Source organism: Bidens hawaiensis, unplaced genomic scaffold (genome assembly GCF_021521415.1).
Source record: "Bidens hawaiensis isolate Kalapana, Puna unplaced genomic scaffold, B.hawaiensis_p1.1 tig00032467_1, whole genome shotgun sequence".
Taxonomy (NCBI): domain Eukaryota; kingdom Viridiplantae; phylum Streptophyta; class Magnoliopsida; order Asterales; family Asteraceae; genus Bidens; species Bidens hawaiensis.
Genome location: NW_027505253.1, coordinates 75,037 through 135,984, shown reverse-complemented (window position 1 = coordinate 135,984; position 60,948 = coordinate 75,037). Strand labels below are relative to the sequence as shown.

The window sequence follows — 60,948 nt, the reverse complement described above, 5'->3', positions numbered from 1 at the left end:
TAATAACTAAAAGTTTTCCCTAAACACATGTTATTTTCTTATGTATTCTTAGTTTTTTTTCTCTCTCTACTATTAGTTATACATTAATTATACATACTTTTTAAAGTTCTTTTTATATATTTTTAATGATTTCTCATTTTCTTTAATTGCTTTTACATAACATATTTTATTTAAAAAAAACGTTAGGTTTGTTTAAAAAAACATTTAATTTATAAACTGAACATTTTCAGAAACATACACTCGGGTATTTAAGGTAGTTCCAAACCTTGTTATAAATTCGTCGGTCGGGTGGTTAACATGTTGTTTGTTCCATGTTTACTTGAACCTACACCTAACAGATTGTAATTAAGCTCACTTATATTATTTTTATATTTATAATTGGTGAACTACAAATGTAACACTCTTAATCTACTTTATACCAATAATACATCCTCATTTCTTGATATTTTGAACTGAGTTGATTATGGGAGCGATAAGATTCTTCACAACGTTTGTAAAATGCTCACCTTCGAAACTTTCTTTCAAGTTTGCCAAAATGCACAACCACAGTTCATATATCCAATCCTTGATGTGACTCAACAAAACGAAAAAGAAATATCTGCAACGGAGGTTTAAAACTAAAGCACCACAAATTCCCAAAAATCCAACCGCAAATCCAACACCCATACCCGTGTAATACGATTTCCAAAAGCCGTCTTCATCTTCTTCAACATCTTTCTTTTCAACAACAGGTGAAACCCTACAGCTTGGTGTAAGCGGAGGTCCACAAAGCCGAGGATTACCACTATAGGAGGTATAATTGAAGCGTTGAAGTTGAGACCCAACCGGTATTTGTCCTGACAGATTATTATTTGAGAGGTCAAGATAACTTAGAAAATTCAGTTGTGACAAACTCCACGGAATACGTCCTGAAAAATTATTACTTGACAAGTCAAGAGATTCAAGAGAATTCAGTCGACCCATATCTTGTGGGACATCCCCATTCAGTTTGTTGACAGAAAGATTTAATGAAACCAATTCAAAAAGACTAGTGATTTCATGTGGTAGTGTTCCAGACAAGTTGTTTCTTGAAGGTCAATGCTCTTGAGTAGACGCAGTCCACTTCTTCCAAAAGAACGTCTGGTTCCTTTCCATGTAACCCATGCATTGTCTAAAAATTGTGCCTCTTCATTAGGAAGAGTACACGAGACTCCAATAACCGTTCTGCATGGAGCTGATATAGTTGATACATAAGTATGGCTAGTGATCATATAATCTCCAATACTTTTTCTAGCCATTGCTGTGAAGGTATCAAAGCACCTAGGAACACTGTCTGACAACCCATTATTAGACAGGTCAAGGACATGAAGATTACGCAGCCAGCATAACCGAGAAGGTAACCTCCCATAGAATCTATTGGATCCTAAAACAAGAACGTATAACTCTGAAAGTTCTTCCCCTATCCATTCTGGTATAACACCGGATAACTTATTTTCCCCTAGATCTACGAACCTAAGTCTTGTGCAGTTTTTCAAGGTCATTGGCAATTCACCCACAAATGCATTTCTTCGTAAATACAATGCCTCAAGGTTAGACAAGATTCCCAACGAAGAAGGAATTTCGCTGGACAGATTGTTATTTGAAAAACTTAGAACGATTAGCTCTTCTTGAAATTTCATCCAACAATCAGGTAGGCGCCCTGAAAATTTGTTGTTGGAGAGGTCAATAAAAGTTAAACCCGTATCAAAGTTACACAAGAATGAAAGTGTTCCTGAGAACTTATTTCCCGAGAGATTTAATGCAGCCAGTTTAGAAGGCAATATCGGTACCCTTCCTTCGAAATGGTTGTTACTCAAATCTATTCCAGGAGAGCCATCAAATAACACCTCCATGTTTGGAAGCATACCTTTCATTTGATTTGAAGAGAGTCTCAGAAACTTCAATTGACTTGGTAGGTCCCAAAACCAATCGGGGACGCTATCTGATATTCCAGCATTTGAAATATCAATATGCACAAAAAAATGTTGAGTTTTGATCCACGATGGGAATCCAGGTCCCAACCTTCAGGATTGCAATTTTATTGTTGATAATTGGAAAGGGACTTTGTCGTGTAAGCGTAAGTCGACTGCTAAAGAATTGAAAGACAAGTCCAAATAATCTAGTTGTGTGAGATTGAGAAAATGAATATCCGAGATAACACCTTCAAGGGAGTTGGACGAAAAATCAAGAAGTGAAAGCTTTGAAACCTGACCCAAACTGTTTGGCACATTACCGGAAAACTGATTACTAGACAAGTCTAAATGTGAGAGGGAAGGATACCCTTTGAAGTCAGGAATTCTTCCATTCAAAGAATTATGACTAACATCAAGTTTTTCCAGATTTAAAAGTTGACCGACACTATCAGGCATTGACCCATTAAGGAGGTTTTGTGACAAATCTAGGTAAACTAAAGATGAAAAATTCCCAAAATATTTTGGAATGACACCTCCTAATTGATTTTGTGACAAATCCAGATAAGCTAAAGATGAACAGTTGCCAAAGGATTTTGGGATGACACCTCCTAATTGATTTCGTGAGAGGTCTAAGTCGGTAAGAGAAGTCAGATCTACAAAGGAAAAGGGAATAGACCCGTTCAAAGAATTATCGCTAAGATCAAGTTCATGCAAGTTGTAGAGATTGCCAAGTTGTTGAGGAATAGGTCCACTCAAATTAGCACCAGAAATATCCAAATGTTGTAAGTTGGACAAGGAACCCAAAAAGGAGGGTAAAGGACTGGATTGAAAATCATTGTAACTTAGATAAAGATCTTGTAGCTGACTTAACACTTGCAATGAGGGACTAATATTACCTGAACCTAGCGAAGAAAGCAAAAGGCTGATTACATGACCAGTGTGGTCGTCACACGTGACCAACCACCATTCGCAACAATCCGTTATTTCTCCTTTGCTCCCCCAACCGTCTAGATTTCCATTCGGGTCAGTTAGGTTGGCTTTAACATCGAGTAGAGCTTGCCTCTCCACCTCAATGCACGAGCTCACACCACCACTCATGAATATTAATATGCATACCAGCAAAGACACAAGAATAGACATTGCTAGCTGATCATATAGTGTGTGTTTATTAAATGAGAATCTGAGGATATATCTGTCGGAGAATTATTAATAACTATTTATAGAAAAAAGTGGCAGAAAATTTTTTTCTTCTATTGCAAAGTGGAATTCACTACCAGAACGTAACAGGAAGTTGCTGGTAAAAAAATAATAATAATGCTTTTCATATTAATTCTTTTCCGGTATTTCAGTGGTCATTGCCGTGTCAATCCGATGGCGTAACGAACTATAACTGATACCAATCAAATTCGCGTTGTGAATGTCACCGCAAATCGGCCGCGGGTGTGCTACCTCGTTATTTATTAAAATTGTAGAAAAGTGTCAGTTTTATTAATAATAATTAACAAAATAATGATAATGATACTTTCATTTTTTTGCGAAATATACTAATATAATACCGTATACAAAAACTATAAGTGAATACAAAGATAAACTGATTCAAACAAGCTTTAACAAGAACTTCAGCCGTGCCGTGCCTTCTTGTAATATTGCTATAAAAACAAGCAAATAAAACTTTGACGTTTGTGGATGAGAATTCATGTTTAACTCGGGTCATTTAAAACAAATTTAGTGTCTCCCCTAAGAGGCCTCGTCTGTATCCCAGGTACGATATATGATCTTATATGTTTGTGTAAAAAGAAAAGTAATTAGTAAATCAATTTTAGCGTGGGAATCGTATGAAGCAAAGAAAGAAAAAGGCAGCAGCATTTTGATAAGTTTAATGGTTTTTTATACATATAGCCTACACATTTATATAATTATATGTAAATAGTATTTATTTATATGTAAATGTAAGAAGTACAAAACTTATTTAATGAAAAAACGCATTAAAGGATTTCGCTTTGTTAATTTTGTTCTAGTATAATAAAATAATTTAGTGTATTGAAATAATAATGTTAGCTCCATATACATAAAACAGTTGCCGACACTTTTGCCCTTCTTTCACAACTTTTTATCTCAAGACCAAAACTTCCTAGTCCTAGTGCCACAAAAAGCTAGTCACAGATGAAAAAATTTCCACATACGCTACTTTCACATAAATATTTAAAACCCACTACCAGAAAGATAATATATGATCTATTAGCAAAGTATGTGTGGGGTTATATTATAATGTACTAGCTTTTGAACCCGTACATTATACGGGATTTATCAAATGATAAAAATAAATAAGTTATGTTATTTAAAAAAAATAAACAAAATGAAAGGTAAAAATAAATTAAAAGATCATGTATGATATTTTAATTGTGATTCTTAAAATATTTTTCATAATTGAAATTGCGTGTAGCTTAGCATCCTATATAATAAATCTAAAAGATTCAGTGATAATGATAAACCGAGTTGCTATAAATGCAAGTGCCTACACAGGCCTTTAAGGCTATATTAGTTTTTATTAAAATTGTTTTGAAATGAACTAAAGTCATCATTTTTTAAAAATGATCCATACGTATTTGATGATTGTCTTATGTCAGATCAGAACGAAACATGTGATACAATTGTAGTCCGAAATGCGACAAACTCAATTGGGTAATAGGATTGCATGTCCAAAAGGTGTCTTCACATTAAGCACAACATGTGATACAAATTTTGTATACAAAGAAGTATTTTTCAAATTTGTAAACATCATTTTAAGGTCTCATTTACCATGTAAATTAATGTATTAGACAAAGCAAACAATTTATGAATTATAATTTTTTCACGTTTCACGACTTATAAAATGTATCTTCTTCATGTTTCATTATATGTACTACACATGGTGGATAACATGAACTTAATGTAATTTTTCGTGTAACAATGTTTAAAAGATGATGATCAATGTGCATATAGACAATAATCTATAGTATAATGTCATCAGATTACATATATGCACATCTAAATATATATTTTATGCAATGTTGAAAAACCACAGCCAACCTAATAAATTGATTATATTTAGCATCAATTCTTCTTGAATCGTGATTATAAACGTGACATTTATACACCTTTAAATAGTTAATAAAATCCATCTAATGATTCTATAACCCAATTGATAAAATGGTTTAGACTAATGGATAGTTAGGATGAATGAGATGAGATATTATGAATTATGATGAAAAATTAGGCTATGAGTGAATGTAGGCTTGACATCTAAGCATCAACACTTTGTTTTATTAGTAGAGTAAAATAAGATTTGTTTTGTTGAAATTGATTATGTAATAAATGTTTATGAAATAAAAAAAAAACAAAATTTTACAGTTTCCAAAAAACAAAGAATTCGGTTTTATAACTTTTTAGAAAAAATCTAAATTACAGGACTTCAAATTTCTTTAGGTATAACTGGTAATTATTTCAATGCTTAAAAGTTTTTTTTCAGAATGACTACGTTTATAATTTTAAATTAAATATACAAAATTAATAATCGCATTAATTGGAAATATAAATTAAATCGCATAATTAAAAATTTATATATATGAAGTGAGAAGTCTCGTATAATTCAAACTGAATTCATGAGTCCTTATTGTTAAAACATGTTTTGACATCTTTAATAAAAAGTAATGTATACATTGAGCAAAATTATGTTTTAAGTTTTATATTGTTGTAAATAGTCATTAATGTATGCATTATATCTTGAGATGTAACTCATGGGTCAAACCATTTTCACCAATGACCCATGGATAGCATGGATTAAGAAGAAGAGGGATTAGAAGATTAGTATGGAATATTAATCTAGGAATGAATGTGATTAGGACACCTAGGCATCATTATTTTTGTTTATTAGTATTGTAAGATATAACATTTAATTTTCTTGTAGCATGATACTTTAAACACGTTACTTTTGCATAAAATATTTAGATGAGGAGATTCTGAAAGAACACGGTACACGGTTGGAAATAAGAAATAAATCATTATCTTTATATTAGATTTCATCATTATCAACAACCATTTACAAGTGTAGCTTAGTCTAGTAACAAATGTGTATTGTATTCAATCAAAGGTTGTGAGTTCTGATCTCACTTGAGACATTGAGTATAATATGAGTAAATAAAGATATTAGCCGTTAAAAATAAACAAATAAATAAAAGCGTACAAATAACATAAATGTAACAACTAAACATAAAATTGTTAGTCAACCAACTAACTGATCTGACCAAGTTTTGTATTTGACATCCTCTCTTAAGCTAAACAATCACAGCAACAAAAGACTTCAAATGAAGTGTAACAAATTAAATAAAAGATAAATAATTTGATCAGAGGAACAACAATTTTAACAAGTGTACGTATTGGTTGGTATGGGTCAGTTTTTGGTCCTAACTTATAACCAAGATCGTAAATTTTGGTTATAGGATTTTGTAAACAGTTTGGTTTTGGTATTTTTAACCAGTTTGTCATTTGTTCTGTTCGGTTAACTATATATTGGGGCAACTTTTTGGGTTTCGGCCTAATCGGGTTTCTTCACATGTGAAGAAGTAAAACGAGCTGGTGTAAAAGAAACTTGGACAATTACACACCAATGAATATGATAATCGCTTCAACTTGATGATGTTTGAGTTAAAACCCAATCGCTTCAACTTATTAAAGTTTGATCTCGATGATTTCAAAAACAAGTCACTCTTTTTAAACCCATTATTAATTTTTGGGTAGGATATGTTTTGATCGACATTATTACTGTTAAAAAAGATTATCTTAACCTTGAATACAACACAGAATGCATAATGTACAACCATATTATGGATATTAGCTTTTGAGAAAAAAAAACGGGTTTTGATTATATGGCTTTTTTTCATACTGGCTTCAGTTTAGGTGTCATTTTGAGATGTTGTAAATGAGCCAATAAGTCAAGCCCAAGCTTGACTAGACTCGACGTCTTCTCGTTTTGACTTACATGAGCTCGAGCTCGGCTTGAGTCTTTTCACAAGTTCAAGCTCAAGCTCATCGCTTTTTTGTTAATTAATTTGTATACATTTCTAAATTAATTTAAATAGTTTAAGCAAAACCTTAAACGTGCCTAAGCATGTTTATAACTTGTTTCGGTTAAGAGTTTAACATTTCGGTTCAGTGCTATTTTAAACTTGGAACCAGTCGTAACCTTATTTTATTTTATTTTTGATTTATTGAATATACACTTAAGAGTATATATTAATTTATGAAAAAGTTTTATTAGTTTTACTTTTGAAAATGGTTCAAACCGTAAAAACCGAACTGTCTTGCCCCTCCTAATACATATTTATATATTTACAATTTTGAAGGTCGGTAGACATAACCAGTTGCACTCCCTGCAGTTTGGTTTGTACTTCAAATGAGCTGGTTTGTTTTTTTTACACGTCATTGCAACAAACACGTGTTGTTCTCCTCTTCCATTCTCGCACTCTTCTCTATAATTCTTACATGTGCTTTTCTTATATGTCTTTTCTTACTTCTAATCTGCAGCTTCTTCACTAACGGTGGGGGAGACAGAATGGAGACGGTTTCATTTTGTCAGACGACGGCGGTCGTAGAAAGTGTGTATCGGCGACGGCGACACCTGTGCCGGCACGGTTACAATGTTCTTGAGTGTTATGGACTAAGCAAGGCGTTCGGAGATCTAAGGTTCCGGCGTAGCCACCCACGACAGCTTTCATGTCTCAGATCTATGCAGATCGGTGATTCTCAAGCCACACGTTGGGTCGGTTTTTCGTCAACTATTGATTGGTTTAAATCAGATTATAAGACGACGGTCGGAAACCGAACGGACGTTGGCTCATTAATAGATCTACCAACAATGGTTCAACTACGTCTCGATTCAGATTCTATTTTCATACAAATACTCTCAATCTCATCATTTTACACTCACGTACTCAGGTGAATGTATAAATTTGGTAAAGATTTTATCGAATTATCATTATTTGGTATAACCACTTACTTACTGATCCTAAGCATACGCTATTTTGGTGTAGATGGTGATGGCAGGATAACAGCGTGCAATGCAAAGATCTTCTTTGCTAAATCGAATATAGGAAAACCTCAAATTAAGCAGGTAGATAACATTTGCTCAGCTTTATTTTTTCATTGGCTTTTGTATGTTGTTTACTGTGTACAAGCAGGCCGTCTCCGAGAAGAAAAGAAAAAAGAAGGGCCGGGACATAAAAAACAAAAGGCCTTAAAATATAAATTCAAAAATTATAATATGATATGAAAATATATAACATATTAAAAACGAAGTGTATTCGGTCGGTAAAATATAAGTTTATTAGTATTATAGTATCAAAACTAAATGCAAAAACTAATTTCGTCAACATAACATATTTATAAATAAAAAAACACATATGTTGCGGCGCTGAGTTGATGTGAATTCGATTGGTGTTAGACATGTCGTTAAGTTATCATAAAAAAAAAAGGAAAAGATACTAAAAAACGCAGGAATAACTAATAAAAGAACAAACAACATACATAAAGATAAGATGAGCTAATATAAAAAATAAAAGGAAAACAAAAAAAAAAACACAGAACGTTGCGGTGATGAGTTGACTTGAATTCGATTGGTATTAGATATGTTCATTATTAGTATCGGAAGTAAACATAAAAAGTAACTTTGTTAAGTTATCAAATTTAAAATAAAAAAGGAAAACATACTTTAGAAAAATGCAGGGGTAACTAATCAAAGAACAAACAAGATGAGCTAATAAAAAATATTACACGTTCTTCCAATGGGTTTAGAACTCAGCAACAAGCGTTCCATTCCAAGACTTAAAATCTCACATTAAACCACCAAACCAAACCTATAATTTAGTTAATTGCTGAAAAGAATTATATAAATAGGCGAAAATAAACATACAAAATTTTTAAAATTCAATGGGCCTCATAGAGGAGTGGGCCTGGGTCTTGATGTAACATCCCGAAATTTCTAAAGTAATATTTAATATATTATTTTGTCGGGTGAAATAAACGAGTTAGTGGAACGATAATAATAATAGCAAAATATGAAGACTTAGTAGGATAATTAGATGGGATTAGATATGGACCAAAAGGAAATATGGGCCTTCGGTCCATGGGCTTAAGGGAGTATAAATACCCCCTTAAACCCCAATCATTTCCATTCCATCCATTTATCCATCCTAATCTCTACACACTCCAAAACACACAACCCGAACCAAGATCCAAAGGCCAGGACCCGAGCTCGTTGGTGCTAGGTCGTCGTGACGAACCAAAGCAACAAGACCAGCTCGTGTTCGTAGTTCGACTCATTTACGGTACGTTTATATCGAGAACATGTTCGTTTAGGTTTGGATTAGTATAGAAATGATAGATCGGTGTTTGTATGGTAAAAACGAATCCTACAAAGCTAAACTTACTGAAAATGGTTAAGATTTGATGGGTTAATCGATTGATAAAAGAACCCATAACCTATATGCCTAAATCGCACCCCTTAAACATCGATGTTAGGCCGATTTGATGGTTGGGGTTTGTAGGCGCTGGTCAGACGATTCCGTGGATACCTAAATCGAGTTATTTGGTTAAGAAACGAAGACGATTAAGGACGAACAGTAGCTGCAGCCGACAACTTCGCCTGCAAGCTAAGTTCGCCCGATGAACTTCGCCTGCAAGCTAAGTTCGCCTGATGACAAATTCGCCTAAAAGCTAAGTTCGCCTGATGACAACTTCGCCTAAAGCTAAGTTCGCCTAAGGTTTAACTTCGCCTAGAGTCAAGTTCGATTAGAAAATAAATTAAAACGATAAGTAAAAGTAATCTAATACTAGGCCACCAGATTAAATCAGGCGAGTATTGATACGTGTAACTTATACAGTCAGCCGAGCTCAGTTAAAGAAGGGATTTACAACTATCGGAGGAAGAAGCAGAGTTCAGGTGAGTTTCTAGCCCCATTCCTTGTTATGTTTTCGGGGCTGTGTGCATACTCGATGTGTTGTTAATACATTTATTCTAAGTGGTAAGTGTATGCCATATGTGATATATGTGATGGATATGAATGATTGCTTGTCGGTACGCGAACGATCTTCGGATATTGTGCGTACTGTCAGGTTAAAAATAAAGATACGAATATTATATGTCGAAGATGTATGAACATTACAAATGAATACTTGTCGGGGCGTGAACGATCTTCGGATATTGCACGTATCGACAAGAGGTATGGTTGTTAAATGAATGATGTAAAGAACGCCTAGAGTGTTCTTATGCTATAATGTAATTATTGTATATGTGAAGTATGTGTATACAGGTACACGAATGGTATGTGAGTTCTACGTTCGACATAGTAAGTTAGGATGGCAAATCCCTCTAGCTTCTGTCGGACATAGACTCGGCTGGTGATGGCGTAGTTAAGGACTGCGGGCCTTATACGTAAGGTAGATGATAGATGTAAACGTAGATAGGGACGGTGGACCTTATACGTATTATAGATAGGCATCAGCATAGGGGAGGACTGCGGACCTCGTACGTGTCATGTATTTGTATTGTGGTAGCATAGGGGAGGACTGCGGACCTCGTACGTGCTATGTATTTGTATTGTGGTAGCATAGGGGAGGACTGCGGACCTCGTACGTGCTATGTATTTGTATTGGGGTAGCATAGGGGAGGACTGCGGACCTCGTACGTGCTATGTATTTGTATTGTGGTAGCATAGGGGAGGACTGCGGACCTCGTACGTGCTATGTATTTGTATTGTGGTAGCATAGGGGAGGACTGTGGACCTCGTACGTGCTATGAATTATGTTGCAACATAGGGAAGGACTGCGGACCTTGTACGTGTTGTGGATGTAGGATGGTATAGGGAAGGACTGCGGACCTTGCACGTACCATGAATGGTGAACATAGGTAAGGACTGCGGACCTTTTACGTGTTCACGACCTTGAGTACAGGTATAGACGGCGGACTATGAACGTACTCTCGGTAGACTGAGGTTAGTGATTGTAGATATGAATGTATGTATGGTAGTAAGTATGTATGTAGAACAGAAGGGTAACTAGTTAAGTATGGATACATATATTCGGATATGTATGTATGTATATGTATTGTATGGCGTCCGATTAACTAGAACTCACTCAGCGTAGCTGACTTTTAGTATGCACGCAGGTGAGTAGAATGAGACAGCTAGCTTGAGCGGGCACATGGTGGGCGATTAGGAGACTGGCATTTGAAGACTTAAGATGTTTTAATGTAATTGACGTTTATTTTGAAAGACAAGAATGTTTAAATAAGGCAAGTTTTGGATTGTTGTAACGTTTCATGAAAGTTTTTATATTCCGCGAAAGTTTTAATGAACTCTGATTTGTAAGAACTGTGTTTATGAGTAAATCCGACGTTAAAGTAGGACTACCGGGTTCGGGGCCTTACTCTTGAGCCCTCCCTGCCCTCCCCATGGGCCGGGCCTGCGTACAAGTATGATTTGAGGCTAAACTGGAACAATATATGACTAATGAACTGTTGTGTTACATAACAATAAAATCCAGAAAGAGTTGTTGAGTATCTTTGTACGGTAAACCTTTAATCTTTATCATCTTTTTAGTTTTTTGAATCTGAATATGAAATATAACATGTGACCATATTATATGCAACGTTAGGGCATACTAGAATCAGCTGATCTTCTTCCAACAGCGAGTGCTCTGTCTGTGCTTCAGTTCAACCCACACGAACAGTAGCAGAAGCTCCGCCAGCCGGACGAAATGGGAGTCAACTGTTCGTTAATCATGTTTTCATGTTCTTTAATAAATTTGAATTCCTTAAATGATATAATTGTTTATTTAGGGGCACGGCCTCCTGGCATAGGTGGGAATGCACATGCGGTGCTGCTGACAACTTGGATTTCCTGCGCAACAACCAACGGTTTCAAGATTTTTGTGCAATGGTGTGACCTAATCCATAGTTCTTGCAGGTATTGAACAACCTTTCATGTGTATATATGTGTATGTGCGTGTACACTCTTCCTTCACTTAATTTGTACCCGTTGAAGGAGGAGAGTATGCTTTTATGTAACACTGCATTAATGCCTATTCATTACTTATTAATGGGTCAGTTTGAATTTTTTTTGTGTCCAGTGGCTCGAATATAACAAGAAGTGTGTTATTATTGAAATAACATAATTTTAGTAATCATTTTTGACAATAGATGCTCATAAAAATGACCACTTCATGAAGGACAAGTGATAACCTGACATAACTCAGTTTGACCTGTACGTAAACCAAGTATTTTTACACAACTGATCGTGACTTTTCTTGTTAAACTTGACAAGTGGGTAACAAAAGAAATCAAACACCAAAGATGCAGAACTGCCTGCGACTCTTTCTTCTTATTAATTGAGAAAACAAAAACGTACAGAGAATAACCAATACTAATGGGCTTTTATAACCCTTACAAATAGTTTCCTACTCCAACTTAAAACACTTTATTTGACTACAATACGAATTCTAAAACTGATTATATAGTAAAAGATAAATCAAACTTTTAAATAAAAGGATAATGATAATAATCAATTTATTATTATCTTGATCTCCACCAAGCCACCCCATGAGATCGTAACCGAACCGCCCTATATTATCGAGTGTTGTTTACGTTTCATATTCTCCACCTCTTTATATACACCTGTCTTTAAATATTTGGAATCCATTCAAAAAGTTGGCAGCATGGATCCCATAGACGGCAACAATCACACCGGAGGAGTGTGAAACTATTGAACGAGTAAGGTTTATGTTTGCACCTACACAGCTTTGATGGATGAGTGAACTGATCACATTTCCATTAATATCTTCCCATTGACGCAATGGGATGTCATATGCAAACATTATTGCTACAAAAGGAACCTTCATCATGAAGAATATGGTGGCACCTTGATTTGTACATTGCGTATTTTTGTTGGTACCATGTTTTGACCTTTCTACCCAAGTGCTTTTTTGACAATTGTATATCCAATTTTAATAACTTTCTAAACCCAGCTTGGCAACAAATTTGATGATCAGTTAGTCTCCATAGTCATCTTAAGGCAACCTAAGCATGTCCATCGAAACATCTGCTAACAAACTCGAAACGGTTTACTCCCCCACAACGCGGGGGTAAAAGTACTGGTTAGTAAAATTATTGAAATTAATAATATTAAAATTAAAACATTACACATTTTGTCATTCTACAATTATTATATTCAAAATAATTTAAAATTAGAAAGAAAGATAACGTACAAGTCCGTATAATCTATCTATATTGTGAATATGTGAATATATTGTGAATACTAATTTTTAACTACTAGTTTTTAGTTGCATAGGTCTTTTTATATATTTCGTTACTAATATTGTAAATATATATTTTTCTGGATTTATATTTAATTTATTATAAGAAAGTTTATAATATATTTTGATCTATTTTGATTCATTTATGTTTGGTTATGTTTGTTTTATGTTCATTTTGGATGAAATATTGAATAAATCTTCTACTTAATGTTTTATATTTGTCCGTTTGTGTTCATCTAAGTGTGTTTATTTATATTCGTTTACGTTTGTTTGTGTTCATTCACGTTTGTTCATTTATGTTTGTTTACCTTTGTTCAGTAATATTTGTTTATGTTCATGAAATGTTCATTTAAATTTTAAATGAACAATTAACCCAAGTTTCTATCATAGAGCATTAAGATAAAAAAAAAAACTAAATCAGACATGTCTTTCTAAATTAAAGATAGCATAGTATGTTAGTAATTTGCCACCAGTAAAACCGTTAGGCATGGAATTAATGCGAAGCATAGGATCTTTTGATAGGTAACTATAGAGTATAGATAAATAAAAAAGTATTTAAAAAATTCAATTTGTTCCTTTTGTTTCAAAATGAAAGCTGTCGTCCTGTCGAACGCAGTTTGTAGCCCCAATATGCAAATATGATTTTTCTTTTTCATCACTCTCGTTCCTTCTGTTTCTAGTAATTAACACATCAAGCTTACACATAGCACAGGGCCGGCGAGGAAAATAAAGCAAATTATTGGTTGCCTTCAAATCATTTGACTTTTGGAAATAAACTTAATGCAATTCTTGTTAGGCAATTAAATGAACTATAATGGACGAGTTAGGTTTGTTTACGTTTTCATATGAATTAACGAGTAACTTAGACCATCACCTAACCTTCTTTAATACATTTGGCTAAGTCAAAGCCAAGTCGTTTTCAAATAATCAACTAGTAGTTTAACCCCCGCGTTGCGGGGGTGATGGCAGTCGATTAGTGTGAAACAAAAGAAAAAAAGTTGACCCTAAGTGACGCTTCAAAGTTTCTATGTGTTCTGACATCAATATAAGTAAGCTACATAAAATACACCTGTAAAGGTCTCAAAACATGAAAGCATATGAACCAGCTGTTATTATTAATCGACCCGTTAGTGGGCCCATTTCAGGCACGTCTTGATCTAGGACGCCAGTTAGACCGCGTTCTACGAAAGGTAAATGCCAATGAAGACATTAGCAGTGATCTCTAAGCAAAGTTTAGCATAAATGCCAATAAAACTTATAGTCCTTCCCATAAAACCACCAGTTGCTGTCAATATGAGCCTTTGAACCTGATGAACATAATATGGTGGTTATATCAACTAATTCCTTACATAATCAGATTTGATAAACAATATAACAAATATTAAACAACTACTACATAACAAAATGCAAATAATATACTTTATGTGAAACAGTTTAGTAGTTTACCTTTATTTATCTATATGAACACCAAATACTTTCTGTAGACTGCAAATAACACGGACACATGAATGATTTCTTTGAAAATGATTAGGACAGTCGACATAAAACAATAGCAATGTTTTACGGTCTGCTCCAAGTGATGACCTGCAACCAAATTATTTACCAAATCACAATCTTGTTAATAAAAATAAACAAACTCAAAACTAAAATTTTATTGAAGTTCGTCTTTCAGATTCACATGGCTGCATACGTACAAAAAAAACATCAACCGACAACACACAAAGTAGAGACAAACCAAATCATATATCACTAAATCAACCAACAAGACACAAAGAAGAGTCAAAACCAAATCAAATGTACACTAAACCTTGTGAAATCTTGACTCTAAAACGAACATCCAACACAAACTTAAAAACTTGACGCGGGGTATTAAGCGAGGCTCAGATCCACTACACAGCTGCAACATAGGTTTCCGCACCAGAAACCAGAACATCATCACAACCATAAACCATAGAGAGCAATGCAACGAACATCGCAATCGGGCACCCATCATAGACCCTGCCACCTCCACCAAAAGTCAATTGGGAAATCAAGTGTCGCCTAGTGTTCCTCCACCAAGAGTCATTGGGAAATCGAGTTTCGCCTAGTGTTCCTGGATTCAAATAGCAGGAAAAGTCTACAATCAGACCACTTCCATCAAGAGACAACCATCACATCCCCCATAGTCTTATAGACAATTTGGAGTCTTTATCAAAAACACTTACCACATCATGGAGATTTATATAATTACATTTTCGTCAGGGCTCAAATTAATCATATTAAGATTTCATAATTGAGAACCTTCTTGTAAAAGAATCATACCTGCAAGTGATGATAGAAGAGAACATGCAGAAAAAAAAATTACTACCGACCCCAACCAAAATCAACGAAACAGGGACCATCATAGCCATCTCCGACCACCATCAAACACTGGCGACGTAACCATCGCCACCGTCCGCCAACACCACCACCACCACCAGAAGTTCGGAAATCGAACCCGGCAATAGTGATGATGAGTGAAGACGTGAGGTGGTTAGTGAAAGGCGATGGAAAAATATGAAGATGAGAGTGGGAAGTAAAAGGTGAATCCAACAATCTAACAACACCTAGGGTTTCAGCCAACGCTAAAGACACAGAGACAGTCGGAAAGCCGCTCAACAACAAAGCGACAGCAGAGGCCGAAGGTGGAGACTGGTGTTGTTTGTAACCGGTGGTAGAGAGAGACCATGGCGGTGGTGGAGGATGGTGTTAGTGTTGTGTTGATGGCGGTGGATTCAAAAGAGATGATGACTTACAACAATTGAAGCAAAGTGTACAACTATAATGCACAAAAAGAGCACCACCCACCCTTGAAATTGTAATCTATATAATCTAAGACTAATGGTAAAGTCACACCTATGGGCGTTATGCGACACGTGACGTACGTCATAAAAGGGTTTATGCGAAGAATGGTGTAGTGGTATAAAGTCGAAAATTTTTCACAAATGGTGTTTATGAAAAAGTTAGCTAAATAAATGGTATAGTTTTAAGTATGGGTGAGCAATAACCGAATCGGTAACCGAAACCGAACCGAAAACCGACGAAACCGAACCGATATGACCGAAAACCGAATTAACCGAAATTAACCGAAATCTTCATTTTTTAATATTTTCAAGCATTTTTTCCTCTGTTTCATGTATTATATATATATATTAATAGTTTAACGCTATTATTTTCATCTATTTATATCTCCATTTCATGTTCTAATATCTCAATTTTATATATTTATACATTCATTTCATGTAGTTATGCATTCATTTCATGTATTTAAACATTCATTTCATGTAGTTTTAAGCAAAATTTTAGCCCAAATTTAATACCGGTTATTAACCGAAATTAACCGAACTGAACCGATAACCGATCGGTTAGGTTGGGTTAATGCTAATAACCGAACCGAACCGAACCGTGCACACCCCTAGTTTTAAGGGGGTTTACAAAAATAGTGTAACCATGGTTTGAAACCACAGTTTGGCTATTTTCTTTATATACGTGTCAAATGTGTTTCAAAAAAAAAGTACTTTTGATTAAAATAGGGCAAGCCGTGGTTTGAAACCACGGATTGCATCAAAAAGTAAAACCTAATACCACTTCCAAGTGTGTGGTGGTTATGCTAGTTAAGCCGTAGTTTGAAACCACGGTTTGACCATTTACTTTTATTAATTAAATGCCGATAAGTATATATGTTCACTTTTTTTAATCAACCCTTGAATTCGAACTAAAGTTTGGTTTTTTTCTTCATTCTCCACTTAAATTTAGCATGTTCACATGTGATCCTTTATGAACAATCGAACCTTGGTTCGAAACCACGGGTTGATTTATGCTTATCAGCATTTAAAAAATAAAAGAAAAAGGTTAAACCGTGATTTCAAACCACGGTTTGACACGAAAAACCACCACACAATTGAAAGTGGTATTAGGTTTCACTTTTTGATGCAATCCATGGTTTCAAACCACGGCTTGCTTTATTTTAATCAAAAGTATTATTTTCTAAAATACCTATCTGACATGTTCATAAAGAAAAAAGTCAAACTGTGGTTTCAAACCCCGGTTACACCATTTTTGTAACAAGCCACAAAACCATACCATTTTTTAATCAAATTTTACATAAACACCAGTTGTGAAAATTCTTCTTATAAAGTCTCATAATCATTACACAAATATTACCTTTTTTATTTTTTTCTAACTTTTTAATATAAATATGAAGGAAAAATCATGATTGGGTAAGCTCTCCCCTCACCCGGCGCCTTCACCAAAACGCCCAAAGCCCAAAAAGCCCTCATAGCTTCCCGGGGTCGGTGTTATGTGCGCTATGGGCTTTTTCTCCCCTCCCAAAGCGCCTATTACACATAGTCTAAAGTCAATATTAGAGTATCTCAATCGCCCTTTATCGTTTTCTAACACTCATTTTTACACAGTTTAAGCAAATAAGAGACATGGTTTTAAGCCGGTTGTCACACAAAAGAACAAAGCTCTCAGTACTTACGAACTAGAAATCATTAAACTATTTGAGTCTCTTCTCATGACTATAACATGAAGTCAAACTAACATAAATAAGACTAGTTGTATATTGCCATTTATACTCAAATAAAAGGAAGTAAAAATAAGGCACCTCAAGCGTTTCAAAGTGTATCCAAAGTACTCTGCAACTCGTAGACAACATTTTTTATATTCATCCGTTGTGCGGGGGAATCCAGTGAGCATAATACTCCAATCTTCAAAAGTGAAGTCACACAATGCTCTATTTTCGTTGTGTTTGGGGTCTTACTATTCATATCAATTTCATCTTCTTGATCACAATTTAGAACGCCACAATCACTTTCATCATCTTGATGATAATTTAAAAGGTCACCATCAATAACATCAGTTACATGGTCATCTTGCAAGGCCATGGTCGCAAATTTATGGAGGTTGAGACCATCGTTGAAGATGTCGTCTATCGGCCTTTTCCCTGTCATCCCCTCCAACAATAATATTCCAAAACTGTAGACATCCCCGCTACTTGTCATCCCACTCCCGAGACCATACTCTACAAAGTGTATGCATTTATTAGAAAAAAAAGGTGTAAGAAAAAAACGAGCATTTGTGTATGCATGAATATTTACCTGGAGCTGCATACCCAATGGTTCCTTTAATAGCTACAGAGTTGTTTTTGTTTGAATCATGATTTCCAAGAAATCGTGCCAAACCAAAGTCTCCAACATGAGCCGCCATATCACTATCAAGTAAAATGTTGCTAGGCTTTAAGTCACCGTGAACAATGGTAGTTACACAATGATTATGAAGATAATCAAGTGCACACGCGACATCTATGAGAATATGTATTCTTGCAATAATGTCAAGTATAGATTATCTTGCACTTGAGTGTAGACGTGCACAAAAAAACCGGTTCCGGAACCTAACTGGCTGCTTCATCTGGGAGAAAATAATCATAGATATGCCGGTCATTAGAAGGAAGAACCACCATAAAAAGATTCCTCGTGTATCATCTGTTCCAGTTCCAACCCGATTGGTACAATACCCGGTTTGGGTATTTTTGTACCCGAAAATCGTACCCGGTTCTATTTGTATGTCAGTATCAGTTCCAACCCGGTTCCTACCCGGTTCTTAATTGGAACCGGTTCGGTTCGTACCTGGAAAAACCGGTTCCGACGGGTTTTTTTTGAAGGGTCAAACTAGCCGTTGGAACCGGTTCCAACGGTAATATAGCCGTTGGAACCGGTTTTTTAGACACCAATTAGCCGTTGGAACCGGTTCCAACGGTAATATAGCCGTTGGAACCGGTTTTTGAGACAATAGATCCGTTGGAACCGGTTCTAACGGTAATATTCATGATGAGGAGGCGGAGGACGGGGTTTCTTCCGATAACGAAGACGAGGGTGAAGACGAGAATGAAGACGAAGAAGAGTTGTAATTATTTGTTTTGGTAAAATTATTTGTAACTTGTTCAACTAATATTTAGTTTTGATTTGTTTTATTATAATTACTTTTGTTACTCATGATTAATTTTTGTTACTTTTTTAATGACGAACATTTTATTTATTTAAAAAATAACTGTTACAAACATTATTAAAACCTAAACGATACTAAACATAACAACTAAAACATAAAAAACAAAGTCCGTCGTTTTAATCCGGGAATACTTATTTTTGGGTTGTTGAGCCGGACGACTCTCCCACTTCCGTTTTTTTAGCTTCCAAACTTCTTTTCTCTCGACAATACTTATTCGTATGTTTTCGTAATGTCGAGTTGGACTCTGCTTTAAGAAACTTCGAGCAATATTTGCAACGTGCCAACTCATGTGAGTCGGTCATGAGACACAAATCGTAATGAACCCAAACATCGGGGCATCTTGTTGTTTCGATCACCATAACAACGTCATCATTAGTTGCTATTTGTTGTCGGTTTAAGGTTAATTGTGGTTTGGAGTGTGTTTTATAGTTTTGAAAGTGGTTTAACAAGTACACAAACAAACCTTGCTATTTATAGTAAGAAAATAACCTATTTGTAGTTAAAAAACCGGTTCCAACGGTCAAAAACGGCTATATAGCCGTTGGAACCGGTTCCTAACGGCTATAATATTTAAATTTCAAAAAAAACCGGTGGAACCGGTTTTTACGTAAAAACCGGTTCCGGTTCCAACCCTACCCGGTTCCTAAAAGTTTGCATTTCTGGGCATCGGTTCGGGTCGAGAACCGAACCGGTTCCTGACTGGAACCGGTGTCATTTTCTACCCGGTTTGAAAAAAACCGGTTCGGGTTTTCAAGGTGAACCCGATTTGTGCACGTCTACTTGAGTGCAACCAGTCATGTAAACTCCCATTAGGCATGAACTCGTAAACCAAAGCTTTGAAATCATTGCCTTTGAAGTCAATACTTGAACATGAAGTTATTATCTTCAATAAATTTCGGTGTCGGATACTCCGCCATACTTTACACTCTGCAAGAAAGCTTCTATCAGCTCCTCGAATTTGGAGATGTACAACTTTGACAGCAGCATATCCACCATGAAGGATTCCTTTATAGACAGAGCTGAATCCCCCTTCTCCAATCAAATTTTCTTCAGAGAACCCATTGGTAGCCTCAAGAAGTTGACTATATGTTATGTTCGAGAGTGGTTCGCTCGTCGATGATTGAGACTGTCGGACCTTGGGTTTCTTCTTGGACCAAACGTATACAAATAATAATACAGAGAAAAGTATGAATCCAATTAAAACAGCTAGCACGATTAATAAAGGAAACCTTTTTTTGCGTTTCTTCATCACCTTGCATTTTGGTAACCCGAGTTCAGCTAAGCCACCACAAAGCCTACTATTACCTGAAACCGAGAAGGCGTTTGCTTTGGAAAACACTCCTGCAACTGGTACTTCACCCTCAAAATCATTAAAAGATAAGTCCAGATATTGTAAAGAAAAATGTTCCAAGAATCGAGGAATTTGGCCGGATAAATTATTATAAGAAAGATCTAGTCTTTCCATTCCTCTCATGGAACTTAATGATGGTGGTATGATTCCTTGAAATAAGTTTCCTTTGAGTGATAAAAATAAAAGGCTAGTGCAACCATCAAGGCTACCAGGAATGTTACCTGATAAATTATTATGCGATAAATCTAGATAAGTTAACATCTTAAGGTCTCCAACCTCTATTGGAAGTGAACCAAACAGGTTGTTGTGAGAAAGATTTAGTATGATGGATAGAGATGAAAGTTGAAGAATCTCTTTAGGTATTCTATCACTGAGTTTATTGTCACTGAGGAACAACCCTAGTAGTTTTTGACAACTTCCTAGGCTTAATGGAACACGCCCTTCCAATCTATTAGAGTTTAAAGCAAGTTTATTCAAGGATGATAAGTTTCCTATTGCATCTGGAATCAAACCTTCAAATTGGTTTCCATACATAGTAACAACTCCTAGATTTTGAAGCTTACCAATAGCAGAGGGGATTTTTCCGGTGAATCGATTACCACCTAAATGCAAATTGGTCAAGCCAACTAGATTACCTATACTTGAGGGGAGGTTTCCATATAACTGATTTTCACCAAAAGATAGATAATATAGTTGATAGGAAAGATTACCGACTGATCCGGGGAGCACCGCTCGAAAATTGTTGTAAGGAATATCCAATATTTGTAACTTGCTACAGTTTTTCAAAGAATCGAGAAACTTCATTTCATCAGCTTCACCGCTTCCCAAAAAATTTCCACCTAAGGTTATTTGATATAAATTTGTAAGTTTTGCAAAGTCGACTGCCAACTCCCCATTAAATTTATTGTCAGCCATTTCAAGGAGTCCTAATTTTGAACAATTAGATATGGAGAGTGGTAGAAGTCCAGTGAGTTTGTTACCACTTAACTGAAGGCTAACGAGATTTGGAAGCGTTGTAACTATGGTTGAGGGAAGGCCACCGGCAAGTTGATTTTCAGGCAATGAGAGATCCGTTAAGAGCGAAAGGTTATAAATGGAATCAGGTATGGTTCCATTTAAGTTGCATACACCCAAGTAAAGTACTTTTAAACGTTTCCAATTGCCTAAGTTGTCTGGAATGTTCCCACCCCATGGGATTCTCGAGGCTGAGAACGATTCGACTAATGTAAGATTGCCCAAGAAAGACGGGATTCCACCAGTTAAGTTATTTCGATGAATAACGATTAAAACAAGTTTTGAGAGGAAACCAATCTCCTTGGGTATGCTTCCAACTAACCTGTTTTCAGAAATGACAAGCGTGTCAAGGTTATAACAACCAGACAAGTTAGTTGGAATAACTCCCTCAAATTTGTTACGGTCAAGGTTGAGCAAGCTCATCCTAGATAAACGACCGAGTTCCTGAGGGATGGTTCCTTGAAAGCTGTTGTTGAATATTACAAGTGCACGAAGGAAGCTAAGATTCCCCACATGTGGAGACAAATAGCCTGCTAGACCTTGGGAATACAGTCTCAAACGAGTCACTCGCTTGTGCTTCTTCCCACATAAAACACCATTCCACTCACAGAAATGAAAAGAAGTGTTCCATGAGTCTAGAGCTCCGTACGGATCATGGGTGATCATTGACTTGAATGACAACAACGCCAAATGATCAGTCTCATTTCCTCCATAGGAAGCAGAGGTGGGAGTTGTAATTAGAAATATAACAAGGCTAAAAAGACGAAAAGCGAGATGAGAGGAAGATGGAAAGAAATTTGGCTTGTGTCGTTTCATTTTTGGAACTACATGAAAATAATAGGACAGACAGTGGTTTTATATATTCATAATTGTAAGGTAAATGAAAGTAATGGAACGAATGCCATCCACAAATTGAGTTGAGGACATATGCGTGCCAGGTCTATATAGCAATAAATGTCTATAAAGGTTAGAGATGGTCTAAATATTATCTATATACCGAACGAGTATATATATATATATAATAGAGTCATAAATTATTGAATCCATTAAAGCTTTTGGAAGATCTTAAATACAAAGACATTGCCTTGCAAGGATCTTAACCTAGTTACTTTGCTGATTAAATATGTACTAAAAAAAGTTTAAAATGCAAGTAAAAATATATAGTATACTGATTTAATCAGCCATTAATTAAAATAAAACTTACGTGAACACAAAATAAACACATCATTTCTGTAGACACCCAAATGGCCAAATCATATTATATAAAACATCAAGATCATAAAACTAAGAATTATAAACTAGTAAGAACATTGAACACGTATAAGACAAGTTTCTTTAAAAATGAAAGGAAATTTGACGCCTGAACATGATAGAGAAGTGTTTTCGACCAAAAAAATATATTTAAAAAAAATACATATAAATTACTTACATTAAGATTGACGTTGACGTTTAATATAATTGTGTCGTAATCATGAAAGACTTCATGATCTTGAAAGAATTTGATCTCAAATATAACCCGAGCAATAAGAGAGAATGGAGAAAATGCTAGATTTTTAAAATATGGATGCAATTCTAATGATCCCAAACATATTATGAAATTACGGGAAAAAAATATATATAATTTTCATGAATGTGATGCAACAATAAATATAACGATATAATGGATTGAAAAAAGAAATCAATGATTTTCAAATATATTAAAAGCTTGATGTGGAAATATTAAATGATATGATATAATTAGTTGGTTGATGGTTTTATTCGTGCGTGGACCAACAATGGACGGCAGGTGGGGTTGTGGTGTTGGTGATGTGACGAAGGGGATTATATTAAACTTTTTAACAAATGTTAGGCCAAGTGCAGTTCTCTGTTAAAACTTACTAACGCCGGTTAAAACAACACTAGAGTAACCTACTTTCATGAATAAAGTTTACGAATCTTGGCTAACATTCTGGCATGTGTCGCGGCGTTAGACGCTTCTGTAAATGGCATTTACGGAAAAACCATAAACAAAAAAAATCTAACCTTTTACCCACAAACCGAAACCATCATCAAATGCAAAAAGTCCCCATTTACAAAATATTGCAAAAAGTCTCTATTTAAAAAATATTCCAAATTTCAATCGATTCGTATTCTCATTCCAATCAAAAGCCCTAAAACATCAATTTGAAATTTGGAAAAATTCTTAACGTCGTTAAATTGTTATTGACGGAGGTCCAACAAAAACAGATAGTGTGAAAGTTGGGATCACTGACAGCTATTTTCAAAATTGGGATTATTATCGGGCAAATGCATTAAGTTGGAATTATTAAAATCCAATTTTCCTATAAAAATTAATTCGTATTCAATTTTGGTTTCTGGTTATTGATTGAAAGTTACAACTGAAATTTGATATTATTTTTTGTAAATTTTGATTTTGTGTCTCGTTTCTTTGTTTTTCATGGTGTGAGGATATTGCCGAATGGACGCGTAATTGGTTTTGGAATGTGCGTAAGCGGCAATAAACACGCATAGCAATTGTCACGCGAAACCAACGCCTGAATACTTGTAACCAGCATCAATATGTGCATAACCAAAATTAAACACGTGTAGCGACATCGCGTGTCATCCGCGCTGGTTACTAGCACAGAGCTTGTCACATGCCAGGTGCTAAGTTAAGCGCGTACCAGGGCCGGTTACGTGCATTGCGTGGCGCCGCATGCGCGTTTCCCAGTCTGATACACATGATGCTCTGCCCGTGTCACCGGCATTTTAACACGAGTGACCAACGCCGCACGCATACCTGGCGTCTTAATGTGCAACCAATATTAAACAATGGTAACCAACTTCGTGCACCTAACCAACATGGATTATTCGTGGCGCTGGACGCACATTTGTTAGCCTTCGTACGCGTAACCAACTCTGCACGCATGGGCGGCACTAGAATGCACGTAACAAGCACTTAAGCACATGTAGCCTACGCTGCACGCGTAGCTAGCTTGTGCCGAAAACTATGAAACTATAGGCAACGGTGAAATGTATAATAATTTCAAACAAACAATTTTTTAAACCCATTTGTTTTGACCATAAACCCATTCCAACCCAACCCTATTTTAACCCGAAACCCGTTTTAACTCGATCCTCTTTGACCCAAACCAAATTAACCTTTTTTTTTAATCGGTCCATTTCAACCCTAACTCGTTCTGACCCGTGACTCGAACCTGCCTAGCCTGACATGTTTGTCAGTCCTGCCTTTCGACTAGATATAAGTGGAGCCAGTTTTGTATTGGTTACTTGAATGAGCCTAGGCGTGCAAACGAACCGAAGAATTTTATGTGTCTTTGTAATTTTTGTTTTAAATTTATAGTTTTAAAGTATTAATATGTTAAAAAAAATACAGAATTTCATGTTAAACTAGTTGTGTTCATGTCAACTAGCGAAAACTTGTGTCGTGTTCGGTTTACTGTGTCTTACATTATTTTTGAAATCATTTTGTGTTCGAGTTCTTGGTAAATTTGTTGGTTCGGGGCAGTTCAACCTTTGAACACGTCACATTTTTCACCTAACTGTGATAATATACAAATCGACTGAAGCGCAAATGTTGGAACTTAGTAAGGAGTTGACTTTGGGTGATGATTCAACTGGAAAATGAGTGTCATAAATACTACTCACAACTCACAAGAATAATGAGTATTGATATCGATTAACAATATGCATTTTATGCATGAAATTTTACTTGTATATGTTAATCCAAACTAAAGCACATTCTAATTAACCAAATGAAAACGTACTCTAAAATCAAAACAATACATTCAATTTAATTAAAACAGTGTTTCGTCTTAACAATGGTGAACAAGAGGTAGATGGCTTTGATAGGGTTGCAGGAGGTCTATATATGCAATAACTAACCAAGGAAACCACGGTTTTTATCAATTCATACTTGTTCCACATAACAAATAGAAAGTAGTTGCACAGGCCTCACCTTCTAAACTTTCTTTCAAGTTTGCCAAAATGCACAACCACAATTACATATATCCAATCCTTCATTCGACTCAACGAAGCAAAAAAGAAATATCTGCATCGAAGGCTTAAAACTAAAGCACCACAAATTCCCAAAAATCCAACCGCAAACCCTGCACCCATACCTATGTAATATGATTTCCAAAAATCATCATCTTCTTCAACTTCCTTCTTTTCAACAACAGGTGGAAACCCACACGTTTGTGTAAGTGGAGGTCCACAAAGTTGAGGGTTGCCAGTGTAGGAGGTATTATCGAAGCTTTGAAGTTGAGTCCCCGTTGGTATTCTTCCTGACAAGTTATTGCTTGAGAGATCAAGGTAACTTAGAGAACTTATTTGTGCCAAACTCAAGGGAATATGTCCAGAAAACTCATTTCTTGACAAGTCAAGCGATTCCAAAGCTTTCAGCTGACCAATATCTTTTGGGACTTCCCCATGCAGTTTGTTATAAGAAAGATTTAACGAAGCCACATCATAAAGACTAGTGATCTCATATGAAAGTACTCCAGAAAAGTTGTTTCTTGAAAGATCAAAGCTCTTTAGTAGCTGCAAACCAATTCCTTCGAATGATCGTTTTGTTCCTTTCCATTTAACCAATGCATTGTCAAGAAAATGCTCCTCCTCGGAAGTCAAACTTTCAGAACTAAGAACACTTCCTGGACCTAGTGGCATGACAGTTGGAATATAAGAGAGATATGAATGGTTTGTCATATCATCTCCAAAGCTTCTTCTAGCCATTGCGGTCAAGTTACTAAAGCACCTAGGAAGGTTACCTAACAATTGATTATTAGACAGATCAAGAACTTGAAGATTATTCAAGAAACACACTTGGGAAGGTAATCTTCCATGGAATCTATTGGACCCTAAAGCAAGAACGTATAACTCTGAAAGACTTTCCCCAATCCATTCTGGTATGACGCCGGATAACTTATTTTCCCCAAGGTCCAAAAATCTTATTCTTATGCAGTTGCTCAAGGACACCGGCAGTTCACCAACAAAGGCATTTGTCCGCAAATACAGTGCCTCCAGAGTAAGCAAACTTCCCAAAGAAGAAGGGATTTCCCCGGAAAAGTTATTATTTGATAAATTAAGAATCTTTAAAATGCTTAGTTTTCCCAAACAATCAGGCAGGCTGCCTGATAATAAATTGTTTGAGAGGTCAAGAAAACTTAAGAACGTCTCAATGCCACACAAGAAAGAAAGTGTTCCCGAGAACCTGTTTCCAGAGAGATTTAACGCAGCTAGTCTGAAAGGTAATAATGGTACCCTTCCTTCGAAATGGTTTTTACTCAAATCCAATGCAACATTTCCTGGAAAAGAAGACGTGATATTTGGTAGCATACCTTTTATTTGATTTGAAGAGATGTTCAAAATTTCCAATCCAGTTGGCAGGTCCCAAAACCATGCAGGGGCGCTATCTGATATCCCAGCACTAGAGATATCAAGATGTTTGAAATCTCGTTGAGTTCTAATCCACACGGGGAATCTAGGTCCCAATTTACAAGATCTCAACTTTATTGTTGATAACTGGAAAGGGATTCTCTCAGGGAAGCTTACGTCTAATGCTAAAGAATTTAGAGACAAATCCAAATAATCTAGTTGGGTAAGATTTAGAAAATGGACTTCAGAGATAACGCCTTCAAGGTAGTTCGACGAAAAATCAAGAAATCTAAGATTAGAAAGTTGACCGAAACTAGCAGGCATTGACCCATTAAGGAGGTTTTGTGACAAATCTAGATGAACCAAAGATGAACAATTCCCTAAAGTTTTTGTGATGTCACCTCTTAGCTGATTTTGTGAGAGGTCTAAATAGGTAAGAGATGTCAAATCTCCAAAGGAAAGGGGAATTGATCCTCCTAGAGAATTACGACTAAGATCAAGACGAAGCAAGTTGGAGAGTTTCGCAAGCTGATGAGGAATCGTTCCACTGAGATTTGCATGTGAAATATCCAAATGTTGTAAGTTGGACAAGGTACCCAAAAAGTCGGGTAAAGGATTGAATTGAAAATCGATGTTACTCATATCAAGATATTGTAGTTGATTTAACACTTGTAACGACAAACTAATATTACCTGTGAAACCAGAAGGATCAAACTTAAGATCAAGTTTAATCACATGACCAGTACGGTTGTTACAAGTAACGCCAACCCATTTGCAACAATCCATATTTTCTCCTTCGTTCGCCCAATCAGTTAGATTTCCATGCAAGTCAATTAGGTTTGCTTTAACATCCAGTAGAGCTTGCCTCTCCGCCTCGATGCAGGAGCTCATGTTGGCATCTTCTTTGAGCCCTTGATTAAGAACACCACCACTCATAAATAGTAAGCATAGCAGCAAAGACATAAGAATATTACACATCGTGTGAAAATGGCTGAAAGTGTACAGAGGTTAGCTTAATTTCGTAATCAAGAAGATATTTTTTTATCACAAATAGTTGGTTTTGCTACATTTTATATATATATAAGAAACAACCCACTATTTTTTTCTTTATTTCAAGACCAAACGTCCAAAACTACCCATAAATGATTTGAATTTCACACCTACAATTTTGAATAAAACCAATTCAAACGATATTTTCAACACCTGTAACATCATAAAAATAAATACAACAATAATAACAATAAGAGTGATTTTGTCAATTTATAAATAAACGATAAAAGGTATATATTGGTGATTTAATAATTGTTTAAAACTTTTAATAACTGAGTTAATAAATATCTAAGTTTTCAAATAGTCATAACTTAATTATAAGTAAAATACAGATAAATTAAATTATATAAAAAATAATATCTATGACTAAATTAAAATTTAATATAATCCATGAAAGAAATAGAAATAAATGAATAAAATAAGTATGGAAATAAAAACAGAAACGAAAAAGAATGGAAAATAAAATGAATTATGTAATATTGTTTGGACCTGGTCATGACTCCGCGTCTCCGAACAAGATCACGGCCCAGTCAACCGGTCTGGTCAAAAGATTCAAATAAAAGATGTCATTTAATTTTGTATGTCATTAATTGGATGGGCAATTTTCTTTCTGTGGTTTTCTAAAGCAACAAAAAACGTCGTCTATATGGGTACACATACTTCTTTACCAATGATGAGTCATGAAGCGATACCGTATAATTTCTTCATCATCATCATCATCATCGTACTCAGTATATCCCACCAATAGCAAAGCTATTGTGAGGTCTGAGGAGGGTAAGATGTAGACAGTCTTACCTCTACCCATAGGGATAGAGAGGCTGCTTCCGGTGAGACTCCCGGCTCGATAGTAGTTTTGTATGTGGATCAAAAAATTAATCTAATTTAAGTTGGTCTTTTTTTTCTTGGATGAATGTGTGATCAAACTTTAATGATTAAATTTTTTTTAATGATTAATCTAACATTTGTTTTTCATTGACATTATGAGATTTTTATGATTCCATTATGATGTTATATTTATGATTTTTTATTTTATATATGAATATAATAATTTTAAATAAGTTTGTAAAAGAATTATGATTATATTGTTTTACTATATATAGATATATAAAGACACTTACCTATAAATGGGATGTCTTACACTAGGATTTGCTGGTGTAAAATAGGAGTAACGTTTGCTGTTAAAAAAAGTGATTTCGTTGACATAAATCTAGGCTAATTTATTAGTATGAATCCCGAGAAACATTTCGGTAACCACAAAATTGCTAGATTTGTGTTTATGGAGTACTGGTTGGGAATCTATTTTTAACATAGGGTGTTCATTATCCGATTTTTATAAGGTCTATAGCAAGTGTACATAGGTGTCGAGGGTACTAATAGAATCGATATTCATTTTGGGTGGATCATTTGTCGTGATAATTCAACTCTAGGTGGAATACAAGTGTACAAATCGATCAATACTATCTCAGTTATCAAAGGGTGGGTGGGGGGGGGGGGGCTACAAGGTATAATGCCTTTGTGTGTGTGTGAGTTTGGTGAAGATATGGATGCTGGAAGGGTTAGTAGGGGAATGGGTTACACATTGGCAAGGTACAATCCTCATTCAGCATTACATGTTCATTTGGTGTGTAATTTTCGCTTCGTATCACTCACGTCGATGGCTTTGAAAGGGTTACAGCCTACTAGAGGATAATATATGAAATAATTAATTAACTCACAATTTGCCATCACAATTTTATTTCCACACTGAAAAAGCGTCTGGAATGACCATGTACTGTCACGTCACCATAACTTCCTGCACGTCCTGACACAGTCAGAAGAAACCGTCGCACGACGTGGTAGAGGTTTGGACTGTTCTTATCCTTCCACCAACTCTTCGAATTTCAAAATTCAAAATTCAAAAAGATTCAAAAGTAAGCGGGAAAATACCCCTTACCTTGGCAACCAAGTAACTGTAAGACAGGTGCGGGTACAGTGGTAAGGCAAAACCCTTCACATACTTAGCACCTGCAAGGAATTGAAGCCAAGAATTCCTCGGCAACCAAGTAACCGTAAGACGGATGCGGGTACAGTGTTAAGGCAAAACCCTTCACATACTTAGCACCCGCAGGGAATTGACGCCAGGAATACCTTGGAAGTAAAGTAACCGTAAGACAAGTGCGGGTACAGTGTCAAGGCAAAACCCTTCACATACTTAGCACTCTGCAGGGAATTCAAACCAAGAAGGATCTTCTGGGCCATGCTGGCGGGAACGGGAATAACATCCCCGCATGACGGGAACGTCGAGAACTATATTGTTCGAAACTCCGTGATGGGATTGGTGGTTTTAGCATAATTGATCAGTATGTTGAAAACTACCAAAACCCCAAGGAGAATCCACACAAGTGGGACTCAACGCTCCTGACGTACGAGGAGGTTACAAACCTACCCGCTTCACACCCAAAGATCAAGCAGAAAAGTCGGGAATTTCTGCGTGACATCAGGAAAACCGCGGGAAGAATCACCACGGAAAACCGAAAAACCAAACCCTTTTCAAAAAATCCTTGCTAAGTCCAAAAGTTCACCTCACTTATTAATAATTCATGAGAAGAACATTGGATTGGGGGGACTTGAAGAGGTAGGTCCCAGCAGAGCCCAGTTGGACCCGCAAGACTCACCTTGAATAGGGACGTCTGCGCAATAACCAACTGCTCCAGCAGGGCCCACCATGCTCAGAGAACCTTACGCGCAGTACGCCAGCTGTACCCGCAGGGAAAGCCTCCCAATGGCGAAGTACCCCGCCTGTTCCCGCAGCTGCGGATACAAGCCATCAGGGAAGGCTACCCGCACTAACAGCAAGGCTACACGCACAAGGCATTCGCTACTTCAGTAGTCACATGAAGGAATGAGCAAGGCGGGAATACTCCCGCCTAAATGAGCCAGTCCGTATGCTTCTGGAAGGTCTTTCGTACTATACCTACTAAGGTATGGGCGGAACAGACAATTTGACCAGAGCAGCCCATGAACCAATCACAGGGTGACAGCTCACCGACAACAATACGAGGAGGAGCACCCTCTAGTACTGTTTGTCACTATTAGCCGCTGCCTACTCACCAACCCTTACGATGGGACGTGCGCAGCCTACAGTTGGTGGAACAGTGCGTAGCCGGCAGTAAAGGAACAGTATACAGCCGACCTTTACTGTTGGCCGTAGCCTATCCACCAACCAGCATGGCCTGTGCGTAGTCCACTGTTGGTAGAACAGGAATACTATTCAGCCGGATGTACCTTCTAGGAAACCTACCTTCGGCTATAAATACTCCAACACCTTGGAATGGTAAGATCATCATCTGATATCTCAATCTTATCTAGCAATCTCTTAATATACACTTATATTCAGAGCAATCTAGTCTGATTCTCACGCCGGAGGGTGGTCACAAGGAGGAACCCCCCCCCTTCTCAGTGACGAGCTTACGGTGTCTGTTTTGCAGGTACCCTGAAGAACAACCTTCTCTGCTGGACCTCATCCTCGTGGGAAACATTACTTAACCCCCAGATTATCTATAATCTGCCCGTGGGTTCACTTAGTGTTTCTTCAACCGGATAATCAAACGATATCTAAACGAAAACAAAATATGATGAGTCTACACGAATTTCGTCAGTTTCCATCACGTTTGTTACGGTACCGAAACTAAAAAAAACAAACAAATAAAATTGACATTCGGTCGGATTACGTTATGTTCGATACTGTACCGGGACTAAAGAAAAAAGAAAAATGATGTCGACCGCTAAGGTGCCGCCAAGTAGCCTAATAGGGGCCCTGGCGGCACCAAAGTTGTCACTTGTACTACATAATAATTTCCTATGAAAATAAGTGTGTAATTTATAAGTTTACACAATTTTGTAAACTCGTCGGTGCATGAATGTTCTCTACTTCATGAGTAAACAGGAAAAAAAATAATAATAAAATAAATTAATGACATAAAAAGCTAAATGTCATTGAAAACGTGTGACACTAGATTTTTAGTGGCATACGAAAAGTGCCAATAAAATAATAAATTAGTGGCACTAAAACTAAGTACCACTAAAAATGTGTTATAAGAAAAGATGACATATACAAAGTGCCATTAAAACCAAAATTAGTGACACAAAAGTTCAATGCCATTGAAAACGTGTGACACTAGATTTTTAGTGGCATACGCAAAGTGTCACTAAAATCATAAATTAGTGGCACTAAAACTAAGTGCCACTAATAATATGTTATGAGCAAGATGATATACGCAAAGTGCCATTAAAAACCTAAATTAGTGGCACAAGAGCTAAATGCCATTGAAAACGTGTGGCACTAGATTTTTAGTGGCATACACAACAAAGTGCCACTAAAATCTTGAATTAGTGACAATAATACTAAGTGCCACTAAAATGTATTGTAAGCAAACAAAGTGCCATTAAAACTTAAATTAGTTTTTTATTTGTAGTGCTAATATCATATATGTATCTAACCTATGAACTTAATTTTTTATCAACCTCATATGCCGGTGTCATGCATGTTCGAGATGCTTTGGGTTTCGAGTTTTCCACAATATTCAAGTTTTTCTGTCACCATATCTAAAACAAAGAAAGTTGAGAAATGACTAGGATCATTATAGAATAGTAGCCCTCAAGTTTACGTTCTCAAAAGTCACATGATCACATCTTCTGCCCTACCTGGCTCGTTGTAGGACAATTTCCTCCAAACCATATTCTTATTATATATTTTTTAATATATAAAACAGTATATACAATAATATAATAACTAATAAGTTTTGATTTTGAACATGTCACATGTGTGGAAGTTCAAAATCCTTTGTTTTATATATGGTGACAGAAAATCTTGAATCCGATGGAAAAATCAAAACCCAAAGCATATATATCCCATATTTGGCAAACAATTTAACATGATTAACTTTATCTTGAACATAAGGATCAATACATGCAATGTTTTGTAAATCATACATGAGAATGCAATTACCTATACCTGTCCCATACACAATTCAAAATCCTTTGTTTTATATATGGTGACAGAAAATCTTGAATCCGATGGAAAAATCAAAACCCAAAGCATATATATCCCATATTTGGCAAACAATTTAACATGATTAACTTTATCTTGAACATAAGGATCAATACATGCAATGTTTTGTAAATCATACATGAGAATGCAATTACCTATACCTGTCCCATACACAATCCCTGCGTAAAGTTAAAATACAAAGGGTGACAAAAATGAGAAGTGGGAGAAGGATTTGTGACCACACAAAAAACCCCCTTAAAATAAATTAAAAAAAAATAATAAAAATATCATAACTCAAAATACAAATAAAAAACAAACAAAATTAAAAAACAAAAATGTTTCCGCCATCATTCCCGTTAAAAAAAATTAAAAAAAATTGACGTAAAGACACAATGGTGTGATCAAAGACACAATGACGAAAATGAACAAAATACATAATTATAACTAAAAAAAGACACAATATATCGCAAAATATAACACAATGTTGAGTAATATAACACAATATAAAGAAAAAAAACACAATGTTAAAGAAAAAATACACAATCAATGACGAAAATAAACACAAAACACAATGATAAACAAAAAGACACAACACCTTTTTTCACTTACCATTGTGGTATTTTTTTTATGAGAACGAGAAAGACGGTAGAAACATTTTTGTGTCCTTACTTTTTTCGGTTTTTTAATTAAATTTTGAGTTATGATTTATTTATTTTTTTTTTAAATTTTTTTAGGGATCGTTTTGTGTGGCTAGATTCTTCACATTTTTCTCATTTTTCCCCATTTATAGAATAACTTAACCCCACAATCCCTAGCCTTGAAAGTTTCGCCTTTTCAACCGTCACTTATTAATCTATACTATATATAATACACTAAACAAGGGTAAATTAAGACACCAATTTTTAAGTAATTTACAACACTTAAAGCATGAGGTACATGTGTTAGTAAGGGTAAATATGTCTTTTAAACACAATCTATTCAACTTACAAGTTTGGTCCCTTATCTTTAACCATATTATGTTTTTAATTTAACTTGCAAACTAACTTTTCACCTATGATTTGTAAGGCCCCGTTATCGGTAGCCCTACTTTGGTGTTGGATTTACTCATAGACACAGTTCTAAATCATAGTTAATTAAAACATTTGCGGAACATTAAAACTTCAACCATAATATGTTACATAACCTTCAAATCTTGTCTTATAAAACATTCATAGTCATTTAAAACAAAACATAGTCATTTAAAACATCACAACATTTCTTCGAGATGCCAATCTCTTCGATTCAATGTCATGTGTCTTCAATCATGCTAGCTGCCTCAACCTATTTGCTTGCGTGCATACTAAAAGTCAGCTACGCTGAGTGAGTTATAGTTAATCACATAACTTACTTTACATACACATACACCTGCGCGTAGGTACGCATTACATACTTAACATGTCCATCAATCTTTCATACACATACATATCTAACCTTACGCTATAACGAGCATTCGCCCTACATACCTCGGATATTATTAGGGTCTGGTGCCCTCCATCCTTGGATATTATTAGGGTCCGGTGCCCTCCATCATCGGATATTATTAGGGTCCGGTACCCTTCATCCTCGGATATTATTAGGGTCCGGTGCCCTCCATCCTCGGATATTATTAGGGTCCGGTGCCCTCCATCCTCGGATATTATTAGGGTCCGGTGCCCTCCATCCTCGGATATTATTAGGGTCCGGTGCCCTCCATTCTCGGATATTATTAGGGTCTGGTACCCTTTCTTCCATACCTTTAATACATACTTTTCTATATACATAATCGTAAGTTTCATACATACATCATTCATTCTTCATCTTACATATAACATCAACCATTTCCTGGCAGTACATGCAATTCCGAAGATCGTTCATGTACCGACAAGAAACCATTCAAACATTTCACATAATACACAATGGCATACACTTATCACTTAGGATAAGTGTATTAGCTAATCACATCGAGTATGCACGCAGCCCCGAAAACATAACAAGGAATGAGGCTAGAAACTCACCTGAATGTGGTTACGTTCACCGTTTATGGTAATTCCTTTCTTGAGCTGTGCACGACTAACTGTATAACAATTACACGTATCAATTAACTATCACTACTTATATCGTCTTTCTAGTCTTAATTATTACCCTTAACGAATGGGGGTTCGGGGGCAGCGCCCCTGGCAGCGGGGTCTAGGGGCGGCAGCCCCTAGCAGGGTCCAAGGGGCAGAGCCTCTGGCTGGGGTCGTAACACATTTTCCATTAAGATTTTGAATCATTAATTAATTTGCTAACTCAAAAGTTCAAGGGCCTAATTGTAATTAATTCATTATTTTATAAGTCCGGGGACTGTTCTGTCATTTTATCAAAGTTCTAATTCGTTATTCAGTTCTTAACGAATGGGAGTTCATAGCGAATTAACTATTATAACGAATCTGGCTTTGTAACGAATTAGACCTCATAACGAACTGGTCCTTCTGACGAATTGGACCTTATAACGAACTGGTCCTTAACAAACTGGTCATCATAACGAGTTGGACCTTAATGAACTGGGGTTAGTTCGTCCTTCTTTCGTTAACGAATCAATTCACGAATCAAGGCTAGTTCGTTAGATCTCCGCTAACGAATTACTTGTTAATTCGTTAGTTTTCCATAGCGAATTAGGGTTAGGTCAGGGAATGTCAGAACATTCCCTGACACCTCCTTACCTCGTATTAACTTTTCCGGCGACGCCATTGCCGGAAAGCCTCCATAAAACCGCGAACACGTCGGAAAAACGAGTTTTGGCTCGTTTTTCACCGTTTTTTATCCCGTTCGATCCAGATCTGAGCTAGGGTGACCCCTAAGCTCATCATAGGTTCGGTTTATACCCGATTTCACCCGGATCTCGTGACTTAAACGGTTTAACGGTGTCGGCTTGTTGTTTCGTGACTAAATCTAACGGGTTAAGCTCATACAATATTAAACTATCATTACCTCGGGTCGGTGCTCGGTTTCCTTCTTGGTTTCGGCTAGAGAAAAGAGAAGAACTAGAGAGAGATCTTAAGTGTGTGTTTTGGGTGGTGTATGGAATATGTGTAGAATGGAGAACTAGATGGTGATTAAGCTTTATATATTTATGGATCATGGGCTTAAGCCCATGGTCTTTCCTTCTTTCTTTATAACCCAAGTCCATAACCCATATCCATTTAACCCAACACTAGCCCAACTCGTATTCTATTTATCTAAACCGTAACGACACATAAAAAATAGACGAAATTTATATTATTCTTATAACCAAAATTAGGATGTTACATGATTTTTAAACGACTATAGCCTTTTTCATACGCTAATTTTTTTATAAACAAATTGCACCATAAAAAAGAGCATTTTATTCTCTTTAATTTGGATATAATATTGTTGTAATTTTTTTCATTTTAAATAAATTAATATGTTACGTATGGGTGTTCAGTGTCGGTTTTGATGATTTTTAAGTTAGTCTTGTGAGTCCAACCATTAATACTGATTTTTTGTCGTCCAAAACAAAACTCAACCATTGAAAGTTGAAACCGAATCGTTACTAACGACCTGGTTCTGGTTTGGTTTCACAGTTTAAACTTTAATAACAAATTTAGTTTCAAATAATTAATAATGTAAATGTACCGTAAATGTTAACTAAAAACCAACATAATATGATACTTGAGATGATCATAAATAAACAATGATAATTTTAGCCACATAAATGGTAAATATTAATGAAAGATTTAGGACGTGAAATAATAACAATAAATATTACAAAATAAATCATATTGCAATTAGGTTACTTTACAGTATTTTCTGGTTTCATATGGCCGGTTGCCGATATAAACCGCGAACAAACCGTTCACTACATTTTGAAAAATTTTGAAACCAACCAACAAACCCAAAGTAAAAAAGAAAAAGAAAAAAGAAGTCAAACCAATGATCGGTTTAAACAATTTCAAGGTTTTAACCAAACCATAAACACTTATATTTGTACGTGATTAGTAGATTCAAACACCCGCTGCATCACGCGGGCACCCGTCTAGTGTATTATAATAAATAAACAAATTCCAAACTCAGTAAGCTCATCAAAATAATTCTTAAAATTGTGCAAAAGCAAGAATAAAAAATTATTAAAGTGCAAAGTGAAAACAGACTAAACAGTTAATTTACGTTGTATATTTACAAAAAACCAAAAACATGATAGACAATATATTCATTCACACATGATAGAAAACGATGTAACTTGTAAGCATGCATGATATGCAATTATGCTACATGCAACAATTATTAAAAAGAAACATTACACGTGTGGGGGCCAAGGTCCATTACCCTTTTCGTTTCGTAGACTTTGACTTAGGAAAGGGAAGACCCCAAGTCTTCAAACCCTTCTTTTAATGGGTTTATTAGCCGTTTAGATAATTTGTTCATGGCTAATTGGTATACTAATCTAATGAAACGTGGTGATGGTTATGATTTGGGATGTAATGGTTTCAGGTTTAAAACCAGACTCGATAGGTTTTCTCACAGTGGCGGGTTTCCTCCTTTATGGTGATTCTGGGAGAATCTAACCTTGAGCGTTAAAATCAGTATAAACGTGATATTCCGTCTTAGGAAACTTCACTCGAATATATGGCCGGGGTGGTTTCAAACGCGATTAAAAAAAAGATAATCAGTTCATAGGTTGGGTGGATAGTTAACAACACTAGAACAAAACGGCTAATTAAAAGCGATCGTATTTTTCCCTAACAAGCAGTGTTATCAGGAAACCACAGGTAATCACCTTTGATAATATTCTGTACTTGGTTTAAAGCGCTTTAAGGATTTAATGTATTGGCAAACTTGGAACAATACCAACTTGAAGGACCTGGATGGTTAATACAAAAAGTATAAGGTAGGCACAGAATATCTCAAGGGGCGGTTTAGTGAAAATACAAAGTTAAAGGACCAAGTTGAATAACTTGATGTCATAGTTATCTTTTATTTATTATTATATAAATTCGAAGTTTACTTTGATTATGTTTCATAGATTGAGTAAAATTAGAATTATATGTTATATAAATTCATCAAAAGTTTTATTTGTAGGTAATAGTATGTAATTCCGTTCTTGTTTATTATATATATGTAAGTAAAGTTGATGGCTGGTGCCGCAAGGCCATGATTGGGCCAAGCGGCACCACCTCATTGGCCCCACAAATTTTTTTAATTGATTTTTTTTGTTTTATTGGCTGATTTTTTTTTTGTTTTTGTTTTTTAATTCCAAATTTATAACGAACATGGTTTCTGTTTTACCGAATATGCGTTGACTCAACGTCATAACACCTGGGACTGACAATGCTCGGGTTTATCGATTCACCGCACAACTTCTTGTACCGACAACGCTCGGGTTTACTGAACTTCCTTTTTAGTTACGGTACTGTAACAAATGTAAACGCAATCGACAAACTTCACGTTGATCCACTACCAGCATGCTCGGGTTTTATCAATGCCCCTAACGCCCGAATATGAGTCGACTCGCCACTGCAACGGTCTGGTTTTACCAATGCCCAGGTTCACGACCGACTAAATTCACGTTGGCCTGTCACTGCCATCCGGGACCAACCGACGTCTCCTCATTGGCTCACCTCAATTTCTATTTTTATTTTTTTGTTTTCATGTTGTTTTAATTCTAGTACAGTAATGAACGTAGCTAATAGTGACTGAATTCGCGTTGACTCGCCGCTGCAACACTTGGGTCTTACCGACCAGTTTTACCACGCAACGTGCTGTTAAATCACTAGTTATTAATAAAAAGAGTTGCATAAACATTTTATGTAAATTGTGTTTGGTGTTTTTGATTGTTTAAGGTTTAACATGTATTTGGTTAAAAGTTAAATCTTAAAAAGTGGTTCTCTAACCAAACCTGTCCTTCAAAATGGTTGTAACTCAAATCCATGCCGGGATATTCATTATTTGAGTCACTTGACTCAATATTGCTCATGATACCTTTTATTTCATTTGAAGAGAGGTTCATAAAATACAATCCACTTGAAAGACCCAAAAACCACGCAGGTATGTCATCTGATATTCCAGCATTGGAAATATCCAGATGCCGCATATTCTTTTGAGTTTCAATCCACATTGGGAATTTAGGTCCCAACTTGCAGGATTGCAATTTTATTGTATCTAGTTGGAAAGGGATTTCTCCATGAAATCTTAAGTCTAATGCTAAGGAATTGTGTGACAAGTCCAAATAAAGTAGTTGGGTGAGATTTACAAAATGAACTTCTGAGATGACACCTTCAAGGGAGTTGGATGAAAAATCAAGATGTTCAAGATTTGAAAGTTGACCCAAGCTAGTTGGTACATTACCAGAAAACTGATTACCAGATATGTCTAAATACGAAAGGTAAGGACATCCCGTGAAGTTAGGTAGACTTCCATTTAAAGAATTGTGACTAACATCGAGATTTGCCAGATTTGAAAGTTGGAGCACACTGTTGGGTATATTCCCGATTAATATGTTACTAGAGAGGTCTAAGTTGTCTAAGGATGTACATCCTGTGAAGTCAGGCATGCTTCCATTCAAAAAGTTGTGAGCAACAGACAATGAAATCAAGGAAGAACATCCCGCAAAGCTGGGTAACGACCCATTAAGGAGGTTTTGTGATAAATCCAGTGCAACTAAAGATGAAGAATTCCCAAAGGATTTTGGAATGACACCTCCTAGCTGATTTTGTGCGAGGTTTAAATAGGTAAGAGAAGTCAAATCTTGTAAGGAAAAGGGAATAGACCCCCTCAAATAATTATTGTGAAGATCGAGTTGAAGCAAGTTGGAGAGATTGGCAAGTTGATGAGGAATAGGTCCACTCAGATTAGCATTAGAAATATACAAAATTTCTAAGTTTAGAAAGGAACCCAAAAAGTTTGGTAAAGGACTGAATTGAAAATTAATATTTCTCAGATCAAGATATTGTAGCCAATTTAACACTTGTATCGACGAACTAATGTTACCTTTGAAATAGATTTCGTCTGGAAAATCACCAACAAGATCAAGTTCAACCACATGACCAGTGTGGTTGGATATGTCACAAGTGACACCGCTCCAGTTGCAACAATCTCCGCTCCCCCAATCATCGAGATATCCATTCGTGTCAGTTAGGTTGGCTTTAAAATCGAGTAGAGCTTGCCTCTCCACCTCAATGCAGGAAGGAGCTCACACCACCAGTCATAAATAATAATATGCATACCAGCAAAGACACAAGAATAGACATTGCTGATCATATAGTGTGTGTTTATTAAATGGGAATCTGAAGATATATCTGTTAAAGACTGATTAATGATTATTTATAGAAAAACCAGTCCTACGTGGCTGAAAGAGCGTTATTCTACGGCTGAAAGTTATTTTTCCACAAGCAACTGTTGCAAAGTGGAATTCACAAAAAAGTGAAATTTCTTGTCGTTCATTGCCGTGTAAATCCCGAAATTCCCATCTAAATAATTAATCATATTGAATTAAGATCATGTTTATATTCGAATATTTTTTTTCTTTTTTATAGTATCGGTTTCGTTAAATAGAAACATAAGCGAAAAATAATTAGAAATTAATTAAAGTTAACGAATGAATCTATATAAAATAATGTTTTTATTAAAAGATTTAACTCTTTTAAAAAGCTATACAAACTAGAACTTTTTATCGATAAGATACATGATATTTGACATGACATTAAATATACGTCTACTTAGACATCCAACTTAATTCTACTTTCGAATTTAGCCTATGTGTTGTGGCCTACGAGACCAAGCTCACAGACGCAAATCCAACACCCATACCTGTGTAATATGATTTCCAAAAGTCGTCTTCATCTTCTTCAACATCTTTCTTTTCAACAACAGGTTTACAACTTGGTGTAAGCGGAGGTCCAGAAAGCCGAGGATTACCACTGTAGGAGGTATAATTGAAGCGTTGAAGTTGAGACCCAACCGGTATTTCACCGGACGGATTATTATTTGAGAGGTCAAGATAACTTAGAAAATTCAATTGTGACAAAACAAATTTAGAGTATCCCCTAAGAGGGCTCGTCTGTATCCGAGGGTACAACAACCAAAACATATATTGCTTTTCAGACTAATTCTGTTCCGGTACTTCAGTGGTCATTGTTGTGTAAATTCGATGGTCTAATGAACCTATAACCGATACCAATCAAATTCACGTTGTGACGTTGCCGCAATGCGGCCGCAGGTGTGTTTCCTCGTTATGTATTAAGATTGTAGAAAAGTGTGTCAGTTTTATTAATTAATAATAATTACCAAAATAATGATAATGATACTTTCATTATTTGTGTGAAATATACTAATATAATACCGTATACAAAAACTAAGTGAATTCAAAGATAAATAGATTCAAACCAAGCTTCGACAAGAACTTTAGTTGTGCCTTGCCTTCTTGTAATATTGCTATAAAAACAAGCAAATTAAGTGTTGACGTGTGTGGATGAGAATTCATGTTTAACTCGGGTCATTTAAAACAAATTTAGAGTCTCCCCTAAAAGAGCTCGTCTGTATCCCAAGGTACAACAACCAAAACATATATATGGTCTTATCTGTTTGTGTAAAAAGAAAAGTAAGTAAATCAATTTTAGCGTGGGAATCGTATGAAGCAAAGAAAGAAAAAAGGCAGTAGCATTTTAAGAAGTTTAATGTTTTTTTATACATATAGCATACACATTTATATAATTATTATATATAATAAAAGAAAAATTTGGCGTCGCTAGACTATGTTGGTCCGTTTGACGGCGCCTGATTGGGTCAAGTATTATATATATATATTTTTTGTTTTTTCCTTTTTGTTTTTTGGTTGTTGTTTTAAGTTTGATGATTTAATGGTTATTCGCGTTGATCACCAATACAACGCTTGGAACAGACAACACACGGGATTCACCAACGACTGGATCTTCCGGACATTTTTGTTTTAGTAATTCCGGGACCATAGGAACGTAACCGAAACCGACCAAATTGATGTCGACTCACCGCCGTAACGTTGGGACAGACAACACTCGAATTTTACTAACGTCCAGGTTTTTTCGACCAAATAAACATCATTTTAGACATTATATTTTCTATACGTTAATTTGTCGAACTTTTTTTGTGGGGGGGGGGGGGTTTAACGCTTAGGTTTTGCCAACATTGTTTATAATGTACCGTAATAAATGTAACTAAAATTGACCAAATTCGTGTCGACTCACCGCCACAACGCCAAATACCGATGATGCTTGGGTTTACCAACTTTCAGGTTTTTATGTCCAAATAAACGTCGTTTTAAATATTATGTTTGTTTTAATGCTTGCGTCTTAGGATTTAAGGGTAACGTGAGAGGTATATAAGCATATCTGATCAGTCCTGGCGCAACCAGATAATCTACTAGTTATATGTAAATAGTATTTATTTAATTATATGTAAATGTAAGAAGTACAAAACTTTATAAACTACTTAATGAAAAAACGCATTAAAGGATTTCGCTTTGTTCATTTTGCTCTAGTATAATAAAATAATTTAGTGTCTTGAAATATTATCTTAGCCCCATAAACATAAATAAGTTGCCGACACTTTTGCCTTTCTTTCATAATTTTTTATCTCAAGACCAAAACTTCCTAGTCCTAGTGCCACAAAAGCTAGTCACAGATGAAAAATCGCTACTACAAAAACAGGCATAAGATATGATAGGCAAAACGCAAAAGATGCGATTCAGCCATTCAACCGCACCTTTTGACATAAAAAGGGTTTTTAAATTAAATTAGCACATAAGGTACGGTTCACAAAGATACAAAGATGTGATCATACATCAACCGCACCTTTTGATAGTGGATAATAAAAGAGGTGGGGTTCACATGGAGATTAACCAATCCAAATGGATATAATTTCAACTTTCAAACTAATCTTTTATATTTTCAAAATAATATCTTATATATTCTAATTTGTCTCCTTTTTTTCTTCCAATGGAACTTAACCAACATGCTTCAATTGGTACGTAACATCAAAAGGCCAATTTTCTTCTAATATATTATTAGTTTTAAACACATAAAACTATAAAAATAGTTGCGATTCTTGTAGATGAAAAGTAAGTAAAAGAATAATTGTTTAGAATGAAATTATTAGGGTAAATTTAATTGTCTTTAAGCAGTAGTTGTGTTGTATCTTTTATTGATCTTGTTTCTAGCTTTATGCTAGTGTATTTTCTTGCTTCAATAATACATCACTGTGACTAAATAAAATAAACTTTGTGTTAGTTAATACATAAAAAGGTCATGCATCCATTTATACCAGTTTATTCTAACTTTTGTTATATCCATAACCCGGTACATAACAATTTTTACGCATCATTTATTTTTATAAATATGTAATTTAACTTATATTTTTACGTATTATTAAATATATTTTGATGTATGCAGATATATAGTTCGATTTGTCTAGTGATCAAGATATATCATTCAAATACCAAGAAACTTAATTAAGGTACGGAAAATTTTAATTTTATTGCATCCATTGTTGATTTGTTTATAAGTATGTGCATATATTTTGTTATTTGTATTAGGGGTGTTCACGGTCTGGTTTAGCCGGGTTTTAGGTCAAGCCGTAAACCAAACCATTAGTTAGGGTTTTTATTATTAAAAACCGAAACCGAACCGTTAAAATTTATAACCAAACCGAACCGAACCGATACCGACGGTTTGGTTCTGGTTTGGTTTCACGGATTAAACTTATATATATATATTTTTATATTTATATATATAAGTTAACATAGACACATAGTACTTATCCAAAAAAGGAGAGGAGTTAATAGAAAAACATTTTCTAATATAATTTAAACAGGAAGATAAAAAACTGTTACCCTTTGTGAACTACAGATGTATTTTTCACAATCATTTTTTTGATATAATGGTTCACTTAATATCTCATATCGTACAAGTGATTAAGGCTTGTGGTCTTGCGTTCCTACGCTACATGTACCCTTTTGAAAGATATATGAGTGTCTTAGAAGGTTATGTAAGAAATCACCATCGACCAGAGGGCAATATTATTGAAGGGTATACTTATGAAGAGGTGATTGGGTTCTGCCAATGTAATGCTATCAATACTAAATTACATGTAATAGTGTTAAATTACAATATATATAATAACTTATTTTTTTTTCCACAGGCTATGTGGAGGGTTTTGACAGTGTTGGTATTCCTAAAACTCGTCACTCAGGACGACTTGATGGTCATGCTGGAGTAGGTTTCAAAACATTCTCGCCAGGTCACGAAGATTTACATGATGCACATTTAGTGTACCTGAAACACATGACATGTCTTGCTCCATATGTTAATGAACACATGCAAATGTTACGGTTGACACACCCGGGTAAGGATGCTATATGGTACATAGAAACTCAAAACAAAGAGTTATCAAAGTGGATGAAAAGGAAGGTAAAAGAAACTGACGTTGATGAAACCGTAAAAAGGTTAGGGCAAGGTCCAGATTTTATAGTTGATACTTATCAAGGGTACGACATTAATGGTTATACATTTTACACCAGTGATCAAGAAAAAAAAAGTGCAGTGCAGAATAGTGGAGTTACGGTAATAACACCTCACGGCTATAAATCTGAAACATTCGTTATGGCAAGACATGTGTCACAAGTTTTCTATGTCAAGGACCCGAGCAAACCAAGATACCACATTGTACTGCAAGGTAAACGACGCATTCTTGGTGTTAATAATGTCGTTAACGAGGATGAATACGACCACTTTGATGATCTTCCACCATTTTCGGTCGATATCGAACCGGTTAATTACGACAACTTTGTGCACACCACAAACTTACGTGATGACATCAATGGGGTTTACATTGATGAAGGTTTGATATAATCAATTTATTAATATAATTTATTCTTATTTTTAATATAACAACCAGTTTATTAATTTTTTATGCAGAATAAACAAGAATGATGAAGATGAAAAATGGCGTGTTTGATTATGCGTGTTAATGAGACATTGTCGATTGTTTGTATTATTTCATTTAAACCTTTTATTTATCGTAGTGAGTTTATTAATTCTATGTTTAAATATTTTTGACTTCAATTGAAAATGAACTTCAGTCAAGCTTGTATCAACCTAATTAACTCCTCCAACTTATTTAAGCCAAGCTCAATCTTTGAACTTTCTATTCGAGCCAAAGTTCAAGCTTCAGTAATATCAGACGAGCTAAGCTCGTTTACACCATAAATTATTTTTTACCTATTTCCCTCCCAAAAGTTTTTACCCATTCCCTCCAAAAAAATTTCACTTTCCCACCCAAATATAATTACTTCATTTAACTTAAAATAATTATCACACACCCAAAATATAGAAGTTAGAGCCAAGTAACCCTAGCCAGCCTCCACCATCTCCGGCCGTCCTCCATCGTCTCCAGCAGTCCTTCACCGTCTCCGGCCGTACTCAGCACTCACCGGCCGTCATCAGCCCTTACCCGCTGTCCTCCGACTTCACCAGCCTTCCTCCGCACCTGTAGCCTTCACCCGTCGTCCTCCGTCACCGTAGTTGATCGTCCTCCAACACACATCACAGAGTAAGTTCATATATTGCTCTTGAATATTATCAAAACTTCTACTGTATTCAAGTAAATATCTTTTTTAATTTGTCTATTCTCTTTTACTTTAATCAAATGTATAAAAATAGGGCACTCATCCGGGTAGATTTAATAAGAAACTACTATTTTGTTAATATGCCATTTATTTATCATACCTAATAAACATACCTTAGTCCATCATCGCCCAATATATAAGAATTTGTTCTTCCGGGAAGTAGTTATCAAATAAAAATTAAGAATAGGAACCAATAAAAACAATGTTGGTTTAGGTGGATAAGAACATAACAAACAAGAAGAAGTAAAGTTACGAATTATATTTTAACTTCTAAGAAATATAGAATACCTATAAATTAATAAATACTTTTAACTTGCTGTTATTTAAATTTTAGAAATATTGGATAATCGATACCGATGCCCCGAAAGCATATATGAGGAGGTGGGCTACAAGACTTGGCACTAACTTTAGACATTGGCTTGCTAGAGACTATATATACAACGCAACGCCCTATACAGAGGAAGCTTATAAAGTATATAAATTTGTTGAAATTGAGGACTGAGAGGAGTTCTATAAACAAAGGACAAGCGAGGAATATCAGGTTTGTTTGAGTTATTTATTATTGTTAGTAGTATTATTTTTGAGTTAATACCAGTTTATTGATTGTGTGAAGGAAACAAGAGAGAAAGCTAAAGCTAGCAATCGCAAGAAAAAACACAACCTTCATGTAGGACGCGATGGATGGAGTGGTATGAGAAGGAAGATGAAAACTTTATGGCCTCAACTTACCCAATACTTAAAGGAATACTAAACGAACGTTCAAAGTTGTTTATAATGGGTCACGCAAAAAAAACAAAGAGGCCAACTTGTATTCACTTGTTGATGTTGCAATTGAGAAGGCCGGTACTTTGGTAAATGATTATGTTATATAATTATATGAAACATGAATTTAGTTTGATTTGTAATTACTATAGTCGAATGTTTTAGCATATATTTTTTCTAGAAACGAGTGGAGAAAAGTATGATAGCGGATGAGAGCTATTCTGAAAATACGGAAGACCCGCGAGTTCGAGTTATTGAACCCAAGCATGGGGGACGATCAAGGACCATATCCCAGATTTTAGGTAATAACTATATGTGTTTGTTTTCATATATATATATATATATATATATATATATATCATGAACTGTTCAAACTAATTTACTTGTTATATTGTATTTGAACCGGGCATCTCAACCGCCTTTATTGTTGATTCTTTAAAAAGGGGAAAACGTAAGGAGAGTTACACCATATCGGGTTTCATTGATAATGCTTTCGGGAGAAAATTTACTTGGGTAGTGGTGAATGTATGTTCTCTACTCTTTTATCAACTTATTAATTTTCAAGTGTTTAAAATAATTAATTGTGAACTATAATTGCAGTGCAACGACAAAAAGAAGCATAAGAATGTGGTTTTATGGTTATTAAACATATGCGGGAGTTTGTTGAGACCATTCAACATGATTTTATTGAAAAGGTAAGTGTTTTACATATTTAAAATATTAACTTTTCTATTTATCTGTATACACTTAGATAACTTGTTTATTTATTTCAGTTGTGGAATACAAAAGAGATTACTTCTTATAAGAACATCGAGTTTATGGTCGTAGAATTAATGGCTCATTGGATTACTAAGGTGTTTGGAGTTTGATTGTTTGAGGGCCGGGCATGAACTCTCTAAAGCGTCTTAAGGTTATCCCAAATTCTACTATTTTATGTTCATTTATATTTAACGTGTCAAGTACAAACTCGCTTAAATATTAGTATGCAGTAGAGTTTGAGTTTGATTAACTTTTGACTTGTGTTGTTCGGGTTTTAAACGGCACTGGTTTTTTAATGGCGAAATTGCCCTTTGTCGTGAACTGAATATTTATATTTTAGGTAACTTTATTATCATTTTTGACTTTAGTTTCCGGTGGACAAATGCATGCAACTATAGGGTTAAGTTCCAACTTGCATTGGATGGTTGATGCGTAAACTGCCTTAAGCTAAACTGATTAGTTATTTTGTTTTATCGAATAAACACCTAGGTCTGGTGTTATATGTATATATACGTGTCACATGTGGTATAAAATATATATGATTGTGTTAGTGTAAATGCATATATGAAGACTATGGATATGTTTTGTTAGGCAAGTATGAAGACTTTGGATTCGGATTGCATTGCAAGTATGAAGATTGAAGTCAGTGTCTCTTGGGTTGCAAGGATGAAAGTTAGAGTTTGTGAATTGAATATTTGAAACATGATTTTTGTATGCGGATTGCATTTGTGGTGCTTTGAAACATGAATTTTGGATATTTTGAAACATTTTTTTAAATATATTATTTGGTTTTGCATCTATAAAATACTGTATATATGTGTATGTAGACGTATATTTGAAGATTTGCAGCTATATATATATATATATCATTTGGTTTTGTATATATATTGTTTCCATCTAATTAAAAAAAAGAATTTAAGCTAAAAGATGCGGTTTGGTTAAAAGATGCTATTTGGTTATTCAGTTTAGTTCATATGTTAAAAGATGCGGTTTGGTTATTCAGTTTAGAATGTAAAAGATGCGGCTATGACTATACATGTTAGATGATGCGGTTTTTTAAAAGGTGCGGTTCCTATATCTAAAGATTCGATGCTATTTGGTGCGGTCCTAAAACTGCACCTTTTGGTCAAAATCACCGCATCTTATTGCTGTTTTTGTAGTAGTGAATTTTCCACACGCTATTTTCACATAAAATATTTGAAACCCACAACCAGAAAGAGAATATATGATATATTAACAAAGTATGTGATATGATATATAATAATTTATAAGACAAACGTTTAATTTTCTTGCAGCATGATACTTTAAACACGTTACTTTTGCATAAAATATTTAGACGAGGAGATTCTGGAAGAACACGGTACGCAGTTGGAAATAAGAAATAAATCATTATCTTTATATTAGATTTCATCATTAAATCAACAACCATTTACAAGCGTACGTAGCTTAGTATAGTTACAAATGTGTATTGTATTCAACCAAAAGGTTGTAGGTTATAGTCTCACTTAGTCACTTGAGACATCGAGTATAATAAGAGTAAAAAATTATTAGCATTTAAAAATAAACAACAATAAAAGCGTACAAATAACAGACATGTAACAAACTACAGCTAAACATAAAAATTGTTAAGTCAACCTACTAATTGATCTGACCAAGTTTTGTGTTTGACATCCTCTCTTAAGATAAACAATCACCGTAACATAGGACTTCAAATGAAGTGTAACAACTTAAATAAAAGATAAATAATTTGATAAGAGGCACAACAATTTTAACAAGTGTACGTATGGGTTGGTATGGGTCGGTTTTTGGTCCTAACTAACCAAGACCGTAAATTTTGGTTATAGGATTTTGTTAACAGTTTGGTTTTGGTATTTTAAGCAGTTTGCCATTTGTTATGTTCAGTTAACCATCTTTTGGGGCAACTTTTTTGGGTTTCGGCCTAATCTGGTTTGTTAACATGTGAAGAACTAAAACGAGATGGTGTAAAAGAAACTTGGACAATTACACACCAATGAATATGATAATCGCTTCAGCTTGATGATGTTTGAGTTAAAACCCAATCGCTTCAACTTATTAAAGTTTGATCTCGATGATTTCTAAAACAAGTCACTCTTTTTAAACACCCATTATTAATTTTTGGGTAGGATATGTTTCGATCGACTACTGTTAAAAAAGATTATCTTAACCTTGAATACAACACGGAATGCGTAATGTACAACCACATGATTTATATTAGCTTTTGAGAAAAAACTGGGTTTTGATTATATGTTTATTTTCATACTGACTTCAGTTTAGCTGTTTAGGTATCATTTTGGGATGTTGTAAATGAGCCAATAAGTCAAGCCCAAGCTTGACTAGGCTTGACGTCTTCTCGTTTTGACTTACATGAGCTCGAGCTCGGCTTGAGTCTTTCACAAATTCAAGCTCAAGCTCGGCGCTTGTTTGTTAATTAATTTGTATACATATTTAAATTAATTTAAAAATTTTAAGCAAAACCTTAAAAAAATCCATTTGTTCCTTTTGTTTCAAATGAAAGTTGTCGTCCTGTCGAACGCAGTTTGTAGCCCTAATATGCAAATATGATTTTTCTTGGTCATCACTCTCGTTCCTTTTGTTTCTAGTAATTAACACCTCAATCTTACACATAGCACAGTCTGCGACGAAAATAAAGCAAATTATTGGTTGCCTTCACATCATTTGACTTTTAGAAATAAACTTAATGCAAGTCTTGTTAGGCAATTAAATGAACTAATGGATGAGTTAGGTTTCTTCACGTTTTCATATGAATTAATGAGTGACTTAGACCATCACCTAACCCTCTTTAATACATTTGGCTAGCTAACTCAAAGCCAAGTCGTTTTTTAATAATCAATCTAAGACCATGTGTAGTGGTAAAACCACACCTAAGAGCGTTATGCGACACGTGACGTACGTCAAAAAAGGGCTTTATGCGAAAAATGGTGTAGTGGTATAAAGTCACAACCATTACACAAATATTACTTCTTTTTACTTTTTTTTCTATTTTTTTAATATAAATATGAAGAAAAAAATCATGATTGGGTAAGCTCTCCCCTCACCTGGCGCTTTCACCAAAACGCCCAAAGCCCCAAAAGCCCTCATATATAGCGTCCCGGGGGCGGTGTTCTTGGCGCTATGGGGCTTTTTCTCCCCTCTCAAAGCGTCCATTACACATGACCTGAAGTCGATATTAGAGTATCTCAATCGCCCTTTATCATTTTCTAACACTCATTTTTACAAATAGTTTAAGCAAATTAGAGACATAATTTTCAGCCAGTTGTCATACAGAAGAACAAAGCGTTCAGTACTTACGAAGAAATATTAAACTATTTGAGTCTCTTCTCATACTATAACATGAAGGCAAACAAATATAAATAAAACTCTTCAATCTCACACAAGAAAGAAAGTGTTCCGGAGAACCTGTTTCCAGCGAGGTTTAATGCGGCCAATCTAGGAGGCAATAACGGTACATGTCCTTCAAAATGGTTGTAACTCAAATCCATTCCGGGACATTGATTATACTTTGATCTGCTTGACCCAGTATTGCTCATGTCTGGCAGGATACCTTTTATTTCATTTGAAGAGAGGTTCAAAAATTCAACCCACTTGAAAGACCAAAAAACCACGCAGGTATGTCATCTGATATTCCAGCGTTTGACATATCGAGATGCCATATATTCTTTTGAGTTTTAATCCACATTGGGAATTTAGGTCCCAGCTTGCAGGATTGCAGTTTTATAATAGATAACTGGAAAGGGTTTTTTCCATGGAATCTTAAGTCTAATGCTACAGAATTGAGTGACAAGTCCAAATACACTAGTTGGGTTAGATTTAGTAAATGAACTTCAGAGATGACACCTTCAAGACAGTTGGATGAAAAATCAAGAAATCTAAGATTTGAAAGTTATTTGGTACATTACCAAAAAACTTATTACCAGACATGAATAAAATCAAAAGGGAGGGACATCCTATGAAGTTAGGTAGACTTCCATTTAAAGATTTGTGACTAACTAAGAGATTTTCCAGATTTGAAAGCTGGAGCACACTGTTTGATATGGTTCTGCTTAACAAATTAGTAGAAAGGTCTAAGGTAATTAAGGATGTACATCGCGTCAAATCAGGCATGCTTCCGTTCAAAGAATTATCATCAAGGTACATGTGACTTAAGGAGGAACATCCGACAAAGCTGGGGAATGACCCACTAAGGAGGTTTTGTGACAAATCCAGATAAGTTAAAGATGAACATTTCCCAACTGATTTTGGGATGACACCAACTAGTTGGTTTTGTGACAAATCCAGAAAAGCTAAAGATGAACAGTTCCCGAATGCTTTCGGAATGACACCTCCTAGTTGGTTTTGTGACAAATTCAGATGCTCTAAAGATGAAGAATTCCCAAAGGATATTGGAATGACACCTCCTAATTGATTTTGCGCGAGGTTTAAAAAGGTAAGAGATGTCATATATTCTAAGGAAAAGGGAATAGACCCCCACAAAAAATTATTGCTAAGATCAAGATCAAGCAAGTTGGAGAGATTGCCAAGTTGATGAGGAATAGGACCACTCAGATTAGCACTAGAAATTTCCAAATATTTTAAGTTCGACAACGAACCCAAAAAGTTGGGTAAAGGACTGGATTGAAAATCAATATTACTCAGATCAAGATGTTTTAGCCGATTTAACACTTGTAATGAGGGACTAATTATACCTTTCAAACTGTAAAAATACTTGGTAGGATCAATATCAAGTTCAATTACATGACCGCTGAAGCTGTCACAAATGACGCCCGTCCATTTGCAACAATCCATTTTTTCGTCTTGGCTCCCCCAATCATCTAGAATTCCATTTGGGTCAGTTAGGCTGGCTTTAACATCGAGTAGAGCTTGCCTCTCCTTCTCAATGCATGAGTTTATGCTGAAGCCCAGACCACCACTCATAAATATTAATAATGTGCATAACAGCAAAGACACAAGAATAGACATTGCTGATCGTAGAGAATGACTAATAGTTATTTATAAATATAACCAGTCCTACGTGGCAGAGAAAAAAAAATTCATTCTTCTATTGCAAAGTGGAATTCACTAGCTACCAGAAGGTAAACCGGAAGTTGCTAATTTTCAGAATATTTTATTTTTCTGCTACTTAGAGAGTTAGAGTCATTGCCGTGTCAATCCTGCAAAAATGTATATAAAAATCATATTGAGAAATCATGATGTGTGTGGATGAGGATTCATGTTTAGCGCGGGTTATTTAAAACAAATTTAGAGTCTCCTCTAAGAGGGCTCGTCTGTATCCCAGAGTGCAACAACCAAAACATATATGTGATCTTATCTGTTTGTGTAAAAAGAAAAGTAAGTAAATCAATTTTAGCATGGGAATCGTATGAAGCAAAGAAATAAAAAAGGCAGTAGTTTTTTGATAAGTTTAATGATTTTTTATACATATAGCATACACATTTATATAATTAGGGTTTGGATCAAATACAAATAAAATTATCATGCTAATTGTGATGATCAAATAGAGTAATTACATATACAAGTAGAGTAATTATGTAATTACATCATAGAGTAATTAATTACTCTATGATGTAGTTACATAAAGACTCTATTTGATTATCACAATTAGTATATTAATTTCATTTGTACGCTAACTTTTACCTGTATAATTATATGTAAATATTATTTTTTTTATATGTAAATGTAAGAAGTACGAAACTTTAAAGTATAAACTATTTAATGAAAAAACGCATTAAAGGATTTCGCTTTGTTCATTTTGTTCTAGTATAATAAATAATTTAGTGTCTTGGAAATAATAATCTTAGCCCCGTATACATAAAACAGTTGCCGGCACTTTTGCCTATTTTTCTTATTTTTTTAATCTCGTGACAAAAACTTCCTAGTCCTAGAGCCACAAAAAGCTAGTCTCAGATGAGAAAATTTTCCACACGCTACTTTCACATAAAATATTTGAAAGTTGAAACCCACGACCAGAAAGAGAATGTATGATATAATAACAAAGTATGTGATATGATATATTATATAACGTTTAGTTTTCTTGCATCATGATACTTTAAACACGTTACTTTGTGCATAAAATATATAGACGAGGAGATTCCGGAAGAACACGCTACGCGGTTGGAAATAAGAAATAATCAATATCTTTATATTAGATTTCATCAATAAATCAATAACCATTTTATAGGCGTAGCTTGGCCTAGTAACAAATGTGTATTGTATTCAACCAAAAGGTTGTGGGTTCTAGTTTTACTTGAAACATAGAGTATAATAGGAGTAAAAAAGATACTAGCTGTTAAAAATCTACGTATACCATATAATAATTAAAAGTTTTCCCTGGACACATGTTATTTTCTTATGTATTCTTAGTTTTTTTCTCTCTCTACTATTAGTTATACATTAATTATACATACTTTTTAAAGTTCTTTTTATATATTTTTAATGATTTCTCATTTTCTTTAATTGCTTTTACATAACATATTTTATTTAAAAAAAAACGTTAGGTTTGTTTAAAAAACATTTAATTTATAAACTGAACATTTTCAGAAACATTCACTCGGGTATTTAAGGTAGTTCCAAACCTTGTTATAAATTCGTCGGTCGGGTGGTTAACATGTTGTTTGTTCCATGCTTACTTGAACCTACACCTAACAGATTGTAATTAAGCTCACTTATATTATTTTTATATTTATAATTGGTGAACTACAAATGTAACACTCTTAATCTACTTTATACCAATAATACATCCTCATTTCTTGATATTTTGAACTGAGTTGATTACGGGAGCGATAAGATTCTTCACAACGTTTGTAAAATGCTCACCTTCGAAACTTTCTTTCAAGTTTGCCAAAATGCACAACCACAGTTCATATATCCAATCCTTGATGTGACTCAACAAAACGAAAAAGAAATATCTGCAACGGAGGTTTAAAACTAAAGCACCACAAATTCCCAAAAATCCAACCGCAAATCCAACACCCATACCCGTGTAATACGATTTCCAAAAGCCGTCTTCATCTTCTTCAACATCTTTCTTTTCAACAACAGGTGAAACCCTACAGCTTGGTGTAAGCGGAGGTCCACAAAGCCGAGGATTACCACTATAGGAGGTATAATTGAAGCGTTGAAGTTGAGACCCAACCGGTATTTGTCCTGACAGATTATTATTTGAGAGGTCAAGATAACTTAGAAAATTCAGTTGTGACAAACTCCACGGAATACGTCCTGAAAAATTATTACTTGACAAGTCAAGAGATTCAAGAGAATTCAGTCGACCCATATCTTGTGGGACATCCCCATTCAGTTTGTTGACAGAAAGATTTAATGAAACCAATTCAAAAAGACTAGTGATTTCATGTGGTAGTGTTCCAGACAAGTTGTTTCTTGAAGGTCAATGCTCTTGAGTAGACGCAGTCCACTTCTTCCAAAAGAACGTCTGGTTCCTTTCCATGTAACCCATGCATTGTCTAAAAATTGTGCCTCTTCATTAGGAAGAGTACACGAGACTCCAATAACCGTTCTGCATGGAGCTGATATAGTTGATACATAAGTATGGCTAGTGATCATATAATCTCCAATACTTTTTCTAGCCATTGCTGTGAAGTTATCAAAGCACCTAGGAACACTGTCTGACAACCCATTATTAGACAGGTCAAGGACATGAAGATTACGCAGCCAGCATAACCGAGAAGGTAACCTCCCATAGAATCTATTGGATCCTAAAACAAGAACGTATAACTCTGAAAGTTCTTCCCCTATCCATTCTGGTATAACACCGGATAACTTATTTTCCCCTAGATCTACGAACCTAAGTCTTGTGCAGTTTTTCAAGGTCATTGGCAATTCACCCACAAATGCATTTCTTCGCAAATACAATGCCTCAAGGTTAGACAAGATTCCCAACGAAGAAGGAATTTCGCTGGACAGATTGTTATTTGAAAAACTTAGAACGATTAGCTCTTCTTGAAATTTCATCCAACAATCAGGTAGGCGCCCTGAAAATTTGTTGTTGGAGAGGTCAATAAAAGTTAAACCCGTATCAAAGTTACACAAGAATGAAAGTGTTCCTGAGAACTTATTTCCCGAGAGATTTAATGCAGCCAGTTTAGAAGGCAATATCGGTACCCTTCCTTCGAAATGGTTGTTACTCAAATCTATTCCAGGAGAGCCATCAAATAACACCTCCATGTTTGGAAGCATACCTTTCATTTGATTTGAAGAGAGGCTCAGAAACTTCAATTGACTTGGTAGGTCCCAAAACCAATCGGGGACGCTATCTGATATTCCAGCATTTGAAATATCAATATGCACAAAAAAATGTTGAGTTTTGATCCACGATGGGAATCCAGGTCCCAACCTTCAGGATTGCAATTTTATTGTTGATAATTGGAAAGGGACTTTGTCGTGTAAGCGTAAGTCGACTGCTAAAGAATTGAAAGACAAGTCCAAATAATCTAGTTGTGTGAGATTGAGAAAATGAATATCCGAGATAACACCTTCAAGGGAGTTGGACGAAAAATCAAGAAGTGAAAGCTTTGAAACCTGACCCAAACTGTTTGGCACATTACCGGAAAACTGATTACTAGACAAGTCTAAATGTGAGAGGGAAGGATACCCTTTGAAGTCAGGAATTCTTCCATTCAAAGAATTATGACTAACATCAAGTTTTTCCAGATTTAAAAGTTGACCGACACTATCAGGCATTGACCCATTAAGGAGGTTTTGTGACAAATCTAGGTAAACTAAAGATGAAAAATTCCCAAAATATTTTGGAATGACACCTCCTAATTGATTTTGTGACAAATCCAGATAAGCTAAAGATGAACAGTTGCCAAAGGATTTTGGGATGACACCTCCTAATTGATTTCGTGAGAGGTCTAAGTCGGTAAGAGAAGTCAGATCTACAAAGGAAAAGGGAATAGACCCGTTCAAAGAATTATCGCTAAGATCAAGTTCATGCAAGTTGTAGAGATTGCCAAGTTGATGAGGAATAGGTCCACTCAAATTAGCACCAGAAATATCCAAATGTTGTAAGTTGGACAAGGAACCCAAAAAGGAGGGTAAAGGACTGGATTGAAAATCATTGTAACTTAGATAAAGATCTTGTAGCTGACTTAACACTTGCAATGAGGGACTAATATTACCTGAACCTAGCGAAGAAAGCAAAAGGCTGATTACATGACCAGTGTGGTCGTCACACGTGACCAACCACCATTCGCAACAATCCGTTATTTCTCCTTTGCTCCCCCAACCGTCTAGATTTCCATTCGGGTCAGTTAGGTTGGCTTTAACATCGAGTAGAGCTTGCCTCTCCACCTCAATGCAGGAGCTCACACCACCACTCATGAATATTAATATGTATACCAGCAAAGACACAAGAATAGACATTGCTAGCTGATCATATAGTGTGTGTTTATTAAATGGGAATCTGAGGATATATCTGTCGGAGAATTATTAATAACTATTTATAGAAAAAAGTGGCAGAAAATTTTTTTCTTCTATTGCAAAGTGGAATTCACTACCAGAACGTAACAGGAAGTTGCTGGTAAAAAAATAATAATAATGCTTTTCATATTAATTCTTTTCCGGTATTTCAGTGGTCATTGCCGTGTCAATCCGATGGCGTAACGAACTATAACTGATACCAATCAAATTCGCGTTGTGAATGTCACCGCAAATCGGCCGCGGGTGTGCTACCTCGTTATTTATTAAAATTGTAGAAAAGTGTCAGTTTTATTAATAATAATTAACAAAATAATGATAATGATACTTTCATTATTCGTGCGAAATATACTAATATAATACCGTATACAAAAACTATAAGTGAATACAAAGATAAACTGATTCAAACAAGCTTTAACAAGAACTTCAGCCGTGCCGTGCCTTCTTGTAATATTGCTATAAAAACAAGCAAATTAAACGTTGACGTTTGTGGATGAGAATTCATGTTTAACTCGGGTCATTTAAAACAAATTTAGAGTCTCCCCTAAGAGGCCTCGTCTGTATCCCAGGTACGATATATGATCTTATATGTTTGTGTAAAAAGAAAAGTAATTAGTAAATCAATTTTAGCGTGGGAATCGTATGAAGCAAAGAAAGAAAAAGGCAGCAGCATTTTGATAAGTTTAATGGTTTTTTATACATATAGCCTACACATTTATATAATTATATGTAAATAGTATTTATTTATATGTAAATGTAAGAAGTACAAAACTTATTTAATGAAAAAACGCATTAAAGGATTTCGATTTGTTCATTTTGTTCTAGTATAATAAAATAATTTAGTGTATTGAAATAATAATGTTAGCTCCATATACATAAAACAGTTGCCGACACTTTTGCCCTTCTTTCACAACTTTTTATCTCAAGACCAAAACTTCCTAGTCCTAGTGCCACAAAAAGCTAGTCACAGATGAAAAAATTTCCACATACGCTACTTTCACATAAATATTTAAAACCCACTACCAGAAAGATAATATATGATATATTAGCAAAGTATGTGTGGGGTTATATTATAATGTACTAGCTTTTGAACCCGTACATTATACGGGATTTATCAAATGATAAAAATAAATAAGTTATGTTATTTAAAAAAAATAAACAAAATGAAAGGTAAAAATAAATTAAAAGATCATGTATGATATTTTAATTGTGATTCTTAAAATATTTTTCATAATTGAAATTGCGTGTAGCTTAGCATCCTATATAATAAATCTAAAAGATTCAGTGATAATGATAAACCGAGTTGCTATAAATGCAGTGCCTACACAGGCCTTTAAGGCTATATTAGTTTTTATTAAAATTGTTTTGAAATGAACTAAAGTCATCATTTTTTAAAAATGATCCATACGTATCTGATGATTGTCTTATGTCAGATCAGAACGAAACATGTGATACAATTGTAGTCCGAAATGCGACAAACTCAATTGGGTAATAGGATTGCATGTCCAAAAGGTGTCTTCACATTAAGCACAACATGTGATACAAATTTTGTATACAAAGAAGTATTTTTCAAATTTGTAAACATCATTTTAAGGTCTCATTTACCATGTAAATTAATGTATTAGACAAAGCAAACAATTTATGAATTATAATTTTTTCACGTTTCACGACTTATAAAATGTATCTTCTTCATGTTTCATTATATGTACTACACATGGTGGATAACATGAACTTAATGTAATTTTTCGTGTAACAATGTTTAAAAGATGATGATCAATGTGCATATAGACAATAATCTATAGTATAATGTCATCAGATTACATATATGCACATCTAAATATATATTTTATGCAATGTTGAAAAACCACAGCCAACCTAATAAATTGATTATATTTAGCATCAATTCTTCTTGAATCGTGATTATAAACGTGACATTTATACACCTTTAAATAGTTAATAAAATCCATCTAATGATTCTATAACCCAATTGATAAAATGGTTTTGACTAATGGATAGTTAGGAAAATGAGATGAGATATTAGGAATTATGATGAAAAATTAGGCTATGAGTGAATGTAGGCTTGACATCTAAGCATCAACACTTTGTTTTATTAGTAGAGTAAAATAAGATTTGTTTTGTTGAAATTGATTATGTAATAAATGTTTATGAAATAAAAAAAAAACAAAATTTTTCAGTTTTCAAAAAACAAAGAATTCGGTTTTATAACTTTTTAGAAAAAATCTAAATTACAGGACTCCAAATTTCTTTAGGTATAACTGGTAATTGTTTCAATGCTTAAAAGTTTTTTTTCAGAATGACTACGTTTATAATTTTAAATTAAATATACAAAATTAATAATCGCATTAATTGGAAATATAAATTAAATAGCATAATTAAAAATTTATATATATGAAGTGAGAAGTCTCGTATAATTCAAACTGAATTCATGAGTCCTTATTGTTAAAACATGTTTTGACATCTATAATAAAAAGTAATGTATACATTGAGCAAAATTATGTTTTAAGTTTTATATTATTGTAAATAGTCATTAATGTATGCATTATATCTTGAGATGTAACTCATGGGTCAAACCATTTTCACCAATGACCCATGGATAGCATGGATTAAGAAGAAGAGGGATTAGAAGATTAGTATGGAATATTAATCTAGGAATGAATGTGATTAGGACACCTAGGCATCATTATTTTTGTTTATTAGTATTGTAAGATATAACATTTAATTTTCTTGTAGCATGATACTTTAAACACGTTACTTTTGCATAAAATATTTAGATGAGGAGATTCTGAAAGAACACGGTACACGGTTGGAAATAAGAAATAAATCATTATCTTTATATTAGATTTCATCATTATCAACAACCATTTACAAGTGTAGCTTAGTCTAGTAACAAATGTGTATTGTATTCAATTTGTGAGTTCTGATCTCACTTGAGACATTGAGTATAATATGAGTAAATAAAGATATTAGCCGTTAAAAATAAACAAATAAATAAAAGCGTACAAATAACATAAATGTAACAACTAAACATAAAATTGTTAGTCAACCAACTAACTGATCTGACCAAGTTTTGTATTTGACATCCTCTCTTAAGCTAAACAATCACAGCAACAAAAGACTTCAAATGAAGTGTAACAAATTAAATAAAAGATAAATAATTTGATCAGAGGAACAACAATTTTAACAAGTGTACGTATTGGTTGGTATGGGTCAGTTTTTGGTCCTAACTTATAACCAAGATCGTAAATTTTGGTTATAGGATTTTGTAAACAGTTTGGTTTTGGTATTTTTAACCAGTTTGTCATTTGTTCTGTTCGGTTAACTATCTATTGGGGCAACTTTTTGGGTTTCGGCCTAATCGGGTTTCTTCACATGTGAAGAAGTAAAACGAGCTGGTGTAAAAGAAACTTGGACAATTACACACCAATGAATATGATAATCGCTTCAACTTGATGATGTTTGAGTTAAAACCCAATCGCTTCAACTTATTAAAGTTTGATCTCGATGATTTCAAAAACAAGTCACTCTTTTTAAACCCATTATTAATTTTTGGGTAGGATATGTTTTGATCGACATTATTACTGTTAAAAAAGATTATCTTAACCTTGAATACAACACAGAATGCATAATGTACAACCATATTATGGATATTAGCTTTTGAGAAAAAAAAACGGGTTTTGATTATATGGCTTTTTTTCATACTGGCTTCAGTTTAGGTGTCATTTTGAGATGTTGTAAATGAGCCAATAAGTCAAGCCCAAGCTTGACTAGACTCGACGTCTTCTCGTTTTGACTTACATGAGCTCGAGCTCGGCTTGAGTCTTTTCACAAGTTCAAGCTCAAGCTCATCGCTTTTTTGTTAATTAATTTGTATACATTTCTAAATTAATTTAAATAGTTTAAGCAAAACCTTAAACGTGCCTAAGCATGTTTATAACTTGTTTCGGTTAAGAGTTTAACATTTCGGTTCAGTGCTATTTTAAACTTGGAACCAGTCGTAACCTTATATTATTTTATTTTTGATTTATTGAATATACACTTAAGAGTATATATTAATTTATGAAAAAGTTTTATTAGTTTTACTTTTGAAAATGGTTCAAACCGTAAAAACCGAACTGTCTTGCCCCTCCTAATACATATTTAT

At 34.9% G+C, this 60,948-nt stretch overlaps 1 long non-coding RNA gene and 3 pseudogenes across 1 annotated transcript; 1 reads left to right on the top strand and 3 right to left on the bottom strand.

Moving 5' to 3' along the window:
* Window positions 1–502: 502 nt before the first annotated feature.
* On the bottom strand, window positions 503–3,071 carry LOC143611881 (receptor-like protein EIX1; annotated as a pseudogene).
* A 14,831-nt stretch (window positions 3,072–17,902) lies between these two features.
* Window positions 17,903–22,482, bottom strand: LOC143611890 (LRR receptor-like serine/threonine-protein kinase EFR; annotated as a pseudogene).
* A 24,124-nt stretch (window positions 22,483–46,606) lies between these two features.
* LOC143611894 (uncharacterized) lies at window positions 46,607–47,462 on the top strand. The gene is made up of 4 exons (XR_013149860.1): window positions 46,607–46,858; window positions 47,000–47,081; window positions 47,157–47,251; window positions 47,330–47,462. It is a non-coding gene; the product is annotated as an uncharacterized LOC143611894 (long non-coding RNA).
* Window positions 47,463–54,093: 6,631 nt separating this feature from the next.
* On the bottom strand, window positions 54,094–56,732 carry LOC143611883 (receptor-like protein EIX1; annotated as a pseudogene).
* Between the last annotated feature and the right edge of the window lie 4,216 nt (window positions 56,733–60,948).